The sequence below is a fragment of the Lygodium microphyllum genome, chromosome 28 (genome assembly GCF_053477565.2).
Source record: "Lygodium microphyllum isolate KBCC chromosome 28, Lygodium_microphyllum_v1.1.10, whole genome shotgun sequence".
NCBI classification, from domain to species: domain Eukaryota; kingdom Viridiplantae; phylum Streptophyta; class Polypodiopsida; order Schizaeales; family Lygodiaceae; genus Lygodium; species Lygodium microphyllum.
In genome coordinates, this window is record NC_141162.1 from 56,533,198 (window position 1) to 56,605,286 (window position 72,089).

Sequence of the window (72,089 nt, forward strand, 5' to 3'; positions counted from 1 at the left end):
ATCCATAAGAAACTCTACAATGCCCTGAAACTTTGGTAGCTTACTCTTAATCTCATAATCAAATTCTTGCAAAGTGATTAACCACTTTGCTAAATGGTCAGGCGGCTGTAACTTATTCAACAACAATCGAAGCCCTTCTGCCTTCGTATAAAAAACCACCCTCTCATAAAGAATGTAGTACCTGAACTTTTTGGTCTCAAATACCATCGCAAGGCACAACTTCTCCATATAGGTGTAGTTAATTTCCGATATGCCCAACTTTCAACTAGCAAAAGCTATCGGATGATACCACTTTTCCTCCCAATTTTGGCCCAAAGAGCAGCTAATACTATACATGGTTGCTGCTAAAAATATATAGAGCATTTCGTCCCTTTTTTGTGCTTTTAAAACAGGTGCTTTGGCAAGCTCCTGCTTCACATCCTCAAAAGATACTTCGCAATCATCACTCCATGTAAACTGATAGTTAAAGGACAATAGGTTCATCAGTGGCAATGTTCTTTCTGCTAAGGCATTGATAAACCTCCAATAATATCCTATTGATGATAGAAAGCTATGCACTTCCTTCGGAGTACGTGGCGGACTCATGGCAATTATGACCTTAATCTTTTCAGGATTAGTCGCAATCCCTATGAAACTGACCACATGGCCTAATAAGAGCCCATAAGGGACTCTGAAAATGCACTTCCGTGGGTTAAGAGCTATGCAAAATTGTCTGCAATGCTCAAAACACTTGCGCAAAATGATCAACTGTCTATCCCTTTACGGTGGCTGCCCCCAAATTGTCAATGAATACTTTCAGCTCCTCTAAGGACATGTCACCAAAGGTCTTGTCGGCTATTCTTTGCCACGAACCAGGTGCATTACACAACCCAAATGCCATCACATAGTATGCAAAGGTACCGAAGACTGTAATAAAAGTTGTTTTTAGCTTGTCTTGCTCATAAATTGCCATTCGATTATACCCTGCAAAGTAGTCCATGAATGAATATATTTTCCTACCCACTAGTTGATCCAAAATTTGGTCAATAAAGGGCAATAGGTAGTAATCTTTAATAATCTTCTTCTTCCTGTGATCACTACTAGTGAACTCCATTCTGTATGTTGAACAGGGAAGATCAAACCTGCTTTATGCAACTTCTGTAGTTCCTCGTACAACCCGTCCCTTAATTCAAAAGGCATACACCTTACTTTCTGACATACACGGCGAGTACCTTCCTTTACAGGAATAATATGCACAGCTAGACTAGGAGGAATACCCCAAATTTCATCATAGCTCCAAGCAAAGATATCGCAAAACTCTCGAATTAAGGATACATTATCCTCTCTTTCTTCCGAACTAAGCATGGACCCTAATTTAATTGGCTACGAATCATTTAGCATACCAAGATCTAGCTCAATAACGTTTGCGTCGCTTATTCGATCGTGAGGCTCTATCGGCTCATTCAAGGTTATCTGATAAATATCCTCTGTAGTGGCTCCTTCCTTAAATCCATCGCTCGATGACGTCTCACTATCAGATGGATCATCTACTGTTTCTAGTTCAGTGGAGGATAGTGGAGCTCTCTTACTCTGAGGAGAGTTAGGGCAAGCATCCACTATTACACGATGGGCATCTTGACCTAGAATCACCCGACCAATAGGTATATCGACTTGACAATCTGTCCGTAGAATCCATGGCCTGCCTAGAAAAACTCGATAGCTAGGACGTCCTGCAAACCTTATCACCCTAAAGTCTAGATAACATTCCACGCTCACAACTGTAACGTGGACCTTAGTAATGTAACCTTCTGGTTGTCTTAAACTATCATCAGCCATCCTAAGAAGTGTGGAGTCATCTTTTTGGATCTCTAGACCTAACCTCTCCATCATGTTTGAACTTATGATATTGACAGAGGATCCAATATCCACAATAGCATGCTCCACTTATATTCCATCCACGTATGCTGGAACCCTAGGGCAATGCTTTTCAACATGATGGAACCAATCTTCCCCCACTCTAGCTATGCTCAAAGGTTCTACTATATACCCTATATGCAAGATTTTCTTGAATTCCTTGTGTACTCTTGGAGAAAGTTTAATCAATTGCAGGAGATTCACATCTGGTTTGACTTCATGAAGGGAACTTGCGAGATCAAAGTGGTGGTAATTAGTCAAAGTTCTCTTCTCGCGCCAAACCATTCTCTCCTTTGGTCTTTCCATCGGCTTTGGTGCCTCTTTTTTAGCCTTTACCTTCTTTCTTGGCAATCCTTTATCCTCCTCAAGATCGACTTTACTACCAACAGGTCTTAACGGTCCACCTTCCTTATCAGGATTCAGGACTCGCTTTTCCCTGGCATCTTGCTTAGGCCTTCCCTTAATAGGTTTTACGATTCCTTTATCACCCTCTTTAATCTTTTGACCTCTTGTTACAACTCGTAGATTAGAAGTTTCAACATCATTGACATGTACAGCCTCAATAAGGCTAACTCCAGTGCCCTGAGGTACCTCCTCTACAACATCCTTTCCTCTTTGCAGTATTTGCGTTGGTCCATCGTCTTGCTAGAGATTATACCCTTGTGCACGATGGTTAACTGGACCTGCTTGTTTACTCCCTTGTTGGAGAGAACTGATCTTACTCCAAGAGGTAGCAGCTAAGTGGCCAGGCTTCCTGCAAATATCACATTTGACATTCGGGCGATTCCTAGGAAAATGTTGGCCACCACACCACTTACAATTGAATCTTGAGAGGGCACCCTCTTCAGGGCGTCGACTCCCTATCAAATTTTGCTGCTTCTTAAGGAAGTTGACATCCACAGCTATTTTTCGATACTATTCAGAGATCATATCGGTGAAGTGCTTCATCATATCCTTAACTTCACCAAGGACATTAGAAGCACTCGAATCATAGCCGCGATCGTCAGTCTGTCGCCCCATGGGCCTAACCACTTGATTAGGAATCGGCTGTTGGCTAACTGGGACAACATTAGGATTCATTGTTTAGTTTCCACCACTATTTAGCGAGGCCGTGTGACTAGCCATAGGCATAGTCATGCTAGGAGGAGCTAGTAACATAGGCAAATTTGACATGATATTCCCTCTGCCACTCATATTTAACATGGGGTCCCCTTGACTCCCATTGGTCAAGGCCAAATTATTACCATTCCAATTTATCCTTGTTGCATAAGTCGCTTGCAAGTGCGACTCTACTCCTTCTGCTTGGGTAATGGCAGTGTCAATATCGGCCAAAGCAACACTACTTAGCTGTACCTAGATATTAAAATCCAATCCATGTAGGAAATATTGCAACTGGGTAGCCGCTCGAATGGGAATATAAGCATTAAGTTTGCGAAGAACTTGCTTTAGTTTATTGGCATATGCCCTGGACATTCTCATTTAGCTCTTGGCGTGTTACATTCAGCACACGCAACCAATATTCTCCACCCTTCTCAGGGGCAAACTCCAGAGGGAAAGCCGTAAAGAATTGGGTACTGCTAGTTATGGTTCTGGCTTCTAGAACATGATACCACAGTGCTGCTCTTCCTTTTAACGTCATGTTGAAGAACATCATTAGGTATCCTTCATCTTGGATTCGATAGTTGAACATGAGCGTTTGAAACTCCTTAATGTGGAGTTCTCCATCTTCTTCTGTTAACCCATGGAAAATGGGCAATGGTGCTTCTAATGCTAGTAAAGCTGATGTACCTGCTGGAATTGCGATAGGTTGTGCCATGGCTACAACCGGATTGACAATAGGAGTTTGTATTGGCAACACTCTCAAGGGGGGGAGAGGGGTCACTCATGAATATATGCATATATAGCGTGAGTTCAAAATAAGGGATTTTTGAAATACCAATTTTAAACATTTTTTACATATTACAGAAGGATATCATATAAAAGGGTTACTTACAAATTGAATAGAAAAGGGTTCTATTTTATTCAAGAAAAATTCATAGATTAGGATATTTACAAAATGGCCATGAACGCACGTTATATAGAGAATATATATATATAGTGAACCCCCCGACGCAAGACTACACCCCCACTTGTTTTGGGTTGATTAACTGGAAATGGGGAAGTACCAAGACTTCCACTTGCACTCAAAGGGCTACTGGTAACACCTAGGTTACTAGAACCACTGCCACTTATGCGTAACGGGCTGCTCCTTTGAGGAGAATAATGTCTTACAATCTCCAACCACTGTCTAGCCCTCTCAGCACATTCTTCTTTTTGTATTTCGGCTTGACGGTCTTGTCAAAGGACATAAACCAACTTTTTGGTCCTTAAAAACTGTAGAGTCGAGAACCACCACTTGTTGGTGGCTCCCGGTAGACGCATCACTGATGGGACCTAAAATGGGCCGGCATTGGCTATGGCACTAGCCGAACCTCATGCATACGACAGACAACCCCACCACACGGCCTCGCGGGCCAGAAGCGTCTAAAACTCACTTTGCACTAAATGATGATGACAATTTTGTGTTTATATCCAATATGTAGTCCAACATTCACCTTCCCTTCTCCTTAGAGGGAGATCCCATAACATATAGGCATAATGCCTCGTAATACACACATAAGGAAGCACCTCTCAGCTGATTGCTATGGCTCCACTGCGACTCTCCTACACCTCGGGGATTGGCCCCAAGATGCGTTGCTAACACATATAACATTCGCACAAAATCCACTCTTTCATAATTCAGCATTCCAAGAGATTTTGATTTGCCTCACAAAACTTTCCCCAACAGAAGCGCCCGTCTAACCCACAACTGAGGTTTCCTGTCCTCTCAGTGTTGGTCAAAGTTTATTAATCAATTGCAATGCATTCTAGGAGATACCACGTGACATGCTTGATGCAAGGTGTATGAGAATTGTGCACAACCATTTTATGATTTTAAAAAACCAGTCATGTGAGGTACAGAAAATAGCCCTTTCATGAATTTTAACTAAGCGTTATATGCTGCACTGCTTTAGGGACTAGCACCAGAACTTTCGTGCTATTAGTCGCCTATATTTAATTATGGAACGATCCCTAAATGCTATGCACAAAAAGGGAAATCATGATTTTGTATATTTTCATTAACTAGATCGTCGCACAAACTTCCTCCCCTCCTCATCATTTAGGTGTTGCTGCGGTGCATAGGTGTAAATGATTGTTTTGTGTCATTTTTGTATGTAAAAAGCAATAAATACGTACTACAACACAAAGGACAAGGCCAAAATGAGGCTTGACCTCATGCTTTAACCTCGCTAAACATTCACGCACATAAATTTTATTTTTCCATATTTTTTAAGCGCAAAAATCTAAATTTTCTCTATATTTTCTATTCTTTCCTATTTATTATTCATAGAAAATAGGTATTTTCTTATTTATTTGTGTTGGCTTATTATTTTGACTGAAACTTAACATTTTCTTTGAGTTTATCCCATTTCCACTCCTTTTTCCCAACTCAAAATCGGAGAAAACCACTAATTTCCATTAAAAATTGACACTTTGTGGGTTTTAAAGAATTAATAACGGCTCTAAAACATTACCGGTTCTGCATTTTTGTAGTTACAGCCCTCAAACATAATGCAAACAAGATTCAAACAAACATTTATCGTATATGAACAACATTTGGACCATGAAACAACAAAAACAAGCATATTTTTTCATAAAATCGGATCATACCGCGTGTTTTGCGTGTTGCGGGTTTCTTAATAATTATTCCGGGCAGCCCATGAACCGAATAACAACCATTCTTCAGTGCTAAACCTATTTCCTCAGCCTCCTCTTCATCTTGAAGCAATCTGATCCCAGCTGGACAAGCATCCTTCAGCCCCTCTTCTTCTTGATTTCTTGTATGCAAACCACCACTTAGAGGAGAGAGATGGAGGAGAGAGAAAGACTAGATATGCATCTCCACAACTGAGCAGTCATTGGAGGAGCGGATTGGAGCGATGGAGAGTGAAGATAGGAAGAAGGACAGGCCCAAGATCAAATGGGGGGTTGTTCTCTGGCCCCATAATGTTGAGATATCGAGCTCCACTCGTGATACGCCAGGGTGACCGTTTTGCATTTATGTCCCCGACGTGTCAGTTGCAAATGTGGTTGGTACACCGCCCATGAATAATAGCTACATGATAGCTATCCTTATCTATTCTAGTTCGTGGCTCAGTTAGTATGCCACCTTAGTTAGTTGAGTTTGGTTTGAGACCCATATATAGGGTTCTTCTATTTCTTTGTACTTGAGTTCTTTTGGCTTACACAACTAAGAAGAGGAAAACTGTTTTCAGCCTCCACCCTTGTGTGTCTTCCCCCATTGTGCAAGCAAGAAAGCTTCAAGCGAGACTCCTTCCTTCTCTCCCACAATCTTGACACATAATCCATCTCTCCTCCATTTCTCTTCAATGGTGCCTCCATTCTTGCCTGCGTAAAAGAAAATGAGCCCCCCCCTCACATTTTCTGATTTTGGGGGCTCCCCAAAGGGAGCCCGAAAGGGTCACACCCTTTGGGCTCTCCTAAAGTCATTTTCCACTTGGCATTTTGGCCTTTGGCCTTCTGGGCACTCCCTCTTCCACGTCCGTTGTCCGATTCAGGATCTGAAAAATGCTGGGCGCCTGTCTTGAAGTCCCCCACTGTCAGGCATCTCCCAGGGTCTTGTCTATCATACCAAAAAATTATAAAATTTTCCTACCACCATCTAGTGGCTCTTTTAAACACTTTCTGGGCATTGCTGCTTAAAATCATACTGATTGCCACCGCCGCCTTCGACGAAGTCTATTTTTCCCCTAAAATTCGTAATTTTTGGCTATTTTTAAGCACTTCTCGACATCAAAAGTCATCTGTCATATACCTAGTATTCTAACTGAAGAAATACCACGCTTATCATCCAAACTCTTTGAACCACTAGAATCTCCATTAAACCCCAAATGGCTAGGAGATGCATCATTACCATATGCCACTTTCTTTTTCCCTTTGTCTGTATTTGTAACACTAGTAGATACTCTTGAATATGTTGGATTGTTCCTTAGTCTCCTTGCTAACTGTAGATGTAGTACTAGATTATGTTTCTAGTCCACTAAGGCTCCGTGATTCTTGCTTTTCTTTTTATGCATAACTATCATGATCATCATTAAGATCTAAGGTATCACCACTAGATACATAGGAACTGCTCATCTCATAAAAAACAACATCCTTACTTACTCTAAAATTACCTATGACAAGGTTATAACAATGATGCCCTTTTTTCTCTAAGGAGTATCCAATGAAAATGCATTTTTAGCCTTTGGATCAAGTTTCTTTTGCAACTCATTTGGCACATGAACATATGCACTACAACTAAACACTTTCAAGTATGATATATTCGACTTCTTACTTGTAAAGCATTCTTCAAGGGTTATTCCATGAACTGCAACTGTGGAAGCTCAATTCATAATACATATAGTAGTATGAACATCTTTAATTGACAAATTCTTTTCAGCCACCATCAATACCCATGCAACTTTTGCAATTTCTACAACCCCATTTTGCTATGGGATATATCTGAAAATAAATTGTCTCTTTATCCCATGAGACCTTAAGAATCACTAAAGTCATTAGAGAGATACTCTCCCCCTCCATTTTACCTCCAATACTTAAACTTCAATCCTATTTTTATTTCAATAGTAGGCTTGGAAGTTTTGAGCTCCTCAAACACATTACTCTTCTCCTTCATGAAATATATCCATAGCTTTCTTAAACAATTATTAATAAATAAGATAAAATATCTATTTACACTAAGAGATATGTTTTGTGTAGGCCCCCAAAAATCTATATGCACAATATCAAGTATATTTCTACTCACATCTCTATCATGTGAAAAAGGTTGTCTTGCGTACTTACCAAACTGATATCCTTTACACACTTTATGAAATTATGTAATAAGCAACAAACCTTGTAACCAAATGTTTAAACCCTTTAGATTATATTAATGTTAGCCTTTATGCATTTGCATGTCCAATATTTTTGTGCCATATTTCAATGTCTGCAACCACTCCTTTGTCTTTATCATACATATAGTAGCATTCATAACAAGTATTTCAGGTTTTGAATTCAAACCCTAATTAAACATTTGCATTTCATAGTGGGCCTTTTTGCATCTCTCATATTTCAAATGTGTAATACATGATGACCTCATAGTTGATGTGTCTGTGGTCTCAATAACAACACAACAAAAATGTTGTGCTACACGAGCTCAACTTATTGGCATGTTCAACACACTCTTATTCCTTCAAGAGCTTTGATGCATGAGAATCAATGACTATCTTTCACGTAGTCTCTTGCACACAAATGCAACCATTTGTTTGTAATGAGTGGCATGGCCTTCCTTCAATCCCATTAAGGATGCACTTTGCACACTCCATGATGCAAATGAGTGCTCGTTCGAATCTCGACCCTCTACGACCTCCACATGTGAAAGAGAAGCATGGGGATACAAGAGAGTGCTAGGAGAGATGACAAGAAGAGCTTCAACCTCTTAGTCCCTCACCCTCATTCTCTCACTCTCTTGCTCTCAATCTCTCTCTCTCACCCTCACTCACTCTCTCACATTAAAAGTAAGAAAGCAAGTTCACAAAGTTTTCATACACATGAATATCTTTCTCTATTCATTCTCACCCTTTTTATACATTATTTTTAGAGTTAGGGTTTTCCCATCCCTCTTGGGCATCCAACTCACTTTTCGGCCACAAGATTGGTCATCTCTTATTGTATGATTTTCCTATGGTGCGAGCGAACTAGAACCTTTGCCATTTCTCCACGGAGCATATGCTATCATTACAAATTGCATGGAATCATGCCAAGCTTGTGGATTCACATAATAAATCAACACAATTGTTGCAACCTTTTGGCATTTCAATTACACGTGCTTCATACACATTATGTTGCGGCTAATAATCCAAAAAATTAGGCTCCTTCCTTATGCTTGTTTGCTAGCACATTGCATGTTGCTCACTTTTTATAGCTAATACTATTTTTGGGAGAGAGAGAGAGAGAGAGAGAGAGAGAGAGAGAGAGAGAGAGAGAGAGAGAGAGAGGGAGAGAGATGCGTTGATAGGTGAGAGTACCAATACTCAATGGTTTTGATAATGCATGCATTGATTTTATTGGGCCACTTTGATTGTACATTGCTTTTACATTCATATTGACTTTTTTTTTCAAGAATTTTTTTCATGTCTTGATGATACATTTAAGGGTACATATATGTTACATTTGGCTAGCTTCCTTTCAAGGAATGTCAAAGAAGTTAGTACAAAGTATATAAAACATGATTGGGTCTATGAGAAGTAGTATTATAGAAAATAATTTTGTTGGCATAACATTTTAGGTTCATTATAGTAAGTATTTATGAAAAAATATATCTAACCATAAACCTTTTTTTGCACATAGCTAGAGAGAGAGAGAGAGAGAGAGAGAGAGAGAGAGAGAAAGAGAGACGCGGTATATTGTTTCGGAGCATGCAAGCTCCAGCCATTTTATACCCATCTCCTGTGATATGAGAGAGAGAGAGAGAGAGAGACTGTATATTGTTTCGGAGCATGCAAGCTCCAGCCATTTTATAGCCATCTCCCGTGATATGAGAGAGAGAGAGAGACAGAGAGACAGAGACAGAGACAGAGACAGAGAGAGACAGAGGGAGGGAGGGAGGGAGGGAGGGAGGGAGAGAGAGCGCCCGGGAGCGAGCTTTGATTAAAGAAAATATTTTTAATTGTTTTTTATTACCCATGGTCACACATCTCATATAATGTCATAACTATTCTATTAATCTTGTGCCAATCAATATGACAACCATACCACATTGATAGGGAATGACTATTATGCTATTTATATTGAAAAGATAGAAATCAATATTATGGTAATGTCTAAATATAACGTCGTGAAAAGTATAGAGTATATGTGGAATTTACAAAAAATACAAAATTGATATATGCATACACCGATCTATGGATTGACTAATTGATATATGTTTAATCACTAGGATATGCATACACCGATCTATGGATTGACTAATTGATATATGTTTAATCACTAGGATAAATTTTGTATGAAGAGGTTACACATGCAATAATTGAATACAATAAATGCATGGATTGAGTGTTATGGATAGGGATGTGGCTACAATATATGTGATTTGTGGACAAACTATGTGTGTGTAGGTGAGGTGGGTGTACAAAGGGGTGTTTTGTGTGTGCTTATGTGCATGTGACTATGTGGATATATGTGTGCACTATGGATGCACTATGTATGTTTAGGAAAATACATGGTGTGAATAGTTGGATGCACACAGGTGCAATACCAAGGCACCTTCTAGTTCTCTCACTTTCTATGATCGTCTCTTACTAGTAGAGAGTATGTTGGTTGTAGAGAGGGAGGAGGGTTCTTTGTGGGCATGTGTGTAACTATACTTAGATGTATGTGTGAAAATTCTCAACCATGGACATATTATGACATGCAAGCAAACTAGATAAGTAATATATATGCCATTCATTAGACTTTTCAATGCATAACTATAGCAGGAGTCATGCTAATGTATGGGAGTAGTTCCCATACACACACAAATGCACACATATACCAATGTCCAACCCTATACAGCTAGTAGTTCTCATAGTAATTAATGGCACCGACCCTTTTGTAGGGTTCTTAGGGTGTGGGGGATGGCTAATTAGTGAAGTTAGTAAAAGATTGGAAAAGAGGCTAAAGAAAAATTTTAAGGAGGGCATCTTCTCACATGCACGCTATCTATAATCTCCCTCCTCTTCTTGCTTTGATTGGACCTAATTAGGACCTCCCATGGAGGAGAAGTAGCAATAGGTAAATATGCTAAGCTTACTACTCATGTCCTTGATGGGATATGTCAAAAAATTCTCTCATTCTTTATAAAGACGCAACCTAAAGTTCAAATCTCCCCTCCCTGTGTGTGTGTGTGTGTGTGTGTGTGTGTGTGTGTGTGTGCGTGCGTGCGTGCGTGCGTGCGTGCGTGTGTGTGTGTGTGCGTGCGTGCAACTTGTTATTTGCCTCAACTATAGCAAGCAATAGTAGAAATGACCATGTGTAGGGTTGTTGTATACTATGCTTCCATCACACAAAAAAGCCCCTTACTCTCTTTAAGAGCTCCAAACTTGTATGTACACATGGTTAATTGAATGTCAATCTCACATCATGGTAAAGGTGTTGGTGGCATCTCTTGCTTGATATATGGTATTGTGTACTAGTTGTATGCATTATATGTTGCTAGCCTTCACCATATCATAGAAAATAATGGAAAGAAAAATAATAAGAGAGAAAATTGTACAAGAGAAGAGAAATCCAAAATTTGTGTGACACAAGAATGGGTACAATATCCTACCGTGCATGGGTGAGTACCTCCCCCACTCATATATTTATAATATTGAATTAAGATTTTGTGCTCAAGATACATTGAAAGCGTACTTTTTTGAGTTCTTGCTTTTCCTCTCCTTGCACAATGTGCTCTTGTGAAAATAAATCAAAACACACCCTATTCTAATAGCTTTACAAAAGTAATATTTTGTATTCTCTAATAAATAGATCATAATAAATGTATTGCACATGTGTACACGCAAGGTCTTTGTGCTAATAGGTACACATGTGAATTCTCTATGTGGATGAATTTATGAGTAGATGGTTACACTATTTGTTGATGGATGGGCTATGGGATGTGGCTACAATATATGTGATTTGTGGACAAACTATGTGTGTGTAGGTGAGGTGGGTGTACAAAGGGATGTTATGTGTGTGCTTATGTGCATGTGACTATGTGGATATATGTGTGCACTATGGATGCACTATGTATGTGTAGGCAAATACATGGTGCGAATAGGTAGAGAGGATGTTGGTTGTAGAGAGGGAGGAGGGTTCTTTGTGGACATGTTTGTAACTATAATTAGATGTGTGTGTAAAAATTATTAACCATGGACATATTATGATATGCAAGAAAACTGGATAAGTAATATATATGCCATTCGTTTGATGTGTCAATGCATATTAACAGTGGGAGTCATGTTAATATATGGGAGTCTTAAGTGGTAAATCACATGTTTGCCATGTGGTTTTGCTACTTAATTTTTGAAGTGCAATCCTACTATAGGATTTTGTGGTCTTGAGGATCTGCAATCCCAAGCATAACTTTCAATTGTTTAGTGGCATGTTTGCCACTTGGCACAGGAGGGAGATCTTATTAATTAGACAAAAAAAGTGATTTTTTTGGGGATGATAAAATAGCATGGGGAGAGAAAGCTTGATGGTAATGTGGTGAAGATGGAGTCTTGCAATAAAATCTACCCCTACAATTCATGTGTGCTCTGACTATGACAAGGAGGATTTGCTTTCAACTTCTCTTTCTTTTATCCTACTATAGAAAACATGGTGATTGCAGACTTCTATTTGAGGTATTCTTGTCAATAAGAGAGACAACATGAAAACTGTTTCACTTTGTGTTATTGATGGTATATGTCACATGTTAGAGATTTCTCATCAATGAGAGAAGGGAAATGAAATTTTGAGTGATCTGAAAGACTCTTGTGTTGCAAAGGCTATGTATTATTATCAAAGGGTGAATATACTACTCGATTTAGTAGAAATTTTGAAGAATTAAAAAAATCAAAAACAGTAAAAGTACATGTTTCTTTGGAAATGGGAAGACTTTCTCATGTGGCCACATTTAGTACTTGCATAATTTGTAGTTCTATAGCTCTTGAAGTTTTGAAGTGTCTTATCACGAAGATTCTGTTGAAATATACATTTTCACAATGAAATACTAATCTATAATTACTAGAGTTAGTTTGGTATCCATAGTCCTATACTGTCTGCAACAATGCTCACAATTCCATAGTGGCAATCTCCACAATGAGTCTACAACTCCTAAAAATGTGAAAACATGTAAATCTAAAACTTAGAACTGCGAAAAGGCTAGATTAAGATCTCTATGGAAAGAAACTCATACATGAAAGCTTGTTATGTGTTATGTGTTATTGATTTGATTACTTTGTTAAGGGAGATTCTTGGCTTTTGCCTTGCACTATTGTCTTGGGAGTCAAGAGAGACAAACCACACAATTTACCCACCATAGATTGGTACCCCCAATAATACCATATTAGGGAATATGGAAATTTCCCATAAGTTTGGGACACGTGGTCAAATCTTTGGATTTGTCATAACTTGTACACTATAACTCCAAATTGAGCACTCTATAGCTCAATAGATTCCATTTTTCAAGTGCTTTCCAATGATAGGTCACACCATATGGTCTTGAGACACTTATCGGCATGTTATCAGGGTGCCACCTTTTTAGTATTCAAAAAATGGGAATTGGGAGATTCCCAAACTCACTAATATTGTGTTCAATGTTGTTGCTCATGAGCCATGCTCGTGTGTTGGTTGAGTATTTGTCATATATGGTTGAAAGCCACTTTCAGGGCTCTAGTAAAAAGATATCACATCATGGAGAAAAGAAAATATGTGAATTCATTTACAAATGGATTATACAATTGTTATCCAAAAATCATACATCATGATTTGCCAAGAAGAAGGGATCTATTGATTGAATTTCCAAAAAAGTACAATAACAAGATGATCTTCCATAGTACTACATTTAATAATAGTGATGAGAATCAAAACATGGAAAATTATCCATAAAAGTTGCTAGATGTGAGCTGCATATAATGAAGGAGAAAGGTATCTAAAGAAAGCTACATAGAATCAATGGAAAGAGTACTCTCATCATAGAATCTTCTAGCCTTGCCATATCATCATAGAACCTTCTAGAAGATATGCCACATCATTATTTGCATAATCGATAATGTCATCATGAAACATTCTATAAGATCTTTAGCCATGCTCCAACACCTATAAAAGGAGGGGCTTGCCATAGAGCTCCTTAGTCTTGCCAATGCCAGTCTTGGGATGTCAAGGAGTCGAGACCTCCAAATAAGTAACTTTGAGTCCCAATTCTAGTTCTTGTCTAGTTATGGTATCTAGCCTTGTTTTGTCTTCCATTATACTCCTTTTGTCTTGTCACCTTGTAATCTTGTAGTATGAGATCTTGTCTAGTACTATCTTGTATCTTGTTCATCCCTATCAAGGGAGGTCTTGTAATTCCGATATCTTGTATCCATACCTATCGTCCCAAATTCTGGGATCCTTCATATCCTATTGAGTCTTATTGTCTATAGCTACGGTCCCAAATTGAGGGATTTTTTGTATCTTGTTATCATTGTACCTTGTGCCCTTATGTGAGATTATCTTGAAATCAAAATTCTTGTAATAAATCTCACATCTAGTCTAGTCTCTCAAGAAAAATCTAGTACTCCCATAATAGTTTGGCAAGATGACCAAAGATCATGCTTAGAGCCATACTAGGTCATAGACAAGCCATTGGGGTAGACATACCTGTATGATTTTTTTGTTTTCTTTGTGCCCCCCATAGTGATTTCTTTTACACAAGTGCACCAAAAGAATGGAAAGCCTAACTTTGCACCCTGCACACAAAGCATGAGCACTGAGTGTACATAAGTTGAGGACTATTTTCAATAACAAGGAACACACTTAGACATAATAACTCAAAGAAACCCACCAGTAGGGGAGACCCCAAAACATAGTCAGGTGCCTTAGAACCCCATTGATAGGACCTTCGACGATGATGACAGGGCTAAAAGGACAATAAGATTAAGGGCAAAGCGCTACCAGAGCTACTTGGACTGATCGACAACCTCATGGAGCGAGTAGGAATGATGTCAGGAGCAAACACAGACCGAGGAAACAATGAGCTGGACTTGGGTGAATTTCCAACTGCAGTTCATGACATGGTCCAAGAGTACGAACTCCTAACCCAGACGGTAATCTAGGGTAGGCCAGTAGAGGAGGTAGTGGCAAGCCTAGAGGAAGAGAGGAAAGCAGTTAAGAAAGCAATGTAGGGCATAACTGTCTACAACCACTAGTAGAGAGCTAGGAAGTTTGCAGTAGGACATATATGTGCACGAAGCTTGACACGTGCTAGCATTAGCCGGTAGAAGCAAGGAAGGACGAAATTCCAAGAGAGAAAGGGCACTCTAGACACCTCATGTCAAGTGAGCTTGTGACCAAGTGGCTCATGGATAACACGGCTACAGAAGAGAGTGCTTCAACGATAGGGATCTTGCCACTCTCAGGCCTAGGAATTTCTCAAGGGGTGAAGAGCCAATAAAAAATCCTTGTAGTAGCTAAGAAGCTTGATAAGTACCAGTGTGACCCATACATCTTCGTGGAGCATTTTGAGCAAGTTTGCGAGGCCAACGGGGTCTGACAAACCTTGCTCAACACTTCGAGGCTTTTGGGCTCTGCTCAGGTGATAAAGGTAGGATGTGGTAAACCAACTTAGACACGGCAGAGCGAGTGAACTTTGGCCTACTAAAAGATCTCTTCATAAAGAGATTCTCAAAAGTAGGATACTCTAATAACCTCATAGTCCAACTGATGAACGTGAGTAAAAAGAATAAGGAGGACATAAGAGACTACATCACTCATGTGCATAGTCTCTTCAAGAGAATTCCAACGAAGGAGTGGCCCAATGAAAGAGTTGTCACCACCATATTTATAAACAAAATCCAAATCAAGGAATTGTACAAAGTCTTAGCAAGCAACTCCAACTTGTATTGATGCTAGCTAGGGTCTTTGACAAAGCAATTAGGGTGGATGGCTAGTTGAGAGAGAGGAGTTGTAAAAGATTGAACCGGGATAACCACGATAACTCTAGTCAAAGGACCTTGAAGAGGTCCACAACCTCTAGCAAGAGATCAGTCCCTAGTATGCAAGACAAGGGGAAGAGTATAGATCAAGGCCGGGAACTAGCCAAGGTGAGAATGGAGCTAGTACGACTACACAAATTGGTGAGGAAACCAACATGACCACACATCCAATGTGTGCATTGTGGGAGCAACCACCTTCAGGTTGAGTGCCAAGATCCTAGATCTAGGCCTTGCGCGAATTGTGGTAGGTTTGGCTATGATGCCATGCACTGTAGGTTGCCTAGGAGATTCCCCTATGTCGAGCAATACAATCTGCCGTACCTAGGGAATAGAGTGTCAAATTTCTTTGGAAGAGGAGCCCAGCTGGCACTCCCAGCACCAAACGATGCAAAACTAGCCATCCCTAGGATGGAGATCAACTTGACAAGCATACCTAGGCCACTAGGACCCTATGTAATGTATCCATCGAGTGATGCTCCCTTCCATTAGGTGGAGGAGCCTAAGAAAGAAAAAGCTTACCTCAAACCTTATGTCTTGTACGACGAAGAGGGCAATCCAGTCTTGATGGACTATCGACCACTATCGACCAGTACTAGTGATGGTATTAGGTGAAGGTAGGGAGAGAAGATTCATAGGGCTAAGACCCAAGATCCAATATCGTGTTGGACTTGTGGTCACTCGGGCCATATCTCATCATCTTGTCCAAAAAGAGAACAAGCAAATAGGAAAAAAGCTGATCTCAGATATGTTGAGTTTGGCATCACTCATCTCTTCATGGATTGCCCTAGATGGAAGTCATCCTCTATCTCGAGCAATCATGCCATCAGTGCCCTTGGGGCTATTTGGAGTCAAGACATTTGAGAGAAAGGACACACCCATCTCACTGCGGATGTCATGACTAGAAGTAGGCATGCATATCATTGCCTAGGCCTAGCAACTTAGACGCAGCCTCAATAGGAAAGAAGAGCCAAAGGAGAAGGAAGAAGAAGATTGATGCAAAGGTCACACTTAAGACTAAGGATGTGACAATGCTAGTGACTAGCAAGAAGGTCACAAATGTAGAGGAAGAGACCATCGCCCTAAAGACAGTAGAGAAAGAGAGTGCCAAGGTAGGGGAGTATCCTCACCCTAGGCGCCAACTCGAGGAAATAGCCAAAGTCAAGGATTGAGTAAAGGAAGCCCAGGAGCACCTCAAGGGTGCTGAGACTATCTTAGAGGACGAGATTGAGGATCTCTCTAGCGTGAGTACACTACTCTCATATGCATGACCAAGGTCGAGAGATGCACCCATTCCATAGGCGGTGCCATCTAGCCCAAGTTTAGATGCTACAAGCCAGTCAGTTGGTGAAGACCAATGGCCAAGAAGCACAAATCTAGGAGAGAGGCAAGCTACCAACAACTTCCTCGTGATGTTAGCGACCACGCTAGTGACTCTCATTCTGAGAGACTTGCACACATCATCATGAAGGGAGTGGACTATGACATTCTGCTAGGCCCACCCTAGATGAGGAACGCTCGAGTTGTCGAAGGATTGGGAAATGTTCTAATCTTCTTAGGAAATCAAATGGAAGCAGTGAGGGTTGAGATGGACACTTAGAAGACGACCCCCATCAACCTAGATGCCATCTTTGCCATGCTCAAACGCGATGCACCAGTAGGAAGACCTTACACACCTTTGACCAAATACATCCCTTGTCTTGAGGATGAGCAGGATTTGATGCATGTCCTAGTGGCCATGGGTCTCCCATTCTCTAATGAAGAGAAGACATACAAACAAGTTGCAAAAACTGTGAGTGTGCCAAAGAAGGAGCCCATGGTGCCACTTTGCATGATGGTCAGGAGCTTAAGCAACCGATCTAGACCTATCTCTTTCCATGTTCACAGCAACATGCTAGAACTTCATAAGATCCTTGAGTATTTGACAAGAAAATGGAATGGCAACCCCACTACTAATCTCAAGCCCCTTAGAGACCTCCTGGACTAACCTAAGTGGAAATGGACCAAGGTGCATGACTTGAACTTAATGTACAATTGGGCGTTAGTCACCGATGAAGGACAAGCTAGAGATGAGAGTCTAGGGGATGACGAGCAATCAGGAGGAGCTCATTCCGATGATGAGTACAAGGATTGCCACTCCATTAGTGAGGAAAGAAAGGAAGAAGTAGACACCGTAGAGTACGAAACTAAGAGAATGGTGATAGAGCAGATCAAAGCAGACTCCAAGCCCTAGAGAAGGAATGCTTACAGGATCAAGAGAGGAGTTATGTGGATGGAGTGTATGATTGCTCCTGGTTGGAGCACATGGGAGCATTAGATTACGAACACGCAAGGATAGCCCAACAAATGGCAATTTCCTTGCTTAGGACGGATGCACCCACTGAGATATGACCACCAAGGGAGACTCCCTCCTCTAGTGATGATTGCGAGTTTAATTCCGAATCAGAGGTCAGTATGGAGAGTGACCCAAAGATACCCCAACCTCTTGGGACTAGATGTAATGAAAGAGACCTACCATTCCACCTGAGGTGTACACGATTGAAGGAAGAAAGGAGAGGACAGACGAAGGAATTGGAGGCAGAGCAATAGAAGAAACCACAAGACCTACCAAAACATTTCACAAAGTTTAAGAAAGGTGATAGGGTAGTGATCCTATTGGGGGCACAAAGAAAAGGACAGACAAGTGAGCTGATCAAGGGACCTGTCAAGGTCAAGGAAGTCAACTTGGCAGGGGAAGGCGAGAAGCCTTGACCTGTGTTTATAGCTCACGACCTGACCGAGGGGAAAGAGGCCAGTCTCATTGGCTCTTGCAAGAGTATGTGGATGTGTTCATCTCGTCCTTAGATGAGCTCAAAGGAGTGGATCCTAGAGTGGTGATGCATAATATACCAATGGCCCCTGATGCGTGTCTGTAAAATAACGATTGTATCCTATGAATCCGAAACATGCCCAAGCCATGAAGGAGGAAATCGATAAGCTAATGAGGGAGAGATTCATCTATGAAATAGAACACATGGACTGGGTATCATCGATCCTGATAGTCATGAAGAAGAATGGCAAGATCTGAGTGTGCATGAAATATAAGAAGGTTAACATTGCGACAAAAAGGGATATTCTTAGACGAGAGCTAAAGGCATTTGTAGATACCTATGCGTGCATTCTAGCTGGGCAGAATACTTGGAGAAGCTGCGAGTAGTCTTTGAACGATGCATGCTTTACAACCTGTCATTGAACCTCTTCAAGTGCTAGTTATGGGTCAAGCATGGATGATTCCTAGGGCACGTGGTATCCAAGAATGGCATGGCCACCACTAAATTTTTAAAAGTCAAGATCATTGTTGACTTGTCGCCATCCAAGGATTATAAGGGAGTTTAGTATTTCTTAGGTCACCCCGGATACTATTGGCGCTTCGTTTTGAATTATGCATTGATTGCAAGACAATTGTATAAGCTGTTGATGGTGTTTGAGTGGACGGATGAGTGCCAACGAGCATATGAGGAGTTGAAAAAGGCTCTTACAATTGCACCAATCTTATGAGTCCCAGACTAGAACATCACCTTCCTTGTGCATTTAGACACATCAAAATTCACTATTGGAGCTGTCTTCTGTCAGCTTGGTGAACATAACTTGGATTACCCCGTGACTTTTGCTAGTAGGGTAGCTCATTGATATGGAGATGAATTAATACACCACAGAAAGGGAGAGATTGGCCCATGGGGGATTCACTAGTAGTAATAAGGAGATGTCACCTGCGTGCATGAAATATATGAAAATACCCCTTATCTACCCCCTATTTATAGGACCTTACCTTATAAAATGTACATTCCTTCCCTTAAATAACCCCCCTCCCTTACACTCATGTGGTCCCATATGGTAAACCCTAGTGGACCCCCCTAGGATTTGCCATAGTGTTCACTATAAAGAAGTTTCGACACTACCTCCTAGCCATGCCTTTCACCTTTTTTGTAGATTATCAAGCCTTGCTATATCTTGTAAATAAACCTTGCACTACTGGACACATCGCTAGATGGTTGCTTCTTCTTCCAGAATTTGACTTCTCTCTAGTGGTATGCAAGGGCAAGAATCACTACATGGCTGATCACATGTCCCGAATACCCATAGGAGAAGCCACTGAACATTGCATTGCTGACAATTTGCCAGACACTCACCTCTTTGGCCTGTCTAGTGAGAAAGATTTTTTTAAAGCCGATCTAATGCTGTACTAGACGGATGATATAGTCCAGGTACTAGAGCACCATCTACCCAAGAGACCAATCCAAAAAGCCAGGCTTAGGCGCCTCATCCTAAAAATCCAACCTTACCAATTGATAGCCAGTCAACTTTATAGGTTAGGGCAAGATGGGTTGCTACAACAATGCATGTGCGAGGATGAGATTCACGATGTGTTGAGTGAAGCACATGGTGAGATTGCTAGAGGGCACTTTAGCGGGGATATGACGGCCCGTAAGGTGTTGGAGTCTCAGTTGTGGTAGCCCATCCTATTCTGCGATGCTACTAATTTTGTAAAGAATTGCAATGAGTGCCAAGGGAGTAAAGTTCTTGCACGAAAGGATAAGATGGAGTTGACCCCTGTCATTGCACAACAACCCTTTGCAAAATGGGAAATCGACTTCATTGGACCTATCAGTCCCGCAGCACAATACTCATAGGCTAGATACGTCATCGTAGCTACTGACTATCTTACGAAATGGGCCGAGGCATGAGCCACCAGGAAGAACGATGCTAGGACCACAACAAAGTTCTTGTGGGAGTAGGTTATCTCATCATTTTGTTCCCCTATCAAGTTAGTAAGCAACCAAGGCACTCACTTTATCAATGAGGTGATTGCCCACTTGCTCTCAGCCTTCTTAATCATCCACAAGAAATCCTCACTCTACTACCCTCAAGCTAATGGCCAAGTAGAATCCATGAAAAAGATCTTAGTCAATGTCCTCATGAAGGTAGTTTCCACCTCACGAAGTGACTAGGAAAACAAATTTAGGGCAGCACTATGGGCCTATCCGACAGCCTATCAAATGACTGTAGGATAGACACCCTTTAGAAACCTATGGGAATGAAGCCATCTTGCCACACTAGAATTATTTGTCCCAAGCTTTCAAATAGCAGTACAGGAGAGATGGGAAGGGAAGGAATCTTGGACCGACCGTCTCATGGAATTGGAACAACTCTTTGAGACTCAGCTCATAGCCACACACATCTTAATTTGTGAGAAAGCACGATTGAAGATGTGGTTGAACAAGCACATCAAACAACATAACTTTGAGTATAGAGATCTTGTTTTTCTCTACTCGGTAAAGGGTCACAAGCAGAAAATGAAATTCTGAGGATTAAGACCTTCCCGAGTGTGCACCATTAGTAGGACGGGCAACATAGAACTTGAAACCCTTGAAGGTGAGGGCATAGGATTCTTTAATGGCAGTCGCATGAAGTAGTACCCTCCTACACATCCACTTCATGAGTCCCCTATGCTAGAAGCCCTTGTCAATGTCCAGGTAGCCACCATCACTGAACTAGAGGAGGAGGATGAGGAGGCAGTAGCACCAGCATACATGTGCATCACGACCACCTCTCAGTACATGCATGCATTTGATGCCTTGATCGATGAGGGAGCTGGCTTCAATTTCTTGACTTACGCTCATTGGACCCTCATTGGTCAGCCACAGTTAGAGCCCACCAGCACTAAAATTAGCCCATTCGAGAGAAAGTCATATGCACTCATAGGAAAGTGCAAGATTACAGTCTCTATCGAGTTTGAGAACCTACCAATCATCTTCTATGTATTGCTAAATACAAAGGATGCAGGTTGAGAATCACTGCTAGGATGCACTTTCAAGAAGCAAGCACACTACAACGTGGACTACAATCTGTAATGTATTCATCTTTCCATTGGGAACATTTGAATCATGATAGCTTTCAGCAAGGGCAACAAGGCTCCACCAAAGCTTGCTATGCCAGCGATAAAGCTACTTAGGACCAAGCCTAAGGAGGGAGGTCGTGAGTCATTACAACCCATCTAGACTACAAAACCACCGCCAACTAATGCCATCCCCAAAGTAAGAGATCCCACTCTTAAATGGGTGCCAAGGAACCAAAAGTGACCTACTCATAGCAAGCAAACATAGCCTCGCAAGACTAACAACTATCATTTGAAACCTAAGAGACCAACCCCATTCTATCGACATACGTGCACAATCAAGCCACGATAGATCCCCAAGGATACTACGAAGGCAACACATGGATATGGGTGCCCAAGAAGGGAAATCCTAGGAGCATAGCCCAACCACGACCATCGCTTGCCACCCCATCTCCAGGAAGCCCCACTCTTGCTAAGGCTGTGAACACCTAGGAAACCCGAGCTGCAAAGCCTATATAATCCGTGACGATTTCAGTAAAAGAAACCCCAACCGATCTATCAACCAATGTAGCAGCATGATACCCCAGAATCATCTAAGTCCAAAGAGCTTGGCACTCCAGTGGCTACACAAGAGGAAAACAACGCACCATCTATGCCACTAGAGCCACCCTCAGTATCCCAAAGTAGCACTAGACACATGGATCAGACTATGGAGTTACCCTTAGAGATACCATTGTCTAATTTGCTAGCCCTCGAATCATCACTATTTGGCTCAATTCCACCTCAACCACTAGCATGTCATAGGCCTTCCAACGAGCAACATTCATTACTATCGGTCGCCAATGACCTTGTTGAGAATACATGAGATGACTTGGTGACTTGCATCAAGCTCTTGCATAACACTTTTATTCATATTAACTTATTTTTGAAGAATTCATTTTCATGTCTTAATGATACATTTAAAGGTAGATATAAGTTACATTTGGCTAGCTTCCTTTCTAGGGATGTCTAAGGAAAGATTACAAAATAGGTAAAACATGATTGGATCTATGAGAATTAGTCTTACAAAAAATACTTTGTTGGCATGACATTTTAGGTTCCTTATAGTAATTATTTATGCACAAATATATCCAACCATAAGCTTTTTTTACACAGAGAGAGAGAGAGAGAGAGAAAGACTCTATCCACGTGTGTGTGTGTCTGAATTCAAGTGATATTAAGAGTGTGTTTTAAAATCTATTGCTTTGTAGTTTTAAAGCTTTTTTAATCTCATGCATGTGTGTATATGTTTATACAAATCCTATTGGTACACATAAATAAAATCTTGGTCGTTGCTTGATTGATTGAAAGTAGCCAAATTCATGTTGCCACACCATCTTTTTGTTTAGAAGGACTTGTGGTTGATTATTATATTGAGCACACACATCCTTGGAAGGAAAACACAAGTTTGGAAGATGTTCTTGAAAAGATAGGTTTTATCATTATGTTCTCGTTACTACGAAAACACAAAATGATATGAGAAGCAAGCTTTGCATGGAGTGGAGCAGCCTCTTTCGCTCGCTTCATAACCTATTAGATGTTGCATATACATTTCTTCTTACAATTCATCATGCAGCAAGAAGTCATTGTTTATATCCATTTGCTATATACTCTAATCTTTGGCTACTGTGAAAGTAATCATACATCTAACACTTGCCATCCTAACAATTTGATTGAATGTCTCTTCATAATCTATACCATATGCTTGAGCATAGTCTTTTGCGACTAGTCTAGACTTATATTTGCTAAAAGAACCATCTGCATTTTGTTGAATTTTGTAGACCCACTTACAACCAATAGCTTTCTTGTCCTTAGGTAATGGTATTCAATCCCAAGTCTTATTGGCCTTTAATGCACCCATCTCCTCATCCATTGTTGCATTCCAATGATCATCCATATGTGGGGTCGTCATCCTGTAAAACTCAATAAACCTTTCTCACTCAAAATCAGGTTAGCGGGATGAGCGTAGCTCAAATTCAGGGTTACAAGGCTATGTATTTTTGGGTATTTCTTCCTCAATTTTCAGAAAATCTGCAATATTTCCTTCTTCCTATGCTGAAAATACTTCAGCGGACCTGTAGATAGGTAGAACACTTTGCCACGAACAACTTTCCAGTTCAGAGTTTTTGCGTAGGAACAGCCCTTCTAGGAGTTTTGAGCACTAGTCAGTTCTGACTCCAGTTGACTAGTCTGACTCGCAGAGTTGCAGACTTAGCCGACTTACAGAGTTGCAGACTTACAGAAAGGCCGACTTGATGAACTTGCAGGACTTGATTCCAGTCGACTTGCAGAACTTGACTTCTGATGCGCAGGACCCGGAGTTTGGTGACTTTCTTGCCCTGTGTGACTTGCAGAAGCTTAGCTTTGACTTAGGAGATTAAGCTTAAAAAGCTTAATGACTGAGTCGTCAGATTTCGTGGGGGGGGGCCGTTTTTGTGACGTCGCGAAAAACGCGGAAGGCTCCTGAGATACTACGGCTAAAATTTGTGAAGCTTGAAGCTTTTTGAAGCGTCTAAGCTTAGTCTTAAGCCTTGTTGTAGTAATTAATTATGACATGAAGAAAGCTTATCTCTGGTTTTTCCAAACTTGATGAAGGAGATGGATGCGTGGTCCTCCGCCTACATAGCCTGGTCCTTCGCAATCTGACAGTAGAAACAGGGGTTCTTGATCGCCAGAAGTCTGCCTGTATCGACGGTTCGCGATGAGATTGACTGTAGAGCCCGATTGTTCCTGGAGCTCCGCCTTCGCTCGAGATGGGTAGCGATTGGAAGCTCTTGATCTCAGCTCCGCTCTGATACCACTGGTGCGTAGATCGATCGCAGTATGCTCACGTAGTGAATCCCGGAAGGTCCCCAAGAACAATGAACTCTACCTTTTTGCACAAAAAACAATGTAAAAGCATGAACGACAAGAAGCAAGAGACCAATTGGGTTCAATCTCCCCCCACGCCTTGTGTGAGCGCTTCACAAAGCATGTATTTTTTTTGTATATTTCCATCTTCATGCTCAATAATAGCCCAATTTACAAAAATATGACAAGCTTTTAGCTTTTGAGTTTGCTTTCTACAAAAATAGGAAATAAAGCTAATGGACGGTGCCCATGGAATCTGGCACGCCCAATCTCAATGTCCAAATAGAAATAACATATCCGTGCGCATAGGCGCATACAAAATAATAATCAATAATCGATGTCTCAATAGACATAACAAAATATAGGCGTGGCGCCTATCAAAATATAATCCAAAGGTCGAATACTCGCTAGACTCCAATGCTTTCATCCGCCACTGCTGCTATCTCTACACATCAACTGAAGCATTCACAATCGTTAGTAAAATAATACAATTAAACCGACAAAAGTGAATACCTAGCAGTCTTCAGCTACATAAATAAATCAACTGGTTAGAAATAAATCCTAACCTTAATTTATTACGAGTGCACACTCTAAACTCATAAACGTTTATTAATTTAATATGCATTTTGCGAAATCACCCGCTATGGAATCACCCACGTACACACTAAATTAATGAAACGCCCGAAAAGGACAGGCGTCCCCATCAACTTCTCACACAAAGAATCCTCTTTGTGTATGAGCCCCGGTCATCTAAGTTTACGGAATCCACCATAAAACCTCACGGAATCCACCATGGAATATGCCTCCTGGCATCAGAAATAGAGCAAAGTATAAACAAAAGAGAAGAAGAAAAAGAGAAGAGGAGAAAAAGGAGAAGGTGGTGGAGAAGAAGAAGAAGAAGCAGCAGCAGCAAAGGGCCATGGGAGCAGAGGGTGGGAAATTCTCCCTCATGGTCACCAGCACCTTCACCCACATTGCTTTCCTGGACACCACCCTAAGTATCCCCAACACCTCCTTGCTCCACCTCATGTTGAGATGGTAAGCTCAACACTATGGACATTGATGATGGACCACATGGTTAAATAGTCTATATGTCTACACTTAACACATCAATGGTCATTATGACTCTAACATGGCCAATGACTTATTATATTTGGTTTGTTATACCTATCTAGAATTGGCTAAGTTTTACTAATAGTCGATTAGTATAGTCAGTTATCCATTGTTGACTTAGTAGGCCACTCTCCTTTATATTGTATCTTATGTATACTTTGCATGCATTGCTTTGTATGAAAAAAGAAAAACATTTTGATATCCATCTCTCTTATTGTGTTCTTAAGTGAGCTTCCTCTTATGTGTATGGTGTGTGGCATGACAACTCAAGCAAGTCTCGCCACCATACAATTCATAACATGGTACCAAAGTGGCACCACTGAGAGAGGCTAGTTTTGAAAGCTGAAGTGAAGGAGAAGAAGCAAGAATCAAGCAAGCAAGCAACACATAAGAAGATCTCTCATTCTTCCACTCTTACTCTTGGATAGTGCATGTGGAGGCACCAAAGCCAAGGTAGAGTAAAAATCTTAGATGATTCTGAGATTTGGTGTACAATCAAAACATTGTACATTCTACATATATGCTCTTTGTGGGTTTCTTACTATATTTTTGGCTATCTGAGGCCGTTTTGGGTCCCACTTTACACCCGTAAAGTTGGAAACAACACTTTTGGAGTACATTGCAATTTCGGTTGTGTCAATTGAAAGTGGATATACATGTTATAGATTTCGAGTCTGTAAGTTTTGAGGTGTTTGCCACTAAGAAAATAGAAGTTTTTATCTGCAAATACATTACAGATTACATATACTATTGAGTACTCAGTTAAAAAGGATGCTTAGTATATTGTTGTACACCTGTTGTAAAAGGTTGTAGAAGACTTGCTTAATCTTTTGTATCAACTTTGTGATAATAGCAAACAACACCAAGAACCCCATCATTAAAAAGCTAGACAAGAACAACTACCTATCACGAAAGTTTCGTGTGATGAACTTCCTTATTGGAAAAGACTTCTTTGAGTTTGTTTCATGTGAAGAAAAGGAGACAGAGTTGAGTCACCTTGCGACTATAGAACAATGAAAGCCATGGAAAGAATGAAATGCAGAAGAAAAAAAGATAATGTGTTTTCTATTTTTAATAATTCATAATTCTATACTGGGACATATAAAAAATGTAGAAACTTCAGACACAGCTTGGATAATTCTTTAGAACATGTTTTCAATAAATACAAAGGTACAAAAGATTCAACTCAAGCAAGAGTTGAATACTTTGAAAAAAGGGGAGATGTATGTAAACGAGTATATTTTGAAAGTGAGATACATTGTAGATACCTTAGAAACTATTGATGTGATGCCCAATGATGATGATTTGGGTATCCTTAATAATGAGAAGGCCTAAAAATGATTTGTCGCTTTTGTGTATGTACGAAAGACATTTTCAATTTTTGATGAGCTATCTCTCTCATAATCACTAAAGAAATCAATATCCAGGTTGAATAATCTGAAAGAAGTGGTGAACGAGTCCAAGCATTATACTCCATTTTAGGAAGGGGATGTGTTAGATCCTCTTCAATAGACCATGGTATAGGATGTGTTGGTGATAACCAGCAAAACAAGTTAAATCAACAGTTTGATGAAATAAAAAATTTAGGAGATCATGGAAACTTTAGAGGCAGGGGAAACTCTAGAGGAAGAAGTGGATGGCAAAATAAAGGTTCTAGCAATTCTGATATTGTTTGTCATTATTGTGGCTGAACACATTATATTGTAGACTAATGTTATGCTAAGAAAGATGATATCCATAGTGATGAATTGAAGTAAGGAAACTATGTATCATCTTAAGATGCAATGCAAAAAAATGAGCAACTGTTTGGTATGCAATATATGACGGATGTTGTTACAAGAAAGAGGACACATGATGATATATGATATATTGATTCAAGCATAGGTTCAATCTAATAAAAAAGGTTTTTTTGTAGAAGACTTTAATTATAAGTGCTAGTTAGTCACAAAAGGAAGTAGAGTTGGCTGCATGTTCACTTTAGAACCTGAAATTCTTGTTATGAATGCTACTATATGTATGATAAAGACAAAGGAGTGGTTGCAGACATTGAAATATGGCACAAACATATTGGACATGCAAATGCATAAAATCTAACATTAATACAATCTAAAGGGTTTAAAGGGTTGGTTACAAGGTTTCTTGCTTATTACAGAATTTGATAAAGTGTGTAAAGCATATCAGTTTGGTAAGTACGCAAGACAACCTTTTTCACATGATAGAGATGTGAGTAGAAATATACTTGATATTGTGCATATAGATTTTTAGGAGCCTACACAAAACATATCTCTTAGTGTAAATAGATATTTTATCATATTTATTAATAATTGTTCAAGAAAGATGTGGATATATTTCATGAAGGAGAAGAGTAATGTGTTTGAGGAGTTCAAAACTTCCAAGCCTACTATTGAAACAAAAATAGGATTGAAAGTTAAGTACTGGAGGTTAAATGGAGGGGGAGAGTATCTCTCTAATGACTTTAGTGATTCTTAAGGTCTCATGGGATAAAGAGACAATTTATTTTTTTCAAAATATTTTTTGTTTAAAGATGTTCATACTACTATATGTATTATGAATAGAACTTCCACAGTTGCAATTCATGAAATAACCCTTGAAGAATGCTTTACAAGTAAGAAGCCCGATATATCATACTTGAAAGTGTTTAGTTGTATTGCATATATTCATATGCCAAATGAGTTTCAAAAGAAGCTTTATCCAAAGGCTAAAAAATGCATTTTCATTGGATACTCCTTAGAGAAAAAAGGGCATCATTCTTATAACCTTGTTATAGGTAATTTTAGAGTAAGTAAGGATGTTATTTTTTATGAGATGAGCAGTTCATATGTATCTAGTGGTGATACCTTGGATCCTAATGATGAACATGATAGTTATGCATAAAAAGAAAAGCAAGAATCACGGAGCCTTAGTGGACTAGAAACATAATCTACTACTACATCTATAGTTAGTTAGGAGACTAAGGAACAATCCAACATATTCAAGTGCATCTACTAGTGTTAGAAGCAGAGACAAAGGGAAGAAGAAAGTGGCATATGGTAATGATGCATCTACTAGCCATTTGGGGTTTAATGGAGATTCTAGTGGTTCAAAGAGTTTGGATGATAAGCTTGGTATTTCTTCAGTTAGGATACTAGGTATACAAAGAGCACATGATAATGTAAAGGTTCCATTGAGTGATCCAATGGTATGAAAGTCTAGCAAGGTTAGATATCCTGTTAAAAGATTTGGTTTTGAAGGCTATGTAGCTCACCATTATGCTTATATGGTAAAGGTAGTGGAGAATGTTGACCCCACTTTCTTTCGGGTGTTGTTGGTCATGCTCATTGGAATACAACAATGGATGAGGAGATGGGTGTATTAAAGACCAATAAAACTTGGAATCTAATACCATTACCTAAGTACAAGAAAGCTATTAGTTGTAAGTAGGTCTACAAAATTCAACATAATGCAGATGGTTCTCTTAGCAAATATAAGTCTAGACTACTGGCAAAAGACTATGCTCAAGCATATGGTATAGATTATGAAGAGACCTTCAATCAAATTGCTAGGATGGCAAGTGTTAGATGTACGATTATTTTGAGAGTAGCCAAAGATTAGAGTTCGTAGCAAATGGATGTAAACAATGACTTCTTGCATGGTGATTTGTAAGAAGAAATGTATATGCAACATCCAATAGGTTATGAGGATTTAGAGCATCCCACATATGTGTGTAAGTTAAAGAAAGAACTCTATAGGTTGAAGTAAGCACCTAGAGCATAGTTTGAGAAGATTGGAGAGTATCTTGTCAACATTTGCTTTTATGTTTCTAATCCTAATCACTCAATTTATGTGAGAAAGGAAGATGCAGGTTTGGTCATCATAGTCATCTATGTGGATGACTGGATTTTTTTACATGTGGATGAATTGCCATGTGTGTGCATGTGTGTGTGTGTGTGTGTGTGTGTGTGTGTGTGTGTGTGTGTGTGTGTGTGTGTGTGTGTGTGTGTAATAGTACTAAGAAATCATGAATTTGATGTTTTTGTAGCATTTAAAATGTATTTTTGAGAATTAAAACTATATGCTTATAACTATATATGCTCTACATGAATGGTATTCCTCTACATATAGTAGAGATTATAATAGGGTGTTGCGAAAGAGTTGTACAGTATGGCAGTTGACATATGTAGAATTGATAGATGATCCCATACAAAAATTGAATAAACCTACAAAAGTCCTAGGGATGGTTTAAAATGCTATTGATATGTGAATAAACATATTTGATAATATGTCACAAACATGTCATGATTAATTGTATAGATTATTTCTTGCTCATGCCATATGAATCCACACCCCGTGTGAATGCACCCTTAATAGGACATCCTCAAGCCAACCATGCAAACCCAACCTTGCCATCTCATCATAAAATCTTCTAGAAGATTTGACACATCATTGTTTTCATCATCGATGATATCATCATGAAATATTCTATAAGATCTTTAGCCACGCTCAAACACCTATAAAAGAAGGGCTCAAGGAGGGGCTAGCCATAGAGCTTCTCAGTGTTGCCAATGCCGGTCTTGGGATCTTAAGGAGTCGAGACCTCCAAATAAGTAACTTTGATTCCCAATTCTAGTTCTTGTCTAGTCATGGTATCTAGCCTTGTCTTCTCTTACATTATACTCCTTTTTTCTTGTCACCTTGTAATCTCGTAGTATGAACTATCTTGTGTCTTGTTCATCTTTGTCAAGGGAGATCTTGTAATTCTGATATCTTATATCCATACCTATCATCCCGGATTCCGTGATCCTTTATATCCTATCGAGTCCTATTGTCTATACCTACGGTCCCGGATTGTGGGATTTTTTGTATCTTGTTATCATTGTACCTGTGCCCCTATGTGGGATTATCTTGAAATCAAATCTCACATCTAGTCTAGTCTCTCAAGAAAAATCTAGTACTCCCATAATAGTTTGGCAAGACTACTTTCTAGCCCTATTGAGCACCATGTAGGTGACCCTTGAAAGCATCGTGACCTCCCTTCAAAACCTCCAATAACAAAATAAAGGCTTGAATGAACGATAAGCACAACTTCAAATAGAACATCTTATACATCTAGGCCCTGCACTTCAAGAGATGCAATACCAGATCTGAGACTTACAAAATAGCAGAATAAGTGATCAAATGATTTTGCATGTTTATCAACCCCCAACAAGAGAAACCAAGATTAGCAAGTTAGAGAAGTTCAATGGTAGTCATTCAAAGTTCAGGAGATTCATACAACAAGTAAAGCTCTATATCTGCATGCAACTGGATAGGTATCCAGATGATACTTCCAAGGTGGGATTCATTGGGATTTTTCTTTGTCTTCAAACTTTATCATGGTTCACCTCAATCTTGGAAAAGAATATGCTAGTACTTCATAACTATGGGGCATTTCTTGCAAGCTTACTTGCACATTTGGAGATGCAGACACTGGTTGAGTAGTATAAATGAAACTTCATAAACTATGACAAGGTAACTTCTTGCCTCTACTTATGCATATTAATTTAGGCAATTAATATATCACCTCACTTGGCATGAGGAGTATTTCATTAGCCAATTTAGATGGGGTCTTTGAGAGAATATCAAGGAACTCATGCTCACTATGCCTGAGGCAAGAACACTCAATGATTATATCATCATGGAAGCCATCCAATGTGATAATAGACTATTCGAGAGGAAGCAAGAAAATCAAGAAGAATTAATCCCTTGCCAGTAGAGCCCAGTCCCAATCAGAGAAGAAATCAATCTTGAATCGATGGAAATAGATAATACTAAATTCTAGCCCTTGACCTCATAAGAAAATCAAAGATGAAGAGAGAATCATCTATGCCTATATTGTGAAACCCTAGATACATTGCCTAAATTTCCTAAATAAGAGGGCAAGAACCTCAAGAGTTGTTGCAACCATCCTTGAGAAGGAAAATGAGGATGTCCAGGTGTGAATGAGACCATAAAACCAGGCCTTGATATAAGAAAGGGTCTCTTGATCCCAATCACATCCATGGAAACTTTCCTTGTCACCATCTAGATGATCTTGCCAAGAAAGACCCTTTTCCTCAAAGGCTTCTTGACTTCTAGGCTTAGCATATTTCATTGGTGATGGCTTAGTGAATAGATAGCATATTCTAGTACTCCAAAAGACTTATCATGCACCAGTTGAAGTAATGGATGGAAGACCTATAGCATCTTGAGATATTACCAAGGAAACCTGACTACTCATGGTAACTCTTGGTGATCACAAATCTCGTGTATGCTTTAATATCATATCCAGTCCCACAAATCCAATCATCCTTGGGATGCCTTGGCTAAAGAAACACAACCCAAAAATTGATTGGGTTAAGCAAAAGATTACACGTAATGAAAATCAGGGAAAGTCAATATATCTAGGAGCCAAAGCCTTTATGCACACAGTAAGGCAGGAACCAACCTACATGATATATTATATACCAGCTCAAGAATCTAGTAAGGATGAGCCAAGCTACCAAGCCAATATCAAGAATTTCAAGATGTCTTTGAAAAAAAGAATGCAGATCTCTTGCTCAAACACCGACCATATGATTGTTCTATAGAACTCCATGAGGGGGCTCAACTACCTTGTGGATCCATCTATAGGCTATTCCCTAATGAACTAGTTGAACTACACGAGAACATTTATGAGAACTTAGTCAGTGGTTTCATTAGGCACTCAAATTCTCCCACTAGAGCCCCAATTCTATTCATGAAGAAGAAAGACGGGTCACTTCGAATGTTTGTGGTTTATCAACAACTCAACAAGATAATAGTCAAGGATCGATATCCTTTTTTGTTTTGATACTAGAGCTTTTGGAACGCCTTGGAAAATTCAAGAACTTCACAAAGATTCATCTATGAGGGGCTTACAATCTTGCACGCATCATAGAAGGGGACAAATGGAAAACAAACCTTCTACATAACGTATGGTCACTTGGAGTATGTTGTTATGCCATTCGGTCTCACAATGTTCTCGTAGTGCTCCAACATATGATAAATGATATCTCCCAAGAGTATCTAGATCATTTTATAGTAATATACTTGGATGATATCTTGATATTCTCAAAAGATCCAAAGGAGCATGAGCACCATGTAAAATTAGTTTTGAAAAAGCTCAGAGAAAAAGGACTATATGCAAAACTTGAGAAGTGTTTCTTCCATCAGACATAAGTGGACTTCTTAGGATACCATGTCTCCCAGAGAGGAATCTTTATGGACCCCAAGAAGATCAAGACTATTCTTGAATAGCAGACACCCACGTGTTTGTGATGTCCAATGCTTTCTTGGCTTTACCAACTTCTACATTATATTTATCAAGGATTACTCAAAGATAGTCACACCACTCACCAAACTCACAGGAAACAAGTTCTCATGGACCCCAAAAGCCAAGAAGGCCTTGTAGACCCTAAAGACCACTTTCACCACCACTGCCCCAATCCTAGTCCACTTGGATCCTACCAAGCCATTTTTCTTGGAGACCGATGCATCAAACACTTCATGCATTGAAACCAAGATACATATGTCTTCTTTAATTTCCTCTTCACAACCTCCACATGCCATCTCTTGAATGCATTTTTTCTGTATATTGCTTTGTTTTATATTCTAAATTTGTGTTCCAATGATATTATACTCACTTGCATCCCCTTAGACCAATACAACCTTCATCAACTTCCAACTTCAATCTTTAAATCTTGAAGTGCAAGCTAACATGATCCACCGGTAGGGAAAAAATGCTACAAAATCTCGTGACAAGAAGAATTTCATGCTACTTGTCTTTGAAATCCATGACTTGTGCTTTCAGTTGATAACTTTGATAAATGTTGAAATGCAATGTGCCCTATCAAGAATATGCTACGAAATAGAACTTCATGCCCATCCATTCATGATTTGAGAAATATACAATGACGGATCCATGATATGCAATCAATCAAGCTATGCTTCACATAAAATAATGTATGCAATGAAGAAATTGTGCCTAGCCTATCAACATGTGCTCGTGTGTCATGCAAAATGCAAACACAATTCCTTGATTATTTAAGATCCTTATCCTCACCTCTCAACACTCAACAAGAAAATATTGTACTCCGTTTCACCCACCCGAATTCTCACAATCGCTCAGGAAATGATGGTCCTCAAGATGTCGATCAAGAAAACCACCCATATCGCAACTAATGGCGTCCTTCTTCACGACCCTCAAACTCATCCAACTACCTTACCCACTTAGCAAGACTCCTAATCTAGCGATGAATATCCTAACTCTCGTGCGTGCAAGAAACAATGAGTGCTCAATGAAAGGTGCTCTCTCAAGTGCATGTGCAGCTAACATTTACTGCATATAGCTGTAGTGAGCCACCTCATGTCGTGCTAGTGCTCAATGTTGGTGCATTGACCATAGCATATGCATTGACCATAGCATATGCTGAACCATAGCATTGACCATAGCATATGCTGAACATGGATTTTGTGAAGAAGCATTGATGTGTTTCAAAGAAATGCAGCTCACAGGCTAGCAACTTCATTTGGCACTAATGAAAAAGAGGATTGGAAGAGAGTTCTATGTAGATCCAGATGGAATTGCATGGAATGCACTGATTGCATGATATGTCAAGCATGGGCTTAATAAGGAAGCATTGAATTGTCTTCTTCATGAAATGGACCTTGAGAGGTCTTACTATGGATGTTACCACATTTGTCTGCAGCTTGAAAGCTTGTGGCACTTTTAATGTCTCTATTTTGGAGATGCTGGAATGTGCGTTTGAGGTGAAAGCCAACAATGGTGGCAATTTCTTGGGTGGTGAATATTTCAACAATGCACTGATTAAGCATTTTGTTCAAGAGTTCAACAAGCAAGAAGGCGTGGACATCACAAAAGATAACCTTGCTCTTCAAAGGTTGTGTGAGGCTGCTGAAAAAGGTAAAGTTGAGCTCTCTACTTCCATGAAAATAGACATACAATTTCCCTTTCTTATGGCTCATGCAACTAGTCCGAAGCATTTCAACCTCACCTTTACATGATCCAAGCTTGAGGCCATGGTGACGGACCTGATTGAAAGAACTCGCAAACCATGCAATGATTGTCTTGCAAAAGGAGGGTTGAAGCCTAGTGAGTTAGATGAAGTACTCCTGGTTGGGGAAATGACCCAAATGCCTAGGGTTTGTGATTTTGTAGCCAATATATTTAGTAAAGAGTCAAACAAAAATGTTAATGCTGGATGAAGCTATTGCCATGGGCGCTTCCATTGAAGTAGGGGTTCTTTGAGGTGACATCAAAGTTATCTTACTTTTAGATGTGCCACCTCTATCTTGTGTTTAAAAAGGGTCGACAAGGTTTTCGGGAGGACAAAGAGGATTAAAAAACAAAAGGAAGATTAGCACTAAAAAGGAAGGGTAGCTTTCTTTCTATTTTCTCCATCACATAGAGGACGAAATTGGAAGGGTGGTCGTCGAGCATGAAAAGATGGTGCCCTGAGTGGAGCTTAGCTACCAAGAATTAATTTGGCAAACTCCTCGAGTTTGTGTTGTCGTCACATTGAATTATGCAATTTGATGATGTTGAAGTTGAAGTATTGCAGTCTTCTGCTTGTTTCTAGGAACTAGAGGTTGAGCACATAGTCATAACCCTCTTCCTCATTGTTGATATAGTCCAAGCTATGGCTATGACCAAAGTCCAAGTAGTTGAATTCCTACAGCTTATGATCATACTACTACATCATCGACGGCTGAATCAGAGGAGTTTCAATTAGGGTTTTGTAGTCCATAGCCAATGCATGATTGATATTATTGGAATTGAAGAAGGGAAAGGATAGCAAACTCTGAAAAGAAATCTCATCGAGAAGCCTGCACACAATTAAAACAAAGAAAAATAACTTTTCTTTTTAACAAACAAGAATACATCCTCTACGTTAGCGAGAAGACAAAGCTGAAAGCCAAAGTCTGAAGATTAGAGAAAAAGAAGAAGAAGCTGACATGAGCTCGAGAGGGTGGAAGACTACAATGGAAGCAGAGGGCTCGAGCACACATCAAATGGGAAACCAAAGATTGATTTGGCGATGGACATGTAATAGTTATTATCTGTTCACTGAGACCAAAAGCATGAACACCATTAACACTTAAAGGAGAAGCTCCAAATTTGGCATTGATGATAGGTGCCTTTGTTGGTCTATATCCAACCTCATGCCTGGAGAACTGAATGCGTCCAGTCATACCAGTTAAATTGGTTGATTAGAAGGCGAGCAGACAAATGGTCTGTGCAGGATGTGGTGTAACAACAGTTTTGTAACTCTGCCATGTGTGTGATGTTCATTTGAATCAACAAGAGGCTCATGCATCCTCATGCCCCATAAGCATCATGCATTCATTGAATCATGAAGGCATCAACTAGCTAGTTTTTTTTTTCCTACAACTTGTGGGACAAGAAACTTTAGAAACATGGAAGTCCAAACATTGTCGTGCTAGTTATTGGGGAATAAAATGCTTGACCTACATATAAGCTTCAAGAATTGTCTCTTTGTCTTTTCTATGTAATAATACAATGGTGATTCCAAATTCCTAGCTCTTTGAGAATAATATATATCCCATATGTGGGTACCTTCCCACCTTTGTTCAAACTTGTAGATTGTCGTAACATCACATAGCCACTTTGATGACCAAGTTCTATAACCTAGAAATGGCATAATCTTAACAAGCTTCATTAATAAGATTTTACCTTAGCAATGTTTTCTTACTTTTCTAGTTAAGGAATGAAAAATAATAAAACATGGGATTCTTGAGTGATGTACAAGAACGTGGAGATGAATGAGCATATCAATACTCTTGAAATGGGTACCCATAAGTTGCTTAGTGGAACTTTCTAGTTCTCTCACTTTCTATGATCCTCTCTTACTAGTAGAGAGGATGTTTGTTGTAGAGAGGGAGGAGGGTTCTTTATGGACATGTTTGTAACTATACTTAGATGTGTGTGTGAAACTTCTTAACCATGGACATATTGTGATATGCAAGCAAACTGGATAAGTAATATATATGCCATTCGTTTGATGTTTCAACGCATACCTACAGTGGGAGTCATGTTAATGTATGGGAGTCTTAAGTGGTAAATCACATGTTTGCCATGTGGTTTTGGTACTTATTTTTTGAAGTGCAATCCTACTATAGGATTTTGTGGTCTTGCTATAGGATTTGTGGTCTTGAGGATCTGCAATCCAAAGCATAACTTTTAATTGTTTAGTGGCATGTTTGCCTCTTGGCATAGGAGAGAGATCTTAGTAATTAGAAAAGAAAAGGTGATGCTTTTTTGGAATGATAAAATAGAATGGGGATGGTAATGTGGTGAAGATGGAGTCTTGCAATAAAATCTACCCCTACAATTCATGTGTGCTCTTTTCAATAAGAGAGACAACATGAAAATTGTTTCACTTTGTGTTATTGATGGTATGTGTCACATGTTAGAGATTTCTCATCAATGAGAGAAGGGAAATGAAATTTTGATTGATTGAAAGACTCTTGTGTTGCAAAGGCTATGTTGAGTGTTGAAATGACTTGTTTTTTGGCTGATTTTTGTTGTTTTTGAGAGTTGAATGGTTGATTTTATGAGATGATTGATTGGTTTTAAAGTGGTTTGAGAGTGTTTTGGATGATATTGATTGTGTTTTGGAAGTTCATGATGTTTATTAGTGGAGATATGAGGTTCTGTGATGTTCTGATTGGTTCTGTATACCTTCTGTATAGCTTCTGTTTTGTTCTGATTGTCTTTTGTAAGGAGGGATTGATTGATGATTGGTGAAGATTGAGATATTGTGAAAGCTTATTGAATGGTTTGTGAGAGTTTGTAATTGTTTGAGTATGAGTTATGAGGTTTTGATGACCTTTTGTAACCTTCTGTAGGTCTTCTGTAGAGCTTCTGTCTCTGTTCTGTTCTGTACTGTAGCTGTTCTGGTACTGTTCTGTAGACTGTTCTGTATGCTTCTGTATATGTTCTGATGGATGAGAGTGTAGTTTGGGAAGGTTTTATAGCCTTGGAAAGAGGTGAATACAAGTGCAAAAGATTTGAAAGAAGTGAAAACTCAAGTAAAGACTGGAGTGAAGTGACAGTAGTGAGCTATGAAAAGACACTGTAGTGGCTCTAGTGACTCTTCATATCAGACATACCTCTTAGGAGGGGTATCCACGACCTAAGAAGGATTATTGAGAGTGATTATGAGATATTGTAGTGAGGATATGATGTATTATTGATAGAGAGAGAGAGAGAGAGAGAGAGTCAGAGATAGTCAATTCTATTAAAACAGAGTGATTGTATATGAGAGATTGAGAGAGAAGACTATGAAGATATTAAAGATGAATACTATGTGATATATTTCCATTCAAAGATAGTGTATTCCTTTTCTTTCTTTGTTATATTGATGGATTTTGTGAAGATATTGAAGAATATGGTTGATTCTATCAAATCCGTGGGAGATCTACATGATGCTGCATGAAGATTTGTTGTGCCCGGTGTTCTTTTCTTCATTGTGATCATATGAAACCTAATAAACAAGTTTGTTGATGTTACAAGATAGATTTTCTTGCAAGAGAATTCCCTTTTCCTTGGTGTTCCTCTTGGGGCTCCATGTTTTTGGTGCGCAGCCGGGGAAACTTGCCATCAACAAGCACCAGAAGAGGCTGAAAATGAAGGAAATGGCATTGCCAAGAAGAGAAGAATTCAATGGATGTTTATAAAGTTCCTTCTTCCACTGAAGAGTTGGAATTTCTCATAATCAAAGCCACTTTCCACAAGAGGTTCATCCCACAATGGCGGAAACACATCACCATCATGATGCATGCTTTATGTGGTGGACAGTTTCCTCTTCCTATTGAAGCAGCAGAAACTTGCATCTTGGTGGCAAACTATTTGGGAATAAATTGAAGAGCAGAAACAGAGAGAATGACCATACATGGAAGACTTGGCATTCATTGAGAAGTTTCCAGACATCATCAAGTGGGAGATTGTGAAGAAGCTTCAGGAGTCTTGGTCTGTAGAGGTGCACAAGGATAAGAAGGAAAAGAGTTGGAATTTGTTCGTGGATGCTCAACAGCAAGATATGTGGGATGCTTGGTGCACTGATAATCTTCTGTTTGTTCAATTAGCAACCCACTGGAAGTTGGTAGATAGAGTGTTCTTTACAACGTACACTGTTGAAACCATCAGAAGCTGGCATTACTATGATGATGGCACCACCACAATGCTTAGACGGATGCATTTTGACACCTTCAGAACCGAATACCTTCCTCTGTGCAGTGGCATGAAAGCAGAATTCAGAGACGTTGAAAAGGAAGAATTAGAAGAAATGTTGGCAAGAGAGTCCTCCAGAGACTGAAGCCTTCTGTTAACCCTCTGTGGAGCACTAACAACATAGTGGAGCCAACCCCCTGATGAATGACGCAATAAAGAGGCAAGCGTTAGAACGAGTCCAGAGGTACGTGAGAAGAGAGAAAGCAAAAATCAGAGCCGAGAACGAGCTCGCTACAAAAGCCGCCTTTGAGGCCCTTGCGAAACTCTTTACAGAAGTCCCAATGGCACATCAAGCCCTTCCTCCTCCTGCTGGAGGTCCACTTCCAAGCCAGATCCGTCCTGGAAATATTGATGATAGGCCAGCGAATGTAGTCCCGTTACCAGTTTTTAAGGGAGAGTACAATGAAGACCCCGATCTTCATGTAGCAGAGTTTATGGTAGCATGTGTGGCTAACAATGCCACAACCCTTGAGCATTGGTTAGCAATATTCCCCGCCACTTTCAAGGGTGTGGCATTTCAGTGGTATGAGAGACAAGCAGCATGAACTTTTGGCACATGGGACGACCTGAAGTTGGCTTTCCTCACTAAATTCAGGCGTGAAGGTTTTGAAGAGCGGATGCAAGAGGAATTTATGAACCTAAGTCAGTCCTCTGGAGAAAGAGTAGAAGCTTATGTCTCACGAATGGAATCCATCCTGAAGAGATGGACTAACCATAATCTAGATGATGGCATTCAGAAGGGGGTGTTTCTCAGAGGATTACAACCAGAAGTCCATAAGTTTGTGGAGCTGCAAATACCAGCCACATTGCAAGCTGCAATAGAAGGTGCAAGATTGTACAATGAAGTGGAAGCTAGATTGGTGATGAATCCCGGAAGAGGAGTCCTACCTCCTCTGATGCCAGGAATGATGTACCCACCAAATGCAGTCCCAGGGATAGTCCCTTACCCCTACCAACAGATGCCCCCAGTATCACAATACAGTGCACCAAATCCACAGTGGCCACAATCCATGCCTAAAATGATGGTTCAACCACAACAACAATGGTCCCAACCAATTTTCCCAATGCCAAATCAGCAGCAACAGTGGAAGCCTACCAACTGGAGCCAACAGCCAACAGTTCAAACAGGAGCTCTGAATCAAAATCAGAGCAGAGACCCCTCTGCACCAGTCCAACCTGTTTATGCAGTGATTACAGAGACTCCTCAAAACCCTACTGCCAATACCTCAGGAGGAGAAAGCTTGAAGGATTACTTATCCAACTCAGTTGCAAATATAAAAAAGGAGTTGATGGATGTGATTACAGAACAGCTACAGACGCTGAAAGTGAATACTACTAGCATATCCAACGTTGCAGGAGCAGGAAGAGATGTGATGCGATCAAATACTTGGTGTGGTAAGTGTCATCAAGCAGGCCATTTAGCCACTGAATGTACACGAAAACCAACCATTCCTGGAGCCTTCTGTTCCTACTGTTTGCGGAAGAACCATACAGAGGACATTTGCTTTCTAAAGGAGATGCATGATAGGAGAAGGAAGGAAGAGGACACAAGATTCAACTTGCTGGAATCCAAAATGACAACACAGGATATTGGACCCAAGCCTAGGGAGTTTGGTCCTAATTTCGGACCCAGAAGATTTCCATCCCAAAGTTACAGAGGAAGACAGTCTGGCGGTGTCGAAGGGTTTCGAAAGCAAAGTCGCAACCACAGAGGACTTTGAATAATTTCAGGATAGAAGATCAAACAAGTAAATAATCAAGATGAGAAAATGATCCCAAGACACTGTTTCAAGAAGAAGAAACTTGAACAGCCTCTGAATTGTCAGACCCAGAGATAGTCATCAATTGTGGCTAATAAATCAGATTTTCACTTAGTAATTTGAACTTGTCGTGTTTTCTTTGGCAAGACGGAACACGTCTCCATCAATTGAAATCACCTTTGAAACATTCAAGTAAGCCAGGCAGATACTGCTTACCCTCCACACCAGCACCAATCTCCAAACAGCAGCGCCTAGAAAACATGGCAGGATAAGTAAGCAAGAACTCAGAGAGAAAAAGACCAGCTGGCCAAGCATAACATCTAGTGCTTCCTTCCAGCAAGTTTGAGGAGACCCTGATTGTTATTACCAACTCTTTTATTGTGGATGCACGAATCTTTCCTACAGCATCAATAATTTTAGACATAACATCATCAGAAAATGAATATAGGTATGATTTATAGCATCTTTGTGCTGCATCCTCAGAGGCCCCTATTTCCTTGTCTCTTTCCAAAGGTCAGGAATCAAGAAACCGTAGATCTTTAGCAAATAGTCAAATGTTGCCTGAACCACGAGATGTAGGCACAAGGCGGACAGTGACGGACCCACATTTCCTGAAAACCAAATCAGTGTGTATATGCAACATCTCGATAATAGCTGTTGTCAATTGTCAAGATCCCTCCTTGCTTCTTCACATCACAGACCCTGCAAAGGTTGGATCTGTGTAAGAGCGAGGGCTGAGACATGGAATGCCTTTGGGAAACAAAGAAACGTTCAGGATCCTGACAAGCTGTGTCGAAGTTGACCAGAGAGAACCTTGAGCTATGCAAGCGAGTCAAGCGGCTTTTCATCAGACAAGCGAGCTCTGTTGCTTCGGCAACGCTTTGCCCTATCTCATTATCATTTGGGATTGCAGGAGCAACATTAACAAGTAGATGATCTACACCTCTGGTTGATTCATCTGCTGAGTCTGTATCATCAACAGCTTTTACCTGGTTTTTTCCTTCTTCTCTCTCAGCATCCGAAGGGGCCTGTTTGAAATTCGATCATCTACAGCAAGCACGGAGTTGCTTCGACAACCTCACGACCAAGATATCATCGTCGTATGTCGCAGACATGTTCTGGAGCTGCGAGCCAGACGGCAAGTGGAACCGCCATGGTGGAAGATCTAGTTCATCAAGGATGGCTCTAAGCCTTTCTGCTCCAAGGTTGCAGACCTTGCTTACCCCGGGAACGATCTCGACGACCTCTGCTCGTACGTCCTCATACGAATCCTGTGAGGAATTCCCCTCCTGTTCCTCTATCTTCACTGTTTCTTCCCCAATCCTCTCTCTTGCATACGACTTCAGCACTCAGTCCCCCATTCAGAGCTTTTTCCCCCTTTTCCAGATTGCCGAGCACTCTTCCCAAATGCCATGCTCTGTTCCTCCCTAGCATTCGATCTCTCCCTAGCATTCGATCTTCCTCTCCGATTGCAGGTCACCAACTATAGCTTCTTTTTCCTCTGTTAGTAGGCCTAGATGAAGGCTCCGATACAGCCACCCAAGGTGGTCTCCATCATCATGTTCCAGGCAATGGTGCATTCAGCATCGGAGGAAAAACAGGCACTAAGACGGTGGGTTGACAGCTTACAAGCTTTCACTACCTCAGAGGGAACTCCAATTCATAATCAAGAAGAAGGGATTTCGCTATTCTCTGCGCTTCATCTTCAATCCGTCATCTCGCTCACTTCTCTCTGATTTTGGCTCATTGGGTTTTCGTTTTCTGCAGCCGCTAATTTCCTCTCCTTCTTCGTCTTCTGTTCCACTGTCATCGCTTGGCTTCATCTTCAACTTCTTTGTTCCCTTCTTTGTTGCAGTAGACTGGTTCTCGATGACAAGACCATAACAAAAACTCCCTGACAACGCTTGGAGCACGCCTGGCAGCTTCTATGGCTACAAAGATTGCCTTAGAACGCTCTCACCTCTGTCTCCGGAATGCGTGTCCTTCCTTCAATATGAAGGTCTCCCCACTCTCTCTCGATCTCCCTCCAAATACAGGATTCCTCCCTGATTTCCCATTTCTAGCGCAATACTCCCCTTCAGCACTCCATCTGCGCTTAGAGCTTTCTTAAGCTTTTTTTATCGTTTTCTTCCCTTTTTCCGATTGCAGAGCACTCCCCTTTTCTCTAATGCTCTGTTCTCCCCTATTAGCGTAATTCCTCTCCCTCTTTTTCTGTCACATATGCCTCTTTTTTCCCTCCCTCTTTAGCTTTTCAAAAATCCTTTTCTTTTTTTAGTCTCCTCCTTTCCTTTCCATTGAAAAAAGCTCATCTCCCTTCCTTTGTTCTAGCGCGGAGTAAACCAAAAGGTCACCATGAAAATGCTGAACAGACACAATCTGAAATTAACACAATGTGTTCCTTAAATCCCGTCCCACAGGCTTAGAGTACATATGTCCAACCACCGCCCGCACATCAAAGGAAACACTCCAAGCTCAATTAACAACAGGAAAGCAACTTTGAACAATGTCATCAAGTAATTCAGCACAACATGTCTTGCCACAGTTGGAGCAGCCTCAGTCATTGAGCTCAAACCGTGAATCCGTGTCAATGGCTCCCTTCTGCTGAGTCTACGAGCAATAGTGCTGATGGATTTTGACAAGCAATGGTTCCAGACCTTTTTGCAGCAACATGTATCAACATAGGCTGAAAGCATCTCATCATGTTCACCACTATGCCTCTAACTCCTCCTCACTATACTCATGCATAGAAAATAAATGTAAACACAACAACTAAGTATATACAAAGTATCAAATCACACACACAATTTTTGGGTGGTTTTCACACCTCGAATGCGCAGCAATACGACAGCGGTAGTCAGAGATCAGAAGTGGAGTGTTACAGATGTAGAGAAAAGGGACACATCTCACCAAATTGTCCAAATCCCAGAAGGTCAGTGGATTACAAGCCCTTATGCAGTCGATGCAAAGGAGAAGGCCACACTGCAAAAGATTGTCCAAGCCCAGTCCCAGTGAAAAACAGTGCTACTAATAGTCCGGCCAAGGCCCAAGAGCCTACCTCCAATTTAGTGGAATTGGAAGTTGCTGCCATCACGCGTGCAAAGAAGAAGGAACCACCTATCCAGAAAGAAAACAATCCTCCTGCCAGAACAGTGAAGTTCAATCTTCAACCAGAAGAACAGAACAGAACAGAGCCTGACAGTGCCGTACAAAGCACTACAGTGCCACAGAGAGTTACAGATACAGTTCTAGAGACAGGACCAGAGGTCCAGGAGATAGAAGAGGAGGAAGTGCCACAAGTGGCAGAAGAAGTTCCTATGATTCCCCTGTTGGAAGAAAAAAGGAAAATGAAAATGGGTGTTGCCCCATTCCCTAACCGGTTAGAGAAGCCAGTGGATCCTATTAAGGAATAGGATCTCGTCACAGATCTAGATACCTTTAAACCAAACCTCACATTCCGACAATTATTGGTGTTGTCTCCCAGTTGCCGAAAACGGTTCAAAAGTATATTGACAAGAAGACGTGGATTAAGGATTGCTTCCTCAACAGCAACAAAGTCCAACAAAGCTCCAAAGCCTGTAAAAGAAGTGGACGTGGCTAACACCTTCCTAGATCCGGGTACCCCAGAGACTGGCATGTGGATAGAAGGCTACTTCATTGCAAATGCACTGATTGATGGAGGTTCATCAATGAACATTATGACGGATGTGACAATGAAGGATCTAGGCCTACAAGGTGTGCAACCAACCCAATGGCTCATCAGATTGGCGGATCAAAGCAGAATCAAGCCTTTGGGCATTCTCCCATATGTGAAGACTACAGTGGCTGGAAAAGATTATTGGCTAACCTATTTGGTGGTGAAGCCAAACTCTTATGGTACATCCTATCCCCTATTACTGGGTAGACCATGGCTTTTTGAAGCCAGAACAAGGACGGATTGGTTCAAAGGAACTTTGACCTTGGGTAGAGGACCCAATAAAGTGGTGCTGAAGTTATATGGTGCTCAAAAAGGACATGGATCCACCTCCTTGGAATTATCTTCTGACTCCTCTAATGAGGCTACAGATGGAAAATCAGCAGACGAAGATGCTGTCAAACAGATCCTTCCCAAGAAAACAGTGGCACATTCCTTAACAGTGGATACTGTAAGCCAACTCCCAAAAGATGCAAAGCCATTATCAATAGGAGAATACTTCCTGCCTGAACCAGGAACGATTCCTAAAATCACTTCTGACAGTGAGATAGAAGCATGGATGTACTGCTCTCCTTGTTACATGGCCATAGCAGAATCAGACACAGAGGCATAAGATGAAACAGAGAACCTGTTCTTCTCTTACAGAGCTCCTACAGAGCCAGAGACAGAGACAGAGACAGAGACAGAAGAGGAGGGAGATGATATTGAAGAAGAAGGTTATGAAAGTGAGATGGAAGAGTCTATCCAACCTGCAAAGGATACATTTGAAGAAGAAGGTCCAGAAGCATCAAAAGTAGACGAGCTCATGCTATGGGACAGAATGGCGATGGTACCATTTGGTCTGGTAAATGGATATTCTCATATGCAAAAACTTTATAAGAAATGGATTAAGAAGAATAAACGGTCTTTCAGCAATGGCTCATGCCGTCCTAACCCATCCTTGCCAAAGAAAGATGATGATGATGCACCGTGCTAACAAGCACCAGTCTCACAAACCCAACAGAAATCAGAGGGTCCCTGTTATGTGACATTCCTAGATGTGTCATCAGAAGATGAGTCTTCAATCCAAGAGGTAATTAATCTTGAAACCAAGCCCGAAACGGCCCTAATCCCATTTCAACATCTCTAGGAGCAACCTAAGTTTCCACCAAAAGTAGAAGTTGGTTCTAATGGGACATCTGAAGAGGACATCACTTCCTTGAAGGAGTCGGATCTGTATCCAAAAGCAGTCCGTGGGACCTTCATCCGTGAAGTAGAAGGTGAAAGGCAATTAACTTTTGTGGATGCAGATGGCACTGAACGCCACTTGAAGGTGGGTAGCAACCTCCCAGAAGAGTTGTCAACTTTGTACAACTTGTTGAAAGAGAATTTGGATGTGTTTGCGTGGTCCTACAAAGACCTAAAGGGAATTGATCCCACAATATGTCAGCATCATATTGACTTGGAGCCTGATGCCAAGCCAGTACGGCAATGACAGAGGCGAATGGACCCGAATTATTCCACATTGGTAAAAGCAGAGCTGCTGAAGCTTCTGAAAGCCGAGTTCATCTATCCAGTGGCAAATAGTGAATGGGTTTCTCCCATCGTGGTTGTACCCAAGAAGAATGGCAAGCTTCGAATATGTGTGGATTTCCGCAAGCTCAATTCGAAGACCAACTGTTGGACACAGTGGCAGGACATGAGCTTTACTCCCTTCTGGATGGATTCAACGGATAAAACCAAGTCCAAATCGCACAAGAAGACCAGTCCAAAACAACCTTCACCACAGAATGGGGGACCTACGCTTACCGAGTGATGCCATTTGGACTCTGCAATGCCCCTGCTACTTTCCAGCGAGTCATGATGGCCGCATTCCAAAATCATCTGCATGACTTTATTGGGGTATATTTGGATGACTTCTGTGTCTATACTTTGATCCGGGAACACTGGGGACATTTGGAACAATGCTTTGACCGATGCCGGGAATATGGGATTTCCCTTAACCCCGACAAATGCATCTTTGGGGTCTCTTCTGGAGTTCTGTTCGGCCACATTGTCCCTGCACAAGGGATATCAACAGACCCTGCAAAGATCGAAAAGATCGCAGCTCTGACAGCACCCACCAACCTCAAATAGTTGAGGGGATTCCTAGGCCATGTGGGTTTTCAAAAGTTTCATAGCCATTTCGCAACAAAGGCAACCTCCTTGTACAAGCTTCTGAGGAAAGATGCAGAGTTTACTTGGACGGAAGTATGTGACAAAGCCTTCACCACTCTGAAGCAGTGTCTGATTGAGGCACCCATTCTACAACCTCCTGATTGGACGAAAGAGTTCCGTGTACACACGGATGCATCTATTGAAGGCTTAGGTGCAGTCCTATGCCAGAAGGGCTCCTCGAAGTTGGATCAACCCATCTATTATGCAAGCCGAAAAGTCACTGATAGAGAATGGAACTATACAGTGACAGAGCTTGAGTGCTTGGCAATGGTGTTTGCCCTAGAGAAGTTATGCCACTACCTCGTATCTACCCACTTTAAATTTTATGTGGATCATGAGGCCCTATCCTTTCTAATGAACAAAGCAGATGTGAAAGGACGAATGATGAGATGGCTTCTTCTATTCCAGGAGTTCGACTTTGAGGTGATTATTAAGCCTGGTCGTTCCCATGTTCTGGCTGATCATCTGTCGCGTATCCCACAAACTGCAGACAAGGAGCAGGATGATCGAGACCTCCCTGATGCTTCCCTATTCCTGGTAGAAACTGTAACCCCCTGGTATGCAGACATTGCCAATCTGCTAGCAACCCAACAGTATCCTCCTGGTATCTCTAGTCGGGAAAGGAAGAAGCTTATGCTAGAATCAGCTCCCTACACCCTGTTAGGCGGCGCATTGTACAAGAAAGGCAAAGATGAAGTGCTCCGAAGATGTGTTGCAAGAGATGAGATTGGGATTGTTTTGAAGGCTTGCCATGACGAGCCATGTGGAGGCCACTTTGCAGGAGAAGCTACAGCCAGGAAGGCTCTGCTAGCAGGATACTGGTGGCCTACCATTCACAAGGATTCCTATGATTACTGTAAAAGATGTGATGCTTGTCAGAGAATGGGGAAACCCACCAAGACAAGTGCCATGCCACTGCAGCCTATTCTTCCTTTGAAACCATTTGAGAAGTGGGGCATTGACTTCGTAGGTCCAATCGATCCTCCTACCAAAAGGAAATAGAACCGATACATCCTCGTATGTACGGATTATGTCACAAAGTGGTGTGAAGCTAAAGCCCTAAAGTGGGATGATGGTAACAGCATGGCCCTGTTCATGTACGAGAATATCATCACCCGTTTTGGCAGTCCCTTAGAGCTGGTAAGTGACATAGGCACTCATTTCATTAATAAAGTCATGGAAAATTTGACAGAGCTGTATAAGATCCGCCATCGCAAGTCCACTCCTTATTACCCCAGAGCCAATGGCCAAGTCGAAGTCACCAATCGCATCCTCTGCTCGATTCTAACAAGAACAATTGTCGCACATCGTCGTGATTGGGACGATCGACTTACAGAGGCCCTCTGGGCATATAGAACCTCCCATAAAGCAGCAACAGGACAAACACCTTTCCAACTGGTGTATGGTACAGAAGTTGTTTTCCCTGTGAAACTGGAATTACCCTCTTTGCGAGTGGCTATCAAAGAGTGTTTAGGGGACGATGATTCACTGCAACGCCGTCTCCTGCACTTGGAATGTTTGGACGAAACTCGTAGGATGGCTCTACAGTGCATGGAAGCCACGCAAGCTCGACGCAAGGCTTACCATGACAGCTTCATCAAGCACAAGGAGTTCAACGAAGGTGGTTTGGTCCTAGCCTATAATTCACGATTTGGCAAGTTTCCTGGCAAGCTCCAACAGCGGTGGATGGGCCCATATATGGTACTTGCCATCAACCCTAATGGCTCTGTCCAAGTGCAGACCGTTGATGCCTCTGATGATCCCTTTTTGATCAATGGATATCGCCTGAAGAAGTACTTCCCTCCTTGGGGATCTTGACAATCAAAAAAAGAAAGAAAAAAAACACAAAAAAAAGGAAAAAAAACTATTATGGGAGAAAAGGAAGAAATTCCTTGTCATAGCAGGCCTCGTTCCAAGAAAAGGTGGCACACACCCTTGGGCGAGAAGCTGGCTATGGAAAAGGTGGCAATACCCAGCAGTCCAAAAAGTGGAATCATCAATTGATATCCCTAGGATCCAGTTCCAAAGCTGCCTCCCTTGGTATGCTGTGTCCTGGGTCTCTCTACAGAGCGTCTAACTGTCCTCTCGCAAACGACATGTTCCTATCCAACACAACGTTCGATTTAATGGCTACCTCCCTGGGTACGCCTCTTCAACAACTAACGACGTGATCTTCATCGACAAATAATCGAGTGACGCAAGCTTTCATCCTAACCGGATGGGAAAAGTGAGTATGGGTTGCCCTCTGTAACTATCATCAACGAGTGAGACAGAGGGTGGGCCGAGTGACCAGTCTTTTCCCTGTAAATCAAATGAGAGGTGAGAAGTGTGAATGAAGTGTTGCATGCACGGGATGGGCCTCTCAATGCACGCAGCACGATCTGTTTCTGTGCACTGCACTATAAGGCTCCTTGGCCTTCCTTCTCGCACCGTATGCCGGCACAGGGCGGGATGCACAGTTGCACCATCCAATGCGCACAAGGCATACAACCTTTACACAAGTGACCGTGAGGATTACATCAATGGGTTTCAAGACATAGCTGCCCTCCTGTATATATCAACAGAGTGTAAGACAGAGGGTGGGCTGAGTGTGACTGGAGTTTCTTTAATCAATTACCGAGAGGTGAGATTGAGGGACGTTACAACTTAGAGTCAGGTATGTTCCCGTTTCCCTATGCACCCACGGGATGGGTCTCTACCATCATCACAGGACACGTCACCCTGTTCTGTACACTACACTGTAAGGCTCCCTTGCCTTCCTCCTTGCACTTATGCCAGACGGGTTCGACGCACTAATGCACCATCAACTGTGCACCCTGGCGTACTCTCCCTCTGCACCATTCCCTTGTCGATTTCTAAACTGGGTATGCGATATGGGTTTCAATCCTTATTCCTCGAGTGATATTAGTCATGGGGCGAGTGACGGTTCTTTCATTCCATTTGAGTAACCGTGAGTTGAGTGCAATATTCTTCATCATCGACTCGATGCGATTCCTTTAACCAGTTACCTCCCTGGGTGCTACCGCGTGGTCCCTGCCATGAAGGACGTGTGCTGTAAAGATGCCTTGGTACCTCCAGCAGCCGACAACAACACAGGACGGGCCATTGACAATCAACCTTGATTCTTGACAACATGGGCCAAGTTTTCTAACCCTACACCTTCTGTTTCTCAGTGACGTTCATGTTTTAAGTATGGGGACGTTAGTGGATGGTCTGTGGCGTGGTCCTAGGTCCCTGTTGTTCGGTTAACCCTATCTGTTAAGGTTTTAAGTGTGGGGACGCATCCTTGCGCGTCTACATTGCATAGCCCTCTACATATGCCTCAATCTGCTAATGCATCTATTCCATGACTTGCTTTTACCCTAATGGGGTCCCTTCCCACTCAATCGTTTATGTTCCATCCACCCTTGGGGCTGTTCCCTTGCAGTTTTCCTTCATTCCCTGATTTTAAGGTCCTGCCATGTGAATGCACCCTACGTTCACCGGAGTCCACATCCAATCCTATAGCCCTGTTCCTCCCTCTGAACTGACCATTTTTCCTTTTTACCTACCCCTGTTCCGGTGCACGGTTTTAGAGTTATTAATTTTTGAAATATTTTACGCAAATTAGTTGGTTTTCCATGTGAACGCACTTTTCTTGCTTCGAAACCGTGATCTGATGTCATAGCCCTAACAAAAAATTTCCCCCTAACATTTTTCTTTTTTACTCCGAGTCATTCCGATGCGCGGTTTGTCCAATATTAATTTTTTGGTTTTTTTAAAGACTTTTTCGTGCATCTTTTTGATATTTTTCCATGTGAACCTACCCTGTTTGCATCGAAATTCCAATTTGATTTGATAACCGTGTCCCCCGTGCTTTCCCCCACCTTTTTCCTTTTTCCTCCACCCTCTTTTGACTTCTGGATTTTTAATTATTAATTTTTCAATGAGTTTTCGGGCGTATTTTTGGTGTTTTTTGCATGTGAACCCCTCCTACTTCTGCCGGAACCGCGTTTTAACATGACAACCCTGTGCCACACCTTCCTGCTGACATTTTTCCTTCTTACTACATGTTATTCTGGTGAACGGTTCGTCCAATATTAATTTCCGATCCCATTTTTGGATTTGTTTTTTGGGCTTTTCCCACGTGAATGCGTCTTATCTCAGTGGGAACTATGTTTTGATGTGATAGGATTGTCGGGCACGTCTTTCTGCACATTTTTTCTTTTTCGTGCACCTCGTTTCGATGCACGGATCTTCTGATATTAATTTTTAATTACGTTTTTTGATCCGTTTTTTGTGTTTTTGCACGTGACCGTCCTTTATCCCCCGGAACCTCCGTTGCATATTTTCCCTGTCTTCCCCTTGTCGTCTTGCCCACTTTTTATTTTTACGCCATTTCGTTTTGAGGTCCGGATTGGGAGATATTAATTTTTCTTTATTTTTATGTGTTTTTGCGTGCCCTGTCCCGTGCGTGAACGCGCCCGTTTTTGCTTTTCCGCGTCTTAACGCGCTCCGGTTGCATCCGCGTGCCTCGTCCCAGCATCCGGGCGCCCTTTCAATCCGGTCACGGCAAATTTTTTTACCCCGCCCCGTGCATGCGCGCGGGACGGGGGTACGCCTCCTTTTTGGGTCCTAACACTACCACTAACCCTACCCCTACCCTGCCCACTAACCCTACCCCTAACCTCTACCCCGCCCACTAACCCTAACCCCTACCCCGCCCACTAACCCTACCCCTACCCTACCCACTAACCCTAACCCTAACCCCTACCCCGCCCACTAACCCTACCCCTAACCCCTACCCCACCCACTACCACTAACCCTAACCCTTACCCCACCCACTAACCCTAACCCCTACCCCGCCCACTACCACTGACCCTAATCCCTACCCCACCCCTTGGGCACCCCCCTTATGGCCTACCCTACCCCTACCCTTTCCCGGGCACCCCCAACCCCTTCCCCTACCCTACCCATTGCCCTTCCCACCCCTACCTTTCCCTATCCCCCCTCCCCTCTCACGACCCCTTCCCTTCCAACCGCCTCCCTCCCGTTCTCCCTCTCCCCCATCTTCTTCTCCCTCCCTGTCGTGCCCCTCCCCTCCCTCTCCTCCATCTTCTTGTGCCTCCCTCCTTTCCCACCTACCCTCCTCCTCCTCTTTCTCCCCTTCTCCCCTGCCCCTCACCTGTCCTCGTCAGCGGTGCCCCCGCCCTCTCCTCTCCTGCCTCCCGTTAGGCCGCCCTCGTCGCCAGGTCGCCACGCCCTCGACTTAGCCCTCCTCTGCAGCGCCAGGGCCCCTGTCGCCACGTCGCCTGTGGCCCCGTGGGCCGCCATCACGTCGCCCCCGCTCGCGCGTCTGCCCACCCTCCAGGCCGACTGCGCCCCGCCCTCTGACGTCGCCCCTCCTCCTCGACGTTGCCAGTCGCCCGCTCCACCTGCCGTCGCGCCGCCGGACGCCTACGCCCATCCTCGCCCGCCGTCACCTCCCTGTGGCGCCGTTGACCTCGCCTTCACTGTCCTCCACGTGCCTGTAACACACACCTACACTCCCCTTTACCCCCCCCTAAGCCCCCCTTCCCCCCCACTGTAACACAAACCCACGCACACCCAACCAAACCCCAACAACACCCCCACACTAGCCCCCATTCCCCCCCATCACCTACCTTTCCCCTACTAACACACTTACCCCCCACTAACCCCCATTCCCCCCCATTACCCACGTGTCCCCCACTAACACACCCTCCCACCCAGGCCCTCAGTCACACACTACCCCACAACCCCCACTACAGCACATCACACACTAACCACCACCCACTTACCCCTTCTAAACCCCCCTTCCCCCCCTACACCCAAACACAGCTACCCCATCTACGCCCTTTCACCCCACCATTACACACACACACCCTACCTCCTACGAGCCCTTGTTCCTCCCCACCATTACACCTCTCCCTCAACCCCTCCCAAGCCCACAAACACACAACACCAACCCTACTCCCTGTAAGCCCCTGTTCCCCTGCAGCAGCTTACCTCACCCCCTCCATAAAACCCGCATCCCACCCGTCGACACCCTCGTGGCATCGCCACACGCGTCGGTGTGTACGCACACGTGGGAGCTTGAGGTTGTTCGCGATTGATCGTGCGCGGGTGCGGGAGCTAGTTAGCCGGTTGCTGCCACGCAGCCTATTTCTGGGTATTTTCCCAGATTTTTCATTCAACAACCTGCAAACCCTTTTAAAGACACAAAAAAAAAATTAAAAACAAAACAAAAAAAAAACATTGAAAAATTAAACAAAATCATTTAAACATTCTGGAAAAAATACATAAAAATCTAGAAAATTCCTATTATTTCTGCAACCCATGGCCATATTTTTCTAAACCTGTAAATTTCAGAAAAAACATTTTCGACCATTTTAAAATTCCCCAATCTTTTAAAAATACCCACACAAAAAAATGAAAAAAAATTCATTAAAAATGCTAAAAAATTCCCAATTAATTTTCGAAAAATTCCTAACACTTTCATTAACATTTTTACTTATTTTTGGCACATTTTTCTAAGCTGTCATAATATTTCATTTCACACCTAAATTCCTTAAAAATACAAAAAATAATAATAATAAAACCATCTTTTTCATCCCAACACCAACTAAACATCTAGACAAAAACATCCAGATATTTTTGGATTGAAGAGAGAGTATTCTTTGCATTTACATACACCCACTACCAGGTATTTTCCCTTTTATTTGTTATTTTTTTCAACTACCCCAAAACCCACGGTTAATATAAAAATAAAAAACAAACAAGAACAAAAAAAAAAGCAAACAAACAAATAATAAAAAATGAACCCTACACACCACCATGGCACGCACGTTCGCGCTAAACACACCATTTTTTTAAAATAAAAATAAACCCGTCGTTCACTTAGCACGCGCTAAGTGCGCTAAAGATGCACTTTAATATTTTTAATTAAAATGAACCAGCCATCACAAGAGAACGCACTGGCAAAAAAGTGCTCCACATCACCTTAATTTGTAATCAATAAACTTGCATTTAGAGACCCAGTCTGGGTATCAAAGTCCGGGATTCGAATTAAAGCACCGCTTTCACCTAATAATTGGTAATTAAATTTATAAGAAGGAACCGCCGTTTTCTTGATAAGGTTTATCACTTAATAAAACTTCACCCATTTCTTAATAATTTATTAAAATGAGCATTTCATTTAAATTAATTCCCCCTCACTGCACTTACTTCCCCTTTTTAACGAACCCGTTTCGTGGGATGGGTATGCGCCATCTTTGGAGGTATTTCCATGGTTAAACACCGGTTTATCAACGATGTGGTCTTGATGTGTGTGGGTAGTTGTGATGTTTTGGTTCAATGTCTTTGTTACGGTTAAGGGTACGATGTGTAGTATTTTCTTTATTGCCTGATACGGGGATTTGGGTGTTTGCATGTTGCATAGCATGAAGCTTTCGATCGCATATGTCTAAAGGTCATGTCGAATTTCTTCTAGGCTGTGGTTTGCTTGGGGATAGTTGGTTGCGTCACGTTTTATTGTTTTGGTTGTTCTCTTATCCTTGGTTTTTTGTCTATTGCTTTGCAAGCATTCTCCTTGATTATCTGTGTTTGTGGTGTGTGTGTAACCATCTGAATGGCGCCTTCTCACGCTCCTCCACCTATCTAGTATGTCCCACTAGTCAGTAGGGATTACTCTTCCCTACTCACTTTTGAGCCTCTCACGAAGGCGGGACTCGCTGCTTTTGTGGCTACCTCCTTTCCATTGCTTCCAGAGGATCCATCGTTGTGTGATGAGTTTCTGGCCTCCTACAGCAAGAAGTTGGGACTGGTCCAGGGTATTTCTATGACTTTGACACCTCGAGGCCTAGGGAAGGCTCTGTCTCTTCCCTTCAAAGGTGAACCTTTTGTTACCACTCGTCAGCTTTTCTCTAATGAAGAGATTTTGAAGCTGTTACAAAAGCAGACAAGGGAAATGCTGGATGTTAAGAAGGTGATCAACTCTTCAGGAGTTTCCTTTTCCATGATTACTGATCCTGTATGGAAGTTGGTCTGTCAGTTTCTCCAGGACAGGTTTATGCCTGCCAAAATGCCATCCCAGTACTTGTCCAAAGAGCTTTTCACAGCTTCAAGGATGGTGTTGAAAGGAGTCGCTATTGATTGGAGCACTTACCTCCTCACTAAAATGGATCAACATTTCGTCAAAGTCACCAGGGGCAATGTCACCAATGTCACCTATGGATCGTATTTGTTTGCCTTCTTGACCTACTCAAGTTTACAGAAGAGTGTGCCTCCATCTCCTCTATCGGATCCAGTACCTCCTTCTCCACCTTCCGATGAGTCAGAACCCATTGATATAGAGGATGATGATTCTCCGCCTCCCTTGGTCATACAGCGCAAACGCTTGAAGTAGGTAGCGGATAAAGCTCCTTCAGTTCTTCCTTCAGTGCCCATTCCTGCTACCTCTGGCAGTGATCTCCCTGGGTATCTCACATGTAATAACCTGTTCAGAGCACATCGAGAAGGTTCGTTGGACATATCAATTCCCTCACTGCACAGTCTAGTCTCGGGAGATGCAATTCCTTTCCTCTGTAAAGACATTCAGAGTTCCATTGAATTGTCAGTGAGACAGCCTGTGTTCAATAGCTGTACACTTCCTTTTATGAAGAAATGATGCAGTCTAAGGACCAGTTGCATAAGGCAACATCCGAGTTAGCCTCTACTAAGGATACCCTGGCAGATTTGTTTAAGCAGATGGAACAACAAACGCAACTGGTTGCAACCCAAAGAGATGAGATCTCTTCTTTGAAGATCCAGTTACTAGAGGCTCAATCAGAGGTTACTAGCCTTTCAGAGAAGAAGGAGAGGATGTCCAGAGAAGCGCAGGAGTTCCAAACTCTTTTAGATGACAAACTTTCCGCCTTACAGACTGCTAATGACACAATGGAATCACAAGCCTCCCAAATCAAGCAGTTGCAAGCTCAACTGGCAAAGTCACGGTCTATTCCTCCAAGCCCTAATGTTCCCTTGATCCCTTCTCTTTCACAGCAGGACTTGGCTGCTCTTCAGAGACAAGCTACGTTGTGTCCTCTCTTCCAAGATAAAGTGGAAAGATTGCAGTCTAGAATGTACTTGTTATGGTCTACATTTGAGCAGTTTCAGGAATATGTTCCTCCAGACCATTCTTTCTTTGTCCACTACCAATTACAGAAGTTGGCCTTCTACATGAAGCTTTCCACAATGGATTTACCTCTTCCAGAGGATGGATGGAGTGGGGCTTGGTCTGCTGAGTTGCTGACAGAGGTGGTCAGGATGGTGTTTGAAGATTTTGTCACGACAGATACCATGTTGATGTCCTACATGTATCTACGAGGAGACTTGTTAATTCCAGATGAGGTGGATATGGCATGGTATGTGGGAGACGTGGTTCTACAAGCTGTTTTGTATGTTAACCATTTGGAGTTGCGCATAGATGACATGTTCCAGAGTTACTCCTCCAAAGTGGCTAATTGTCCTGATAATTCCTGGCATACCATGATTGATTCTGTGGTCCTGAATCAAAGACAAAACACAGCCCCTACCTATGCCCAGAGTACTAATCAACTGAGGATGGATCTCTTAGCTTATCTTTCAAAACATAATCCGTTTGATTCTACCTTTTTTTATGCCTATCATAGAAGATCTCTCTTAGGACCTTCTGTTCCTACACTTTTGCATTACCAACAAATGGCTCACCGATATGATCTATATCTTTCCCTTTGTCAATCCAATTCCACAACCATTTTACCCCTTCTTTTCCAACCTTCATCTTTCCCTTAAATTCTCATTTTTACATATTGTTCCTTTATTGAGGATAGAGTATTTTCCCCTTCTCCACCATGTCCTTCTCCATCCATTCATGTACCTTCCACCTTTCCTATTTATTAGTTAATACCCTTTTTAACTGATTCCCTATAAATTTCTACCACTCCTTCTTTAAATCATTATTCCTTTTATGATTTTTCCTACCCCTCACTTCATCCACTTTTCCTTATTCCACTTCCCTCTCCTAACACTTCTATATCTCAACCATCTCAGTTGGTTAGTGACTATGACGGGTTTGATCATCAGATTTTCAGAAGACGGGGATGGAGCTCGAATGATTCCCTTACAGGACCTCAGATAAACTGGCCAGTAATTCCAGGAGAATGGACAGCTGCCAGTCAAGCTTATCAGAACTATATTCATTTTGCTCAACAGTATTCACAGTCTGCAGATCCTTCAGTGAGATTAACTGCTCACTTTGCTTGGTACCTGGCGTATATGCATAGGCACTCTCATAATGATTCAAAGCCTATTCCAAAGTTGTGCATGAATGTCAATGTGAGCATTGATTCCCAGCAGCTAGATATATTGTATTTTCATGCCCTTTGTTTGCCTAGCAGATACCTAGTCTTGTTGGAAAGGATGTGCTATCTTCAGTTTTTTCAGAATCCTCCCAAAACATTTGTAGATGAATCCTTGTCTATGGATCGTTTCCGAAATCATCAATCTTTCAAGAGGGATCATCTTCATTGATACCTTTTCCAATGTATGATGGCTGATTTTTTAATGAAAATCTCTCTTTTTTGAGGAGTCATTCAGATGGTTGTGTTGTGTGTAGTGTTTGTGTTGTGAGTTACTTTATGTAAAAAGAACGTGGTGGTTTCCTATTGGATTGGATTTCGAGCGAGCTACATTTTGGAGAATTGTGGTGATGGGGTCGTGGTTGGAGGAGTTGATGCTGATAATGAAGAAGAAGAAACCTCTTATATCCTTTACAAGTTTGTTGTAATTTCTAGTTTGATAAGAAGTGTTAATGTATAAAGGGTTTTCCTTTCGTTGTATTTTTATATTAGATACAGGTTATAAGTTGGGGTCGTGGTTGGATGAATTGTTTTTTAAGACATATTGAAGATCAAAGTTGAGCTTTTACTTGAACTTGTATTCCCTTTTTCTTGGGTCGCGAGGACGCTTCCTTATTAAGTGTGGGGATATGTTGAGTGTTGAAATGACTTGTTTTTTGGCTGATTTTTGTTGTTTTTGAGAGCTGAATGGTTGATTTTATGAGATGATTGATTGGTTTGAAAGTGGTTTGAGAGTGTTTTGGATGATATTGATTGTGTTTTGGAAGTTCATGATGTTTATTAGTGGAGATATGAGGTTCTGTGATGTTCTGATTGGTTCTGTATACCTTCTGTATAGCTTCTGTTTTGTTTTGTTTTGTTCTAATTGTCTTCTGTAAGAGGGATGGATTGATGATTGGTGAAGATTGAGATATTGTGAAAGCTTATTGAATGGTTTGTGAGAGTTTGGAATGGTTTGAGTATAAGTTATGAGGTTTTTATGACCTTCTGTAACCTTCTGTAGGTCTTCTGTAGAGCTTCTGTCTCTGTTCTGTTCTGTAATGTAGTTGTTCTGGTACTGTTCTGTAGACTGTTCTGTATGCTTCTGTATGTGTTCTGATGGATGAGAGTGTATCTTGGGAAGGTTTTCTAGCCTTGGAAAGAGGTGAATACAAGTGCAAAAGAGCTGAAAGAAGTGAAAGAAGTAGCTGCTGAAGACTCAAGTAAAGACTGGAGTGAAGTGACAGTAGTGAGCTATGAAAAGACACTGTAGTGGCTCTGGTGACTCTTCATATCAGACATACCTCTTGGGAGGGGTATCCACGACCTAAGAAGGATTATTGAGAGTGATTATGAGAGATTGTAGTGAGGATATGATGTATTATTGATAGAGAGAGAGAGAGAGAGAGAGAGAGAGAGAGAGAGAGAGTCACAGATAGTCAATTCTATTAAAACAGAGTGATTGTATATGAGAGATTGAGAGAGAAGACTATGAAGATATTGAAGATGAATACTATGTGATGTATTTCCATTCAAAGATGGTGTATTCCTTTTCTTTCTTTGTTATATTGATGGATTTTGTGAAGATATTGAAGAATATGGTTGATTCTATCAAATCCGTGGGAGATCTACATGATGTTGCATGAAGATTTGTTATGCTTGGTGTTCTTTTCTTCATTGTGATCATATGAAACCTAATAAACAAGCTTGTTGATGTTACAAGATAGATTTTCTTGCAAGAGAATTCCCTTTTCCTTGGTGTTCCTCTTGGGGCTCCAGGCTATGTATTATTATCAAAGGGTGAATATAGTAATTGATTTAGTAGAAAATTTGAGGAATTTAAAAAATCAAAAATAATAAAAGTACATGTTTCTTTGGAAATGGGAAAACTTTCTCATGTGGCCACATTTAGTACTTGCATAATCTGCAGTTCTATAGTTCTTGAAGTTTTGAAGTGTGTTATCATGAAGATTCTATTGAAATATACATTCTCACAATGGAATACTAATCTAGAATTACTAGAGTTAGTTTGGTATCCATAGTCCTATACTGTCTGCAACAATTCTCACAATTCCATCGTGGTAGTCTCCACAATGAGTCTAAAACTCCTAAAAATGTGAAAATATGTAAATCTAACAATTAGAACTGCCAAAAGGCTAGATTAAGATCTCCATGGAAAGAGACTAATACATGAAAGCTTGTTATGTGTTATATGGTATTGATTTGATTACTTTGTTAAGGGAGATTCTTGGCTTTTGCCTTGGGGTGTTGTCCTAGGAGTCAAGGGAGACCAATCACCCAATTTACCCACCATAGATTGGTACCCCCAATGTTGTTGCTCATGAGCCATGCTCATGTGTTGGTTGAGTATTTGTCACATATGGTTGAAAGCCACTTTTAGGACTCTAGTAAAAAGATATCACATCATGGAGAAAAGAAAATATGTGAAATGAGAATGCAAGAACCAATAGAAATTCAAGCAACATATGAAACCTAACTATAGATCGTATTTCTTGCACATGATCTTGAGCTCAATCTCTATAGAACATATGCATCCATATATAGACTATTGATCTAAGACTATGGCTTATAGAGAATCCAATTTAATTCAGCCCATAAGGCTCAATATTTTCCATACATAAGATCAAGGATCAAAAAATAGGACGATGCTCAAAAACATGCCCAAACTTGCTTATGAACAATCTGGTATCACATCTGCCCACATAAACCAATAATTCTCTATTTTAAAGCTTTTAGATGTCACTCTTTCAATCCACTAATCTTTCATTTAATCTACTACATTAATAGAGTAAGAAAACACTAAAAGAATCTGCACAAAATCATTTTTTGGAGCAGCAAAGAGCCACAATATCTTCCTGGTTCAAGGTAGATCAGTGTATTCCATGCATGAATAGTAGTAGACAACCTATTCACTCTAATAAAATCAGTCCACTATAGCCTTAGAGATTAGAGATTAGTCAACACATGCACACACACATTATCCATAAGTCTTCTTCTAGTCTTTTTTAGCACTTTCCTTGAGTGCTCAACCTATTTCCTATGGCTTTTCCCTTGTTGTTAAAGAGTAGTCTGAAGGAACCCAAAAGACATGGCAAAATTCACAAGCAAAGGCTTGATCTCATTTATATTATCAAACACACTCAAACTTGGTTAAGAGTCATTAGAATGTCTAATTTGTTGTCTAGAATCAAGTACTTATCCCTTTCCATCTTGATTGTCGTGTAAACCCACTATTAACTCCATGATACATGCAAAGCAATCCCATAGGCATATGTAAGAGATAGGCAGCACCAGAATTTCCATAAGTTTTCAACTATTGGACATAGAGTGGACACACAACCACATGACATCCATCCCCTCTAGACTTGTACATACTCCCTCATGTACCACTTATCTTACACTTCATCATGATCACAATTTTTTGCTCCACCTTCATTTACTTCTTCTTATGGCCTACCTTCTGAGTAGTTCTATTCTCATCATCTTCTTCTTTGTAGGTGGAAGAATCTCTCCCCTTCAATAGTTTGATCTATTTTCTAGCTATGGGTTGAAAGACTAGAGAGATAGGAAAGAGGTGAGAGAATCCATGGAAGCCTAGAGAAGGAGATAGTATGAAGAAAAATGGTATTATTTCTCTCCTGAGTTTCTTACAAAAAAGTTTCATACCCTTAGTAAATATCCTTGTAGAAAGTCACATGCTTGCCCCTTTTTATCAAAGCATCCAATCTAATACTAAGTGAACTATCCTTTGTAAAAAAAATACATATAGTAAATGTGAATTTTTTATTCTTTGATGCTTAAGATACATGTGTGTTCTTTGTGACGATATTGGTATCTTGAAGAGAGAAATGTCTTGAGTGGCAAATTACCTTGTATATAGTATTTCTCATTTGGTATTAAGGGTTATGATGCCTAAGTCACTTTTTACATGATGTTATTGAGTTTGGATTGATAAGAACATAGCATCTTATTCACTCATCAATAAGATGTTATAGGGAGTTTCATGGGTGTGGATATAGCTCTCTAAGTACCACACAAACTTGAGAAAGAGAGGCTATGACTACTCTCAAAGATCAAAGAAACTAGTAAAGAAGCATTCAAAAGCTCTCTTCTTACACACAAAACCATGAACCACTACTTTTAACAAAGTTTAATAGAAATTCAATCCTCACACACACTCTATCATAAAATTAGACACGAAGTCTATGAGAAGGGAAAGAGAGATACATAGAATGAGAGAGAGAAAAGAAGCATGCTAGGAAGAGTAGTTATAGGCATCCAATTGCAACCACATTACAACCACCTTTCTCACACAACTCTTGAAACCCCTTTTTATTAATTATGTATATAAAATAAAAATAGAAAGCTATTCTTTTACTAAGGTTTATGAAAAGAATTAATATGGATGTGCAATGGAAGGAAGATGGCATAAGATACATTACAACATATAGGTCCAATACTGATGTTTGAAATGACATAATTATTCATGCAAATATCTTTTCCCTTGTCACTCTAAAAACATTGATACATGTATCTCTACCAAATTTTTGCTATTTTCATTAGTATTATCATTGCTATATATAATAATGTTGATATTGATGAAAATAATGAGTATAACAATGCTAATGTTGACACATATATTGATGTAAATAGTGATGGTTGTAGGTTTTATTTTCTAGTGTAAATAGAAAAGATTGTAGGTTTACTTTCTAATGTAGCTAGTGATGGTTACAAATAAAAAGATTTCCATGGTAGGGCATGCACTCTTGCCATCCTTATTGCCATATGAGTTGAATAATGTTCTATAATTCATTTACAAATGGATTATACAATTGTTATCCAAAAATCATACATCATGATTTGCCAAGAAGAAGGAATTTATTGATTGAAATTTCCAAAAAAGTACAATAACAAGATGATCTTCCATAGTACTACATTTAATAATAGGTATAAGAATCAAAACATGGAAAATTATCCATAAAAGTTGCTAGATGTGAGCTGCATACAATGAAGGAGAAATGTATCCAAAGAAAGCTACATAGAATCAATAGAAAGCGTATCATCATAGAATCTTCTAGCCTTGCCATATCATCATAGAATCTTCTAGAAGATATGCCACATCATTGTTTGCATCATTGATAATGTCATCATGAAACATTCTATAAGATATTTAGCCATGCTCCAACACCTATAAAAGGAGGGGCTTGCCATAGAGCTCCTTAGTCTTTCCAATGCCAGTCTTGGGATGTCAAGGAGTCGAGACCTCCAAATAAGTAACTTTGAGTCTCAATTCTAGTTCTTATCTAGTCATGGTATCTAGCCTTGTCTTGTCTTCTATTATACTCCTTTTGTCTTGTCACCTTGTAATCTCATAGTATGAGATCTTGTCTAGTACTATCTTGTATCTTGTTCATCCCTATCAAGGGAGATCTTGTAATTCCGGTATCTTGCCATACCTATGGTCCCAAATTCTGGGATCCTTCATATCCTATTGAGTCTTATTGTCTATACCTATGGTCCCAAATTGTGGGATTTTCTGCATCTTTTTATCAGTGTGCTTTGTGCCCTTATTTGGGATTATCTTGAAATCAAAATTCTTGTAATAAATCTCACACTAGTCTAGTCTCTCAAGCAAAATCTAGTACTCCCATAACAGTTTGTCAAGACGACCAAAGATCGTGCTTAGAGCCATACTAGGTCATAGACAAGCCACGAGGGTAGCCATACCTGTAGGATTTTTTTGTTTTGTTTGTGCACCCCATAGTGATTTCTTTTACACAAGTTCATCAGAAGAACGAAAAGCATGACTTTGAACCTTGCACACAAAGCATGAGCACTGATGGTACATGAGTTAAGGACTATTTTCAATAACAAGGAACGCACTTAGACATAATAACTTGAAGGAACCCACGAGTAGGAGGAGACCCCAAAACATAGTCAGGTGCCTCAGAGCCCCATTGATAGGACCTTTGAAGATGATGACTGGACTAAAAGGACAACAAGACTGAGAGAAAAGCACTACTGGAGCTGCTTGGACTGATTGACAACCTCGTGGAGCAGGAAGCAGTAACGATGTTAGGAGCAAACATAGACCAAGGAAACGATGAGCTAGACTTGGGTGAATTTCCAATTGCAATTCACGACATGGTCCAAAAGTACTAACTTCTAACCAGGATGGTAATCCATAGTAGGCTAGTAGAAGAGGTAGTGGCAAGCCTAGAGGAAGAGAGGAAAGCAGTTAAGAAAGCAATGTAGGGCATATCTTCCTACAACCACTAGCACAAAGCTTGGAAGTTGCAGTAGGACATAGATGTGCACGAAGCTTATGCGTGCTAGCATTAGCCTGTACAAGCAAGGAAGGACCAAACGCCGAGAGGGAAAGGGCGGTCTAGACACCTCACCGAGTAAGCTTGTGACCAAGCGGCTCATGGATAACACGGCTACCAAATAGAGTGCATCAGCGCTAGGGATCTTGGTACTCTCAGGCCTATGAATTACTCATGGGGTGAAGAGCCAATCAAAAATCCCTACAGTAGCTAAGAAGCTGGACAAGTACCAGTTGCAACCCATACATATTCGTGGAGCAGTTTGAAAAAGTTTTTGAGGCCAATGGGTCTGACGAACCTTGCTCAACACTCCGAGGCTTTTGGGCTCTGCTCAAGCGATAAAGGTAGGACGTGGTAAACCAGCTTAGATGTGGGAGAGCAAGTAAACTTTTCCCCGCTAAAAGATCTCCTCATAAAGAGATTCTCGAAAGTAGGATACTCTAATAACCTCATAGTTCGACTGATAAACGTCAATCAAAAGGACAAGGAGGACATAAGAGGCTACATCACTCATGTGCACAGTCTCTTCAAGAGAATTCCAACGAAGGAGTGGCCCAATGAAAGAGCTATCACACCATATTTATAAACGGAATCCACAGCGAGGAATTGTACAAAGCCTCAGTAAGAAACTCCAACTTGTATTGATGCTAGCTAGGGTCTTTCACGAAGCAATTAGGGTGGATGACCAACTAAGAGATATGAGCTCTAGAAGCTCGAATCGGGATAACCAGGATAACTCTAGTCAAAGGACCTTGGAGAGGACCACAACCTCTAGTGAGAGATCAGCCCCTCTTATGCAAGACAAGGGGACGAGTATAGATCAAGACCGGGAGCTAGCCAAGGTGAGAATGGAGCTAGTACGACTTCATGAATTGGTGATGAAACTAGCATGACCGCACATCCAATGTGTGCATTGTGGGAGCAACAATCTTTGGGCTGAGTGCCAAGATCTTAGATCTAGGCCTTGCGCAAATTGTGGTAGGTTTGGCCATGACGCCATGCACTGTAGGTTGCCTATGAGATTTCCCTATGTCGAGTAGTACAATCTACCGTACCTAGGGAATAGATTGCCAAATTTCTTTGGAAGAGGAGCCCAGCTAGTACTCCCAGCACCAAACGATGCAAAACTAGCCATCCCTAGGATGGAGATCAACTCGACAAGCATAGCTAGGCTACTAGGACTCTACATAATCCATCCATCGAGTGAGGCTCTTGTCCATTACGTGGAAGAGCCTAACAAAGACAAAGCCTACTTGAACTCTTACGTCTTCTATGACAAAGATGGCAATCTAGCCTTAATGGACTATCCACCAGTACTGGTGATGGTGTTAAGTAGAGGTAGAGAGAGAGGATTCACAGGGCTGAGACCCAAGATCCAATCTTGTGTTGGACTTGTGGTCACCCAGGCCATATCTCATCACGCTGTCCAGAGAGAGAACAAGTGAATAGGAAAAAAGCTAACCTCAGATATGAAAAGTGTGGCATCACTCATCTCTTCACTAATTTCCCTAGATGGAAGTCATCCTCTAGCTCAGGCAATCATGCCATCACTGCCATTGGGGCTATTTGGAGCCGAGACATTTGATAGTGAGGACACACCCATCTCACTGCGCATGTCATGACTAGAAGCATGCATGCATATCATTGCCTAGGCCAAGCAACTTAGACGTAGCCTCAATAGCAAAGAAGAGCCAAAGGAGAAGGAAGAAAAAGATTGATGTAAAGGTTGCACTTAAGAATGAGGATGTGACAATGCTAGTGACTAGCAAGAAGGTCACGGATGCAAAGGCAGAGACCACCGCCCCAAAGACAGTAGAGAAAGAGAGTGCCAAGGTAGGGGAGTATCCTCACCCTAGGTGCCAACTCGAGGCAATAGCCAATGGTGCGCAGATCAGATGCTGTACGCTCGCGTAGTGAATGCCGAAAGGTCTCCAAGAACAATAGAACTCTACTTTTTGCACAAAACTCAAGGTAAAAAGCATGAACGACATGAACAAGAGACCAATTGGGTGCAATCTCCCCCCATGCCTTGTGTGAGCGCTCCACGAAGCATGTATTTTATGTATTAATCATCTTCAAGCTCAAATAATAGCCCAAATTACAAAATAGCAAACTTTTAGCTTTTGAGTTTGCTTTAGCACAAAATAGAAATAAAGCTAGTGGGCGGTGCCCAAAGAGTCTGGTATGCCCAATACAATGTCCAAGTACAAATAACATAACCGTGCGCCCATGCGCATACAAAATAATAATAAATATCCAACGCCTCAATAAATAGGCGTGACAAAATATAGGCGCCATGCTTAAGGTATGCGCCCATCAAAATATAAATGATAAATCGAATACTCACTATCCTCCAATGCTTTCCTCCGCCACTGCTGCTATCTCTACACATCAACTGAAGCATTCACAATCGTTAGTAAAATAATAAAATTAAACCGACAAAAGTGAATACCTAGCAGTCTTCAGCTACATAAATAAATCAACTGGTTAGAAATCAATCCTAACCTTAATTTATTACGAGTGCGCACTCTAAACTCATAAACATTTATTAATTTAATATGCATTTTGCGGAATCACCCGCTATGGAATCACCCATGTACACACTAAAGTAATGAAAAGCCCGAAAAGGACAGGCATCCCCATCAACTTCTCGCACAAAGGATCCACTTTGTGTATGAGCCCTAGTCATCAAAGTTTACGGAATCCACTGTAAAACCTCACGGAATCCACCGTGGCACGAAATCCACCGTGAAATATGCCTCCTGGCATCATACCCTCGGTGTGGGATAGCAATTGACCTCAATTGCTATTAGCTCAATGTGGAGCTAACAGAGTGGGGAAAGCATTTAAGTCTCTAGCGTGCATCCATTGTGCTTCCTCTACAGGATGGTTCTTAAATTTGACTAAATATCTAGAATATTTTCGGCCAGTTCTAGTGGTGAGAAAGTCAGTATCTACAATAGCTTCAGGTTCAAGTATTTCAGTTTGTTCCTCTAACAAAGGTGGGTTTTCATAAACAGGGTGTACAGGTAACTGGCCTCTAAAGGGTCTTAATAAACTAATGTGAAATGTGTTGTGAATTTTCCAGTGAGGTGGTAATTCTAACTTGAATGCATTGTCATTAATTTTATGAATGATCCTAAATGGTCCATAGAATCTAGGTGCTAATTTCACAACTGGATGTCTATCTACACTTTGTAGTCTACGTTTTTCTATTCTCAACCAAACATAGTCATCAACTTTGAAATTCATTGCTTGTCTTTTCTTATTGGCTTGTTTGGTATATGATTGCTAGGCTTTGGCAATCATGGCTTTAACCTCATCAAAAATAGTATTATGCATACTAGCAATATCATCAGCACTCTGAATTCTATTTGATAAAGATGCAACAAGTGTAGATAATCTATAACCATAAATCACTTCAAACGGTGCTTTCTTTGTAGATGTGTGTGGTGTATTGTTATATGCAAACTGTAATAAATGCAAATGTGTATCCCATGTCTGTGGTTTAGAAATAGTATAAGCACGTAAAAGGTCTAGTATAGTATTGTTAGTAGCTTCTGTTTGTCCATTAGTTTCAGGATGAAATGCAGATGAGAAATCAATTTTTGTGCCTAGGTTAGCAAACAAAGTAATCCAAAAGTTGTTACAAAATCTAGAATCACGATCAGAAATAATAACTTTTGGTAGTCCATGGCTAGCGAAAACAGTTTTCAAAAACAATTGTGCTGCTTGTGATGCTGTTAAAGTTTTCTTACATGGAATGAAATATGCTTCTTTACTAAACCTATCTACTACTGTCCAAATCATATCATAGTTAGATTTAGTATTAGGTAAACCAGTAATAAAATCCATAGAAATTTGTTCCCATGGTCTTGACGGAATAGACAAAGGTATAAGTAATCCATACTGTTTACCATGATGTCTCTTAACTCTTTGACAAATCAAACATTCAGAAACAAAGTTAGATACATCAGTGTCCATATGCGGCCAATGAAAATCTTCAGTTAATGTATGTAAAGTAGATATGATACCTCTATGACCTTGATATGGAGGACAATGAATCTCATTCAAAACAAAAGATCTGAATGGAACTGTAACACATAATCTCTTTTCATAAAACATAAATCCATCATTATAAGATAGCGAATCAATAGGAATCAAGTTATTTTGAACTAATTTATTCCAATCAGTATGAAAAGTAATATCCTGATGATAAGTATCTTTCATAGCAATCAAAGAATCAAAAGATATAACAGAAATATTATGAATGGCAGGTCTTCTACTTAATGCATCAGCCACTACATTTTCTTTACAGGGTTGATATTGAATGATAGGATGAAAACTTTGAATAAAGGATGCCCATTTGATATGTCGGTCAGATATTTGGGGTTGGCTAAGTAAATGTCTAATACTTTGTTGGTCGGTCTTAATCATAAATTCAGAACCCATTAAGTAGTGTTTCCATTGTCTTAAGGCTTGTACCACAACTAATAATTCTTTGTCATATGTGGAATATTTCAGTTCTGAGGGTTTCAGCTTACAACTAGAATAGGCTATAGGATGATTGTCATGCATAAGTACGGCTCCTATTCCTGATCCACTAGCATCAGTCACTACTAAAAAGAATGGTCTATTAAAATCAGGCAACTGTAGTACAGGAGCATGGGTTAATGCATGTTTCAATAAGTCAAAGGATTTCTGTTGATTATCGAACCAATGATAAACAATTCCTTTCTTCAGAAGTTTGGTTAATGGTAAAGTAAGTAATGAAAAATTACGCACAAACTTCCTATAGAAACTAGCAAGACCTAGGAATGATCGTAACTCATGCACATTTTTAGGTACAAGCCAATTCAATATTGCATCTATTTTCTTAGGGTCAACTTTAATTCCATTAGATGATACAATATGACCTAAATACTCAATTTCTGTTTTAAAGAATTCACTCTTTTCCGGATTTGCATACAATTGATTATCTTTTAATAACTGGAAAACCAATGACAAATGTTCATAATGTTCTTTCTCATTTTTGCTAAACACTAAAATATCATCAAAGAAGACAATAACACAATACTGATATTTCAGAAATATACGATTCATCATTCTACTAAATGTAGTAGGTGCATTAGTCAATCTGAAAGGCATCACTAAAAATTCATAATGACCGAATTGTGTCCTAAATGCAATCTTGAATATGTCAGACTTATCTAGTCTTACCTGATGATAACCAGATTTAAGGTCTATCTTACTAAATATAGCAAAACCTTGCAGTTTATCCATAAGGTCATCGACTCTAGGAATTGGATACCTATTCTTTATTGTGATCTTATTTAAAGCTCGATAGTCAATGCACATATGATATGTATTATTTTTCTTCTTTACTAACAGAACAGGTGCACAAAATGGAGAACTACTAGGTCTAATCAATCCTCTATTTAGTAATTCCTCAACTTGACCTTGAATTTCTTTTTGCTCTATCTGGTTATGCCTATATGGTGCTTTATAAGGTGGTTGTGTGCCAGGAATCAAATCTATCTTATGGTCTTCGGGACATGAAGGAGGTAAACTAGGTGGTAGATCTTCGGTAAAATGTGCAAGAAATTCTTTATGCCTAGGGTGCATATGATTTTCTTTAACTTGCAGTTCATTTACACAAATGAGATAGGATTTACTACTTTTGTGTAATGCACGTTTAGCTTGAGTATGCGAAAGCAGTGGAAAAGCATTAGATGCATGCATACCATACAAAGTAATATGTTTTCCTTAAAATTGAATATTAATTGAATGTGTGGAATAATCTATATCTGGATTATGCTGATGACGCCAAGGCATACCTAAAATAATGTCACTCGACTGTCATAGGACAACTAGAAAATTTCTTCTTTCAGTGTAGTCACCAATTTGAATTTCTAAGTCATGCACTTCCTGTGTACCATTATACCTAGTGCCTAAGAATGCTGCTTTGATGCGATAATGCGTAGGTACAATCTGTAATTTCAATTCTTTTACTAGCTTTATAGAAATAAAATCATGAGTACTACCATCATCATGCAAAATAATGTTTTCCTTTCCATGCACTAAACATTTCATTGTCAATAAAGAATGTGGAGTTAGCATACCTGATAAAGTATCCGAAGGAGTAGTAATGTCGTTCTCATCTAATGTGAAATCAGGCATTTCTTCATGTTCGTCTTCTTCCATTGCTCCAAGGTAGTTGATATGGACAGGTGGCTTCTTCGAATGGCAATTTGCTGCTAGATGTCCAGATTGGTGGCATTTATAACATACTATAGGTTTGGCTTTGGTTACATTGTTTGCAATGGCAGGAAGTCTAGGTACATTAGGATTTGGCTGTGGAATAGGCTTGGGGTTTTGATTGGTATTGGATGGTAAAGCAGGTGGTTTTGCCCAATTTTTATGGAAAGGTGATGAAGGAAAACGACCTTGATTAAATCTTCTAAAATTTGAGTTGAATTGCTTAGATCCATAGTTACCATTGGCTTGGAATTGCTATGGACGTATGTCTCTTCCTCGTAGCTTGTCTTCAGTTTCATGAGCTAATGAAATTGCGTCTTCAAGATTTGCAGGCTTGAACATATTAACTTCAGCGTAGTAATGCCCAAGTAGTCCAAACATATACTTGCGCTTGTGTGTCGCTTCAGGTACGTCTTCAAGCATGCGTAACTGGAGTAATGCATTCCAAAAGCGTTCGGTGTACTGAGGAATAGGCTCATGATCCCGTTGCTAAAGAAGGTCCCATTGCTTTATAGCTTTCTCATGAAATTGTGGAGGAAGGAAATTCTACATAAACTTCTTCTTGAAATTCTCCCAGGTAGTGGGACAATCTATACTCTTGCGAACCACGGTCCACCAAAGAGATGCTCTATCCACTAAATGATTCGTGACACACTTGATTTTATCTTTTTCTGCATAGGTTTCCTCATGAAAGTAGTCATCAAACTGACTAATGAATGCAAGAACAGTTTTTCCCTCTCGAGTGCCATTGAAAGTATAGAATTTGAAATTTCTTTTACTTATCTTTGCTTCCTTGCGGATGGATTGAGCTTGAGAGTTGCGTCGATGGTACGTCAAATAAGGTCTTCAGATTGAGGTTCCTCTTTGTCGGTAGTCGATCTTTGTAAATTAGCCAATTGAACTTGCAATGCTTGCCTAGCTCGTCGTTCTTCATCCAACTGCATCATAATTAAGTCCAGCTTTTGCTCCATCGTAGGTTCAGGTAGGTCACCTTCAGCCATTAAATCATCCATATGTGATTCCGTCATCCTGCAAAACTCAAAAGACCTCTCACTCTCAAAATCAAGTTAGCGGGATGAGCGTAGCTCAAGATCGGGAATACAAGGCTTATATATTTTTGGGTGGGGCTTTCACAATCTTCGTCTTCGACTATTGTGGGATTTGTAATTTTTAAGAAATCTGTGTTTTATCCTTCTGTGTGTGCTGAAAATGCTTCAGCAAACCTGCGTATGCGAAGAGTACCTTCCAATGAACAACTTTGCAGTTCGGAGTTTCTGCGCAGGAAAAGCCCTTCTATGAGTTTTGAACAGAAGTCAGTTTTGACTTCAGATGACTTGTCTGACTTGTAGAGTTGCAGACTTATGTGACTTGCAGAGTTTCAGACTTGCAAAACTTAGTTTCTTTATGTAACTTGCAGAACTTCGACTTGATAGACTTACAGAACTTGCTGAATTTGAGAAGCTTATGTGATTTAGAGCTTTAGTAACTAAGCTTGTGGCTTAAGTGACTTAGCTTAGTAGTAAGCTTAGTAAAGGGCAGCAAGTCGTCATCGATTTTAGGAGGGGGGCATTTTTTTCCACACGGTGAAAATCACGGACCTCCTCTAATACCTCCCAATGGAATTTTGAAGCTTTAAGCTTCTTTAAGCTTATAAAGCTTTACTACTAAGCTTAATAATAATAAAAGCTTTTAAGCTTTTAGGCTATGGAGTCTTATCTATGTGTATGAAGACGACTTGATGTAGGAGATATCCACGTGGTCCTCCGCCTCTGCAAGCTGGTCCTTCGCAGTCTGATGATGGAAACAGAGGTTCTTGATCACCAAGAATCCACCTGTATCGACTGTTCACGACGAGATTGACCATAGAGCTCGATCGTTCTAGGAGCTCCGCCCGCACAAGATGGGTAGCGATTGGAAGCTCTTGATCTTAGCTTTGCTCTGATACCACTGGTGCGCAAATCTGATGCTGTACGCTCGCGTAGTGAATGCTGGAAGGTCCCCAAGAACAATAGAACTCTACTTTTTGCACAAAACTCAAGGTAAAAAGCATGAATGACATGAACAAGAGACCAATTGGGTGCAATCTCCCCCCCATGCCTTGTGTGAGCGCTCCACAAAGCATGTATTTTATGTATTAATCATCTTCAAGCTCAAATAATAACCCAAATTACAAAATAGCAAACTTTTAGCTTTTGAGTTTGCTTTAGCACAAAATAGAAATAAAGCTAGTGGGCGGTGCCCAAAGAGTTTGGCATGCCCAATACAATGTCCAAGTACAAATAACATAACCGTGCGCCCATGCGCATACAAAATAATAATAAATATCCAACGCCTCAATAAATAGGCGTGACAAAATATAGGCGCCATGCCTAAAGTATGTGCCCATCAAAATATAAATGATAATTCGAATACTCGCTATCCTCTAATGCTTTCCTCCGCCACTGCTGCTATCTCTACACATCAACTGAAGCATTCACAATCGTTAGTAAAATAATAAAATTAAACCGACAAAAGTGAATACCTAGCAGTCTTCAGCTACATAAATAAATCAACTGGTTAGAAATCAAT